We start from the raw sequence: 72,089 nt of genomic DNA, 5'->3' as shown, positions 1-72,089 counted from the left end.
CAAGGCTACCGTATTATTTTCATTTAATTAAATAAAACCTAATCTCTTGTCTCTATACAGCATTTCAATTTCTATTCTTTCACTAAATAATGGAAAAACCTTTATAACATAATGAGTATGAAGCACGATATGAAATCAGCATATGAAAGCAGTAAATGAAAAACTGTAGGATGTTAAAATGTGAATAAGAGGCCCTAGGATCAAACTTGGCAAACAATAAGCCATATGGACTGACTGGACGCACACTTACATAATCACTTCTGAGTCCAAGAATATAGCTTAGGTTCAAAATTAAACACAAAATAATTAAAAAAGAAAAATTGATTCATTCAACAGGTAACAAACTATAAGACTTCTCTTAGTAGCACTTTCTGTCGGAAGTTCAAAAATAAGTTTATCCTTAGATAAACTTTTGGGTAGAAAGTACATGTTGACTGGCAAAATTTTAAGGGAAAAGATGTTACATGCAAGAGTGAAGCCATATCACATCATTTCCCTTTTCTGTTCTACCTTCACAAACAAACATACTTTAAGTAAATTATCCAAATAAAGTAATTCCTATAAGCCACAACTAAAAAGAAAAGCAATGGCAATGGACACAACATAACATAAAAGCATTGACAAGCAGAGAACAGAAAAGACATACAAAATATGCTAAAGTACGGTGTCCAACTTGCCCAGCTTCGAAACCTTCACATTATTTTAGAAGCAATAATGCTAAGTCAATAATATGGTGACAGTCTTCACAAGACTGCCAAACTTTGAGGAAGCAAAATGAAATCCTGCTCTCAAATTTTTTCTTCTTCTAACTGGAAAATGTTGAATATAATTCCTGGGAGGGAAGATCAGAGGAGAAAATGAAAAGAAAAAAAAAAACACTATACTGGGTAAAGAAAATCATGATTTAAGATGTTTACAACAACCACTACTTAGCTTCATTTCATTTCCCATTTTCTAGTGGCAGCCCCAAGAAAAGGCAACAAAAACTGTTATCCACCACGGTGGGAAAGGACTAAACTAAAGTTGCCATGCATTTTATCAGCAAAAGCAGCAAATCACAGCACCTGTACCAAACAATTTACATGAAGTAGAGGTGTGTCTCAACTTACAATGGGGTTACAAACAAATTAACGCTTCACAAGGTGAAAATGTCATAAGGTTAAATAGCATTTCCTATGGAGCATCACCATTTAGTAGCATTGTACACTGGGCAATGCCAATGCTTTCCCCTGTGATCACCAGGCTCAAAGGAAGTTCTGTCAGTGCCCAGTACTGTGAAGGAATAGCACAAGCCCAGATAAAGACCGAAATTCAACACACAAAGTATGGTTTCAGTTGAATATATAACACTCTCATTTCAGAAAAACATCTGAATATGAATCAAAGAAATCAAAAAAACGAGGCAGGAACCATTTCTTTATATAACATTAAAATAATCTCAAAAAAAAAACCCCACACAAATAAGTAGTAAAAACATGGAGAAAACATGGAGAAATCTGAATAGTCAAGCAAAATAAGAGAGTAAGTACAGCAAAGAAGGGAGATAGCCTTAGAAGCAATGCCATGTATTAATGAAGGCTTTAGCAATCAAATGACTTAAATTTAAAATAAGAAGATAGAATCTGAAGACAAAGGGACTCCAGCATGAAGTAAAACTGGTGTTCAAGGAAGAAATATTAAGAAACACAGTAATAAGTTAGAATAGAAAGAATACTATAGGCAAGGCTAAAAATAAAATAACCACTATCGATCAAGAGTTTTTTAATAATCCCAACAAATACACAGAATGAAGAAAAACATGAAAGGTAAGAGAGCAGGTGAGGGAGGAAGAAAGGAAGGAGGCGAGGAAGGGGGTGGAGGAAGGAGGCGAGGGAGGAATGAAGGAGAGAGGGAGGGATGAAGGAGAGAGGGAGGGATGAAGGAGAGAGGAAGGAAAGGGGAACGGAACAAGAAGATGTTCAGGATAAATAACAGCCTACATATCATTACAAACTTCTTTGAAAAACAAAGCCAAATCATAAAACTAAAAATGTACTAAAGAACACAAAACAAGAAAGTTTCCATGAGATCATGAGGGAAAAATAGCTAGAAACGTTCTAAAGTGAACTCTATTCCAAGCCAAATTAATGCAGAACATTCAAAGCCAAAACTCATCTTGCTGTTTGGCCTTAGAGGTGAAAACTTCTTCAGGCTTCCTCCAGAAAACCCAAGCCATATAGCAGATGATAAAATCACCTGAACCTTCTAGAAAGCAAAAGTTAAGGTGTAGAGATCAAAACTAAATGTCTTCAGCTTTCTAAAGAAAAAAAGAAGGAGTTGTATGAATTGTGTCTCCAGCCAAGTTTGAAAAGCAACAAAGGTGATAAAAGGGACAGTTAGAATCGTCCAAGAATCACAAAATACTGTATCTGAGCGACCTCTTTAGGAAAAATCATTTGGACCCATTCTACTAGTTTTTCAACATTTTTACAAAAGATTTATTTTTATTAGTTTTTTTTTATTAAAATGTCAGATAGCACAGAAGGAGACAAAGAGGAAGATCTTCCATCCAGTGAGTCACTCCCCAAGCAGCTACAATGGCCAGAGCTGAGCCTCTTGGGAGCCCGGAGCCTCTTCCAGGTCTTCCACACAGATGCGGGGTCCCAAGGCTTTGGGCCATCCTCGACTGCTTTCCCAGGCCACAAGCAGGGAGCTGGATCAGAAGTAGGGCCATCAGGATGAGAACTGGCACTCACACGGGATCTGAACGTGCAGACAAGGACTTTAGCCACTAGGCTACTGTGTCAGGCTGGGTTTTTCTCAACATTTTAAAAGGGACAATATTTTAGGAGTTTAAAACTGAGTAGAGTTTGAGTTCCAGAGAGAAGTTGCTTGTAATTGGGAAGACAGATAAGATAAAAGTGTTCTAAGCTGGCAGCAACTCAAATGGATGAGACACATTTGCAGTTACAGCTGCAAAGTTTACAAACATAATAGCTATATTGTTATTTTCTTACATGCACAAATCTCTAAGCTTCAGAGGAGTTAAGTCTCCTAGTTCGTTAAATAACACTTTACATTTGTATACATTCTATACCCATTTTTGTCAACTTCTAAGGCTTGTTTTGTTTGCTAAAAAATATTTGCAAGTCAAATTATAACACGTTTTCTTCCAGAAATTTAAAAATTTATGCAACTTTTAGAATTGGAAATGTAATTTACCCAACACAGTTGCAATATCCATTATAACTTGTGAAAATTGATAAAAACTTCAAGTATTATTCCATTTCTATTCACGCTTCAAGATTTAAAATGTCATATTTTAGAATGGAAATTCTGATAACTTCATTGTTTATTACTGAATTTCTGATGTAATGCCATACTAACAGGGCTCCTGAGGAATTAGACTGTCTTAGCAAAAGGTGGGTGGCTTCAACAATAGTCTCTGCAGAAAGATTCACTGTTGGAACAATCTACTGATTTTCTGTTTCCGTATCAATAGGGATATTGACTGATGCAGTCAGGAACCTACACAATCTGATTTCAACCACAGTTGCTCTTCTAGAAGGTTATTTTAGTTCCTCAATGCCAGAAAGTAGAAGCCAACTCTTCCACTAATTTCTATTGGAATGTACTCACACCAAAATGTAAGTGGACGCTGTAGACCTTGGTGGAGATCTGAACAGTGCTGGGATGGGAAATTGCACCTTCCAACACAGAGAAGTCCTTGTATGGCTTGCCCATCTTCCATCTCCTTTTGGGCTTCTTTCCCCCACAGCTCCACACTGTAGACTGCCAGGTGCTGATTGCAGAGGAAAGACCTGTAGCCAGTCAACTTCATTCCCTGAGGAGTTCTAGAAGGCTCAGTCTTACCCTGAGCAATCTTGAAATACATGGCACTCAGATGCAAGGTGAGGAAAGTACCATTTTCCTTACAAAGTGGAATTGGATTAAATGCAGACAAATTCATCCTCGGATAATATCCAATGAATTCTTAAGTAATTGATTCAGTAAATACCACTGAACCTCTTGTGCATAACAATTCAAGGACTAAAATTCAAACTTTATTTCCTAGTTATCCTATTTGTCAAGAGTAACCACACATTCAGAGCCTAGACAGATGTGTGCGTGGTGCGTATTCAGCTTCACACACAGTCCTGCCGAGTGACCATGGACTTGGGGCATACGTTGGTCAGTGTTCTCGCCCTTATTCCTCTGCAATAGAGTTTGAGATTGCTTTGTCAGAGCGGACATGGTGATGGCGCAGCACAGCCTTTCCCTGACGTGGGACTCGTCCTCTTCTAGATCTCCTGCTCCCACAAAGTAGGTGTAGTTACCAAGGGGACAGACCAAGCTTCTAGAACTCATCTGCGGACTAACGCGCCTCCTTGTCCCAAGAAAACTGAAAATCTGCCAATTTTGCTTTCTCCAAATAACTGATCTTTCTATTGTTTCAGCCCATTCTGATTTAGGCAAAGTGATTTAAAATCCAGCATGGCTACATTTTCATGCTCTTCAATTCAGCCATGACAGTGATAAACTTAGTCACTTATCTCTGACTGCCTTGTCTAGTTTCAAGAATTATTTACTCAAGGGAGATACATGGCCCTTATTTCTGGAAAATTCCATATTCCTAACTCAGTTGTGATAATTAAGTCTAGAAAACAAAATACATGATTTTTGCATTTTCACGTGAAAGACTCATGAAACTTCTGAGAAGTGCTTTTCCTTCCTTGTTCTTCCTCTCTGATCCCCTCGTCCTCCATATCTCTTTCCCTTCTTTCCTCGTTGTTTTATTCCTTCTTTCTTCTCCTTTCTTTCCTTTCCCCCCTCTTAATTTTAATACAAGATGATGCAGTGATGTATTAAGCTAATGGGGCAATGAGGCTGCATCCAGCAGTTAAAACAAAGGATTTCTCTTCAAATCTAGCTTCCTATCTGTCATTTACATCTGTCAAATACCAGCCCACTATTTCCTAAAAGCTATATTTTCTCATACCCATATTCCCAAAGAGGAGTCTGCTAATATCGGTTACATGTGTGAGTGGGAAAGGGCTTTGTGGGTGTCTGACTTGCTTTACCTGATTGATGAGTGACCTCATTCAATGCTGAGAAAAATAATCGCTTCTTCCCTTCCACTAAACTGTCACACTACTTGGCTGCCCTCAAGTTACATTCTGATTAATCATCAATAAAACTTACCTTGTGGTTGATAAACCATACTCAGCCTGTATGTGGTGTGCCCGCAGCATCAGCATCAGCCTCTCCTTGGGCTTGTATTCTAGAGTATAAGATGTTAATGAGGACAATGACATTTATTAAAAAAAAAAGACAAAGTGATACATGTTGAAATAATGTTCAGGAAGCTCAAAGCTAAATTTGATGCTCAGTTTCAGAAGCTATCTTTAGCCTATAAATTCTCCCTTGACCTAGCATAGCCCATAATCACATTCATTTGCCCTTGCTCAAACAGTTTTAGCATATCTGTGTCTTCTATAAACTGCCTCGAATATATTTGGATGAAAGACAGGTTATAAATAACAAATGTAGCTTGCCCCTAAAAGAATATATTGAGTTAAAAATACAACCATTGCATTTTTTGCTATCCAAGAAGTAGGACACTGCACACATGAAGGAAAAGAATAATAATAAATGAATACAAGCAGCAGTTTTGTAACTCAAATCTATTTTAGGGAAACAGAGATGAGCAGCCTGATCATCTGAACATAGAAAGGGCAGAATATCAAGGTTATCCTCTTAGCTGCTTGTGAAAATGTGCAATCTTTAGCAAGTGGCCCAGAGCAGGATTTGCTTTGAATGACTCATCTGAGAGGTGGCCCTTCCATTAGCTCCACAACCATAATGCTGAGACATTCATTTAATTCTGACTCACATTGTTAAATGCCACAGACTGAATCACCAAGCCTACTACATAAAGCACCTGGCTCAAATGTCTCTATGAAATACTTACCCAGGCCGAACGTCTCCTCTTTCTCCTGGGAGATTGTTAGAAACTGTGGTTACAGCTTGTTGCCGTGGAAGTCATACTGGAGTTCAAGTTCATTGACTCTCTGGATTGAAGATAAAGCTTAAAGAGTAAATAGATTTTATTTCTGCGTGTTATTTTATGGCCCTACTTATACTATTATTGTGGATAATATAAACTCTCAATAATCCCATTTGTAATAATTGTTGCTTTAAAATATTTCTCTTTTGCTGAATGTTATTTTTCTACTTATGTTGTTTTCCAAAAGAATCATTGAAATATAAAAGAAAATATGCTTCAAGGGCCTTCAAATGAAATTCATTCTCTAACTGTCCAGATGTTCATTTCAATGCATGCATCATATAAATCTAAACTGATGAGAATGGTAATGACCCGGCTCAGTCTGTCTGAGTTGGCACACTCCAAAAGAAGCAAAATAAAAAAAAATCTCTTTTCTTGAAGTTACGAGTTTTAACAATTCAGGAAAAGAAAATACTGTTTGAATTTTATTATTTTGATTTTGAGGACAATATGCTTGACTTCCCACAGTGAACCTCTTACTATATCACCGACAATTATCATCTCTGTTTCAAAACCAGGTCCAAAATTTTCCTCAGTAATAAGACTATGATTGTGAAAAGACAAATGAAAGCCCAAAGCAATCCCAGAAAAAAATGCAAAAATATAACTATACATTTTATTGCTTTTCTTTCTGAAGACTTCAATAGGTATTGTGTCTTTACATTATCCCTCACACATTTCAAGTGTGGGCAGATGGGGTAATCTTCATTTCTGAGAATTTACATAAAACTATACAAATCCCATATAATGAATCTTCGTTTGCTGTTTGATGTCCTTTGAGAGACCAGCAGAATGGCTTCAAACAGCCCAAGGTCAGTTTGCCACAGCAAGTTTGTTGCCGGGTTACCTACAAAGCTATTTCACAAACGCAACTAGGAAGGAAGCCTCAGACATGGGTTCTAGGAGGGACAAGTGCCACATGACACAGCCAGTGTTGTGGAGCAATACAGCAGACCCACACACCCTCCCACTTCCCCACAGTTGATGACTTTGAAAAATCTATGAATGTTCTTTGAGCTTAGCTCCAGGACCTGATGAATTAGGTATCATCAAAGAGCTACGGTGCTGCATCGTGGATATTTCAGCCACATCGTTCTCTGAAATACAGTGTTTACTATAGGTATGCTTGAGTGAGGACATTGACCTTTCTCCTGCAGCTGTTTAAACCATATTCACAGCAGCAAGCAGAGTTAACACCTACTCTGACGTACACTGCCCCATCACTGGGGTGCTAACCTAATTCCAAGAGAATGTGTTCAGAGTCTACTTTGCACTTAACAGCAAATGCTTGTTTATTCCTAACTTATGCCCTTCACTAAGCTCAGCTCATACTTGTGGTACTTCAGCAACATTGGCACATCCAAGATAAACCTCGAAGAACTCTTTCTGTTCTAGTCATTCGTTCACTGTGTATAAACCCTCTACCACACCAAACTCAGTTTCCCATGGAAATAGTTTTAAGGATTTGCATGGGTGCTTCTTCCCCCATTCCCAAACTAGTAAAAGATGAACTTCCCCCAATACAAATTGATCAAGAATTCATCCATTTTATATGTCTACAGTCAATATTTCTGTGTTCTGGACACCATTGAATGTTGGTAACAAACAGGTAAGTCAATAGTACTGGAAATATGTGGACACGCATTACCACAGAAGAACAATTAGTAAATGTCTTGGCAAAAAGAGAAACATTAAGTTCAATATTTATAAGGGTAAAAAAAAAAGGTTTGCATTTGTGGTTATATATAACTCAGTTAAATTCATAAGTTTAGCCAAATGTAAAGGACGTTCATGGCTTTACACATTGCCAATTGATCTCTGTCATTTAAAATTTTAAATGAGATCTTTAAAATTTTCCTGGTATTGCTGGAGTGATAGCATTGAAATGCTACAGTTTGTCATGTATCTGTGGCATTAAAATTAAGTATGTGGATATTATCTGGCACAATCACACATCCCCAGATTAGTGTCTTAGTCTTTATGACAGTTTCAAAAGAAACCGTCCAACAACAAGAAAATTAACCAAAAATTTCAAATTCCTGCCCAACCTGACTCAATGTAGTGTGAATGTTGTACTACTGGCATTTATTCTAGAAGCACCATACACATTTTGGAATGCAAGAGTTTTTTTCTCGATTCCATGCCTAATGGCAATGACCTTGGCTTTGATGTTAAGCTTCAATGCCTGCAGCAGGTGGCCCACTCTGAAGACAACAAGACCTTGTTGGGCCAGAGGAAAAGCATCCACAGCATCCTTTCCAACACCCCACATCCTTCAGTTCAGCAAAAGCGTGGAATAAATTTGTCATTTTCCCATTTAACACCTTCTTCTATATGTCCAATGAATGATATTTTAAGTGTTTCTAAATCTCCAAATCTATACATTTTCACAAGCTCATCCTCGTTAACACATTGTTCTGGCAACTCCCCATCTCTATGTGCCACTTCAGGAAAAGCGCTGCTACGAATTCCACATTTTCTGCTGCAGTGACAAATTCTGGCTTCAGAGACTCATGGACTTGGTGGGCATTTTAAGAACAACAACTTGTATTTTCGTGGTGACCTGCTTACTATCTAGAATGCTTCTCAAGGATTCATGATTTCACCGCTCAGCAAGAAAGGGAGTTATTTAAGATCCTTCAGAAACTTCCTGAGGAAAACATTGTCTCTTTTCCTTAGACTGCGCTGCTCCAGTCTCATCCAGATATCTGTGCACAGCCTCCCCCACCCACCCACTCTCCTACCCCCAGGGGCAAAGCTGGACCTTTTTGCAATCTGGATCTATAAATATTTAATCAAGAGTTTGAGAAGAGACTGACTAGAAACCCATCTGGTAAACTGTTGGAGACGTACCAGACTCTGTGAATTAACTACAGAATAGCCCTATTATACTGTCAGAGTCCAAAAGAGGCCCAGAGATAGGCAGCTGATCTCATATTTTGATTAGACTAGCATTGCAATAAGAATGAGTAGTCAAGACCTGGAAGAATATCAGTCCTGTCACCAAACGAAGCTAATTCGTTGTGCAGCGCAACCAGCAGTGCTGTGACTAATTTAAACCAACACAGCCGTTGTGTATTTGTGATAAATTATATTTCCAAATTTCTCAAAGTCAGCTTTCTACTGGAGAATAGTTCCCCGATGCTGTCATTCCTTGATAGATGAGAATCTAGATAGGGAAAATGCAACAGATCGAATCTACATTCATTGATTTGATAGTAATTTAACCCCTGACATTTTGTAAAATTAATAAAAGTAACTTTATAAATCAAACAAGCAAACAATCACAAATCAAACTGCCACAGGGATTTCTGTCACACTGTGAAAGATGCTGTTTGTTTTGTGAAGAATGGGAGAATGTCAGGATTTCAAACAAATAATTGATAGTTCATAAAAGGTTATGTCAACTTCCTTTTGGGCAAGCAGGCCAATATTAGTATGAGAGCTGAAGAACAGAGCACACTGACTGAAGTTTCATCTCTTTTGAGATTTTTACTCGGTTTTCCTTCCTAGGACCAGTTCAAAATGGAAATAAATGGACTTAAGTTTTGAAAAATATAAGCTTGAGGATACTCACTCTTTCTGCCTCACCCCCAAGTATGGGAAAAAAATACTTCCATCAGAGGCAGCAACAGGTGCCTGTCAGGATCAAGTACCGTGATGCCTTTCTTTTGTTTGCCATATTTCTTAGCAGCTTTTCCCTTAATATGTAAAAAGGGGCAATATGCATTAGCAGAGGTCCTTCAGGCAAAATTGTTAGAGTTGGAAACAGAGGTGAAAATGTTTTTGACATTGGAACAAAAAGGAAATGATTTAAAGCTCTCAACCACATGCCAAGTCGAAATTGGCTGCTTTCTTTCCACTTCCCACCCTCAGCATAACACATGCATCCACTCACACAAGCACACATGGATGTAGCACATGTGCATATATGCACACACACCAAAATTTGCATAAAATCAAGCCTCCTGCAGCATCTGAGGGAAGAGTTAGGAAATCACAGGCATTTGGTACATGAATATTGCTTTATTGCAAATGAGTAGACATATGTTCCCAGAAGACAATGCCTTTGTTCTTCTGATACAGCCCAGTTCCATACCATCAATTAACAAGCTCCGAATATGCTGTGCAATTCAGTAAACTCATTTTTATGGCATTTTATGATAGGACAGTAGGATAATGGTAGAATGATGGAATTACAATCTCTAAATATTGTCAGTGTTGCTACTTAAGGCCCAATTACACAATCAAAGATGCTTACTTTAAGATACCACATTGTGCATTATAGATGGAAATAGATTCTCATCATTACAGAAGGATTACAGCTTCATTTTGCGTGTGGTGCCAAAAAAATTTAAATTTAAGATGTTAGAAGCAAAACTGACAGATAGATACAATCAAAAGTTTTGTCTATAATGTAAATCAGCATTCAAATTGAAACACAACTTAAATAGTTCAAGACTTTAAATGGATTTTAAGGATATTCTTAAATAGCAAATGAAATAATTATATTATTATGAAAGTTTCCTATATCTACACTCTGTGAACACTCAGGTTTGCTAAGTGAAATCCTTGACGTATGTCCCAACGATAAAATAATTATTATAAAAGAATTATGCATAGATTTTAACATTTTGCACAAAAAGTATTTTTTTATTTCACTTCACATGAACTTTACCAAGTACCCTGGCTGTAAGCATATTCTACAATCCTAGTAACAAGCATAGAGTGCATGATATGTAAAATGGTGACAAGAGAGATTATCTTATGTCACTAAACTTAATCTGCCCTTTGCATTGGGAAATAAGTTTTCTGAGGAAAAGAGATTAATCCCAAGGACTTTGCTTACTAATCTAAAGGATTAGCATTAACTCTCTTTCCTCAGACACTGAGTTTCTAGATACAACATGTCACCGCTTTAACACAACCAGTACAACTCAAATAGCAAACATCAAGCAGGAAGTTAAACATGGGAAACCTGTACCACCACTCCAACCAGCCATACCAGAGGTCATACAACTGTACACACTGCCTGGGATCTGCCCTCCACCATCTCTATCCCCATGTTGGCTTGCTCCCTCAGCCTCCAATCAGGGCTGTTGAAGATCGCAGAGTTACACTGTACTACTCGGAGGGCATCACAGGATTATTTAGCCCAACATTGCTTCCTCATAAATGAGGAAATATGACCTAAGCATTAAACGGCATTCCCAAAGTTTCAAAACAAATTTTGTAAGACTCCAAACTTTAACAGTCATGTGTCTCTAATCTTACCACTCATGGCACAGTATTCAGGCCAGTTGCATTGGGAAACGACTAGAATGAAGAATTTCAGAACTTGTCCTCAACCTGTTACACAGCAAACAGAACCAACAGGTTGTGTGCCTATGTATTTGTGTGTATGTATCTTGGCTGGCAAATAGGAAGTCCATGGGAAAAACCAAGAAGCTGAAAATCCAAGCAGTGTCTGTATACTACACTCCTCAGACAAAATTCTCTCTTCTGGCACGGGGTGTCTGTCTTATGTGCTGCTTCGGACACCTGCATCCCATATCCAAGGACCTGGGTTCGATTCTGAGCTCTGCTCCTGAATACAATTTCTTGCGGTGCAGAAGTGGTATTCATGAGACAGCATGTCAGCATGTGATGGCTCAAGTATTTGGCTCCCTGATACTAACATGAGTGACGTGGATTGAGTCCCTGGCACCTGGCTTCAAGCCTAACATAGCACCAATATTACAGCATGGGTACAGCATTCGAGTAATGAACCAGAGGACTACAGATCTCTCTCTCTCTTTCTCTCTCTCTTTCCTCCACTCAAATAAATTAAATATTTAACGAAAAATGAAACTCTTGAGGCTGGCATTGGGTGTAGTAACTAAAGTCACCATGAACAATGCCACCAATCTGATATGGGTACCAGATCGCGTCCAAGTAACTTCACTTCTAATACATCTCCCTTCTCATAGCTCGGCAGGGGGCAGGGGGGTGGAACAGTGCAGCAAGATCAGTTGCTTGGACCCATTTTACCATGTGAGAGACTCAGATAAATTTCCCGCATCCTGGCTTTGGGCTGGCCTTGACCTGGCCATTGTTTCCATTTTGGACATGAACCAGCAGATAGGAGAACTCTTCTCTCTCTCTCTCTCCCTGTCTTTCTTTCTCCCTCTCTGGCTGTAACTCTGCCGTTCAAATAAATAAATCATGATTTTAAAAATAAAATTATTTTGTCTCTGGAAAATCTTGCTTTTTTGCTTTTAAGACATTTGGTCAATTGCAAAATTTGCACTCATTTTATCAATTAAGTAATTTTTTTTTGCTTAAATTCAACTGGTGATATTAATCACATCCAGGACATATCTTCACATGATTTCTAGATGAGTGTCTCATTAAATGTCTGAGCACATTAGCCTAGCCACGCTGGCGTACAATTCATCCAGCATTTGCTGAATCAGAATCTGAATTTCAGTGTAACCTAATATATTTTGTATGTATTCACATTTAACTTATATGTAATTTTAAAGATGTTATAGTTTCACTGCTTTAATATAGAAAAATGCAATGTAATATGGCATTAAATAAGTTAGAAGGCTGTTTCTCTCCTTTGGAAAATGAATCTTTACAATCCAGAACTAGAATGTATGCTTGACAAACACCATGAATTCAGACTTCAAATTTTCTCAGCCATCTTCAACACATGACTTGCACCTTATGGTCTGAAATAACTGTTCGCAGGCCTTATTCTCATCAAGTAAAAAATGTTGGAAATGGTACAATTCTTAAAATCCTTTTCCTTGGGAACATGACTCAGATATTCTATTTATCACTTCTGGATAACCCTGTAGCGTACAACTTTATCATATGACCACCTCGAGCTGCAAGGGAAGGGCTGTTACCAAAACAAAAATACAGCTTAGAATTTAATAACTAAGGAAACGGGGAGACTGGTCACCGGAGGGTGGTTAATCATTTCTTACACCTGTTCTTCTTCTCCAGAAAACCTGCAAGCGCAAGCATTTCTAGGACGACAGATGAGGGAGTAGAGAAGGCAGTGGCTTCCTACTTCCTAATACAGTAGGAACATTTCCAACCAGTGCCTCACTCAGAAACAGAGTGAGGGCTGCTCTTTCTTCCGTTTCATTGACTGGCTACTTCCTCAAGAAGGAACGGCAGGTGGCCAAAGCAGCCGTATATGTAAGCTTCCCTTCTCCCAAGGAAGTGGTAGCGGTGGAAGGAAAGGAGGTCTCTAGACTCCGATGCTTCATGTGTCATCACTTCCACCTCCTCACTGTTACACAGAGGTGATTCATTTCTGCCTCCTCCCAGGGCCAACAATGAACATAAAGAGGAAATTACTCCAAAGCTGCTTCTCTGCAAGTTCTTTTCTAGTAATTCTCACATGCCACATTTGGGGATATAACCATGTTGAGTCATTTTCAAAGTTCACACTGACTGCAAAACTCCTTGTCATTTCCTTTTCCAAGTCAAAAGACCTGTGTGTCTCTGTGTGTGTGTGTGTGTGTGTGTGTGTGTGTGTTAGAGAACAATTGACAACTATGCAGGAGTCCTGTAAGGGATGGATTTTTATAGCAGAACAATATTTGCATTACTGTATTTTTATTTAGTTGGTGAATTTATACAAAAATTACTTAATAAAAGGGTGCAAAAACCCATAAAAATACACCAACTTGTTTGCATTACCGCCTCCCACAGTAACACCCTCATATATGCAAGTTCCCTTAAGAGACCAATAAGGCATATTGTATAGAATTTGCTGTAACCAAGGTAACAAAACACTGTTCTTTGCATCAACTTTTAAGAACAAAAAAATAGCATTGCTAAGCTGGATGTTGCTTTGTGTTGGTGCTTATTGCTAGGGCATTTGCCACTTTTATATGAAGCTATTTGTTTCCCACTAGGCACCAACAGGTAATTAGAGGTGTCTGGATTACAAGTCAAAGTCTTTTTTTTTTTTAGGTAAACAAATAAGAATACAGATGTAAAGGCATCCATTGGCCTTAATATTCCTATGAAAAATTATTTATTAAGATAACTAGATATCAATTAACCGACTCATAAAAGTATACAAACATATATACATACAGGATGACATGCACAGAATAAAACATTGTGAATAACTTATAACCTACATGTCTTCTACGCTCTATTTTTTATGTCAAATGGTTAATCTTTTTAGATTAATCATGGAAAACCTTTTTTTGAGATTTATTTTGACTTTTTATTTGAAAGGAAGATATGCAGAGAGAAGGAGATACAGAGACAAATTCATGGTTCACTCTGCAAGTGGCTGCAAAGGCCAGAGCTGAACTGATCCAAAGTCAGGAGCATTTGCCAGGTCTCACACAAGCACAGGGTTCCAAGGCGTTGTATCATCCTCTACTGCTTTCCCAGGCCATAACAGGGAGCTGGAAGGAAGGTAGAGCCAATACAGGCACCGGTGCCCATATGGGATCCTGGTGGGTAAATGGTGATGACTTAAGCAGTAGACTATCATACCAGCCCCATGTAATATCTTTTTAATCTTGACTTAATGATTTTCTTTTATTTCCTGTTTGATGAAACAAAATAAACCCTCTCCATTCAGAATCTTACAAGAAGATCATTTCTCCTGGCTACATGTATGCGTATTTCTCTTATTAAGGGGATATTTTCCTTAACATGTTCATTTACAAAGCAGTTACATTTTAATATGCAATTTTAATATACAAATAAATTTAATGTGCATAATAATAGAAGTTAGTTTGAACTTCTATAATGTTTTGTCAATAAATTTTATCCTCATGGTGTCAGTTTTACATCAAATTTTGATAGAAATGATTTCAAAGCCTTCATTCTTGCATGGGCACCATTTTGGTAATAGCATTACTTTGTGCGATTTTTAAGCAGAAAGGAGCTGTGAGTGTTATTGCTTTGAGCTCTTTTTTTTTTTAAGTTCTATTTATTTGTTTTAATTGTTATTAACATTGTATCATGTGATACAGTTTTATAGGCACTGGGATTACCCCCACCCCTCCCACAATCCTCTCCCCCGCCCCCCATAGTGGATTCCTCCACCTTGCTGCATAACCGCAGTTCAAGTTCAGTTGAGATTCCTTCATTGCAAGCATATACCTAGCATAAAGTCCAGCATCTTATTGTCCAGATAAGTTCAGTGGCTTCTTGGGGAGACCTTCTCTGGTCTGAAGGTAGAGCTAACAGGGTAAAGTTCCGGTCAGTTAAAAGCCCCAACAAAACATCAGTATCAATATACAATGTTATGGAATTAATTGACATAGTATTGAGTAAACAATATGTTAAAAATAATGCAAGTTCAATTCTTCAAAACACCTGGGTTGAGACAGTATCAATGACAGATTCAAAAAGTAACAAACAACCAAACAAAAATTACAGGTTAAATCAGGGCAAACATGTGGTATCTAACCTTTTGGGATTTGCTCATTTCCCTTAGCATTATAGTTTCCAGTTGGGCCCATTTAGCCACAAAGAACTGCATTTTGTTTTTTTTAATAGCTGAGTAGTATTCCATGGAGTAGATGAACCAAAGCTTTCTTATCCAGTCTTCTGTTGATGGGCGTTTCGGTTGCTTCCATGTTTTTGCAATTACTGATTGTGCTGCTATGAACATAGGGGTGCATGTTGGTTTGTCGTGAAACAGGTGTTTTGGATATATTCCTAGGAGTGCTATTGCTGGGTCATATGGTATGCAGATTTTGAGTTGTTTGAGTGTTCTCCAGACTGATTTCCATAAAGGCTGTACCAACCTGCAGCTCCACCAGCAGTGGAGTAGGGTTCCCTTTTCCCCACATCCTCGCCAACAAGTGTCGTTGGTGTTCTTTTTTATGTGGGCCAATCTTACTGGTGTTAGGTGGTACCTCATCGATGTCTTAATTTGGATTTCCCTTATTGCCAGGGAGCTGGAGCATTTTTTCATATGTTTGTTTGCCATTTGGGCTTGTTCCTTTGTGAAATGTTTGCCCATTTCCCATGCCCATTTCTTGAGTGGCTTGTTTGTTTTGGTTTTTTGGTTGTTTTGGAGTTCTTTGTATATTCTGGAGATTAGCCCACTTTCTCCTACATAGTGCGCGAAGATCTTCTCCCATTCTGTGGGTTGCTTTTTTACTTTGCTGATTGTTTCCCTTGCTGTATAGAAGCTTCTTAGTTTGATGAGGTCCCATTTGTTTATTCTGTTCTTAACTGCTATTGCTTTTGGCGTCCTTCTTAGAAAGTCAGGACCTACTCCTAGGTCTTTCAGGGTATTTCCTACTTTTTCTTGCAAGAGTTTGAAGGTTTCTGGATGTAGGTTTAGGTCTTTTATCCATGTAGATTGGATCTTAGTGTATGGTGATAGATGTGGGTCTTTTTGTGTCTGCAGGCTATCAGCCAGTTGTCCCAACAACATTTACTGAAGAAGCCTTCCCATTTGCTTGGACTGTCATTGGTTTTTTTGTAAAAGATTAATTGGCTGTATCTGTGTGGGTTCCCTTTTGGTGCTTCTATTCTATTCCATTGATCTTCCTCTCTATCTTTGTGCCAGTACCAGGCTGTTTTGATAACCACTGCTCTATAGTATGTCCAGAGGTCCAGAACTGTGATTCCCCCTGCTAACTTCTTGTTCCTTAGGATGGTTCTAGCTATTTGTGGTTTTTTGTGTTTCCAGATGAATTTTTGAATCATTGTATCTAGTTCCGTGAAGAATGTTTTGGGCAATTTGATTGGCATTGCATTGAAAGTGTATATTGCTTTTGGTAGTATAGACATTTTAATGATGTTGATTTTACCTATCCAGGAGCACGGGATGTTATTCCATCTTTTGAGGTCTTGTTCAATTTCTTTTTTGAGTAGTTTGTAGTTTTCTTCGAATAGGTCTCCTACACTTTTAGTTAGATTTATTCCCTGATACTTCATACTTGGTTTCTCTTCAGATCGTATAAATCTTCCGCCTTTTGCTTTGAGCTCTTGATCAGTGACTGCTGATATACAGCTGCTAACCAAGTTCCTGAGAAGTTTTACTTGGATGTAGCAGTGTGAATGTGTGTAAGTGTGTGGCAGTACTTACATTATATCACATCATATAAATAAAAATGTTTATTGTCATATCAGTAGAAATAAACTCAAATTACTAAGATTCACTTTATGATTTCATTAAATTAAAAATGGCCATTTTTCACTCTATGAACTTAATGATTGCTAATGAAAGTGCTTATTTATTCCCTGAAATTGGTACTTTTGCATAAATATCAAAGGTATGTTAGTTACGGACATTCAAACCTGACTTTCTTCTGTTTCTCACTAGAAACAAACTATTGTCTTAGAATTCATCAGAAGAAAGATTAAGCTGGTATCACAGGGATCTCGGCTTCCTCCGGGATCGTGTCCTGCTCACCTTCTGCTTTTACAATAAGAGAAAAACTCTGCTACTAGGATCTGGATTGAAATTCCCCAAGACAGTGTTCTCTCTATAACTTAGTTTGATAATAATTTCCACTCTTAGCCAGGAAATGAAGGCACAGTACAATATAACGTTCCTGAGAGTGAATTTTTCAATGATGTAGGCATATTATCTCCTAGAATTCACAAATTTATATGATTTTTTCCACTTCTTGATATTTGCACTGTAGCTCTTGAATTAGACTTTTTGTCTAACTTCACAGATGTCATTTTGGTTTCTGCCATAGGCATCTTCCAGAGTTTTTCCAAGGTTACATTTTCATTCTAAAAGTGGGAATTGATGTTAAGAAAAGATTCAGTCACAGTTTGTTTTAATCAGTATCCTCGACTGTTCCAAAGAAACCACTGATTAACAATGTCAAAATGCCCTGAATCCAAGGCACATGATGTCTTGCTCAGTGATCTCTCAGGAGTGTCACTGGTTTTTTTAAGTTACTCATTTTCTTTGAAAAGGCAGATTTACAGAGCAGAGAGAGATAAAGAAAGATCTTCCATCTCCTGGTTCACTTTCCCAAACGACCAGGACAGCCAGAGCTGAGCTGATCCAAAGCTAGGAACCAGGAGCCTCTTCTGGTCTCCCATGTGGATCTAGGATCCTAAGGCTTTGGCTCATTCTCTGCTGCTTTCTGCTCAAAGTCTCTTCAATTTAAGCCATTATAGGTGAGAGCCACGCTGCTGGCAGATCCTTTGTTCACCATCTCTACCTTTCCAACACTAACACAATATGAGGATCCCCGTCCACCTCTCAAATCGTTCAGCACCAGGTCATCACACTCCCCATCACTAGGTCCCACTGGCAACTCGGTGGTACCAAGAAGGAATAAACAAACTACCACCTTTCTATGTCCTACCCTCTTCACTCCTGAGACCCAGGGGCTCACACTTTGTCACAGGCTGATCATCTTCCGGTTTAACAAGACATGCTGTAGTTTCAGCAAGCGCAAGTTTCCAGAGAAGTATGCATGTAGAATATATGCAGAAAGAACAGAGAAAAGATGGATGACAACAGAGTTGAATCATAATGCATGATGTATGCTCTCTGTAGATACTTCAAATGTATTAACTTGTTCAATAATCTGAACACCAAGAAAGGTGGTCTTTCATCACTTCCACTTTGCAGATAAAATTGAGGAATTTAAGAGTTTAAGTAGTTTATCATTTAGCAAATAAGTACTAGGGCAATAATTCAAATCCCATAAATTCTGGACCTAGAGTGTATTCTCTGAGAATCTTCATTTTTGTACCTGTTCATATAGAATTTCCTAAGTAAGATAGGTGATATTCCCTTTCAGTCCATGTAAGCATGATGATATAAAGTGATAACTGACCATGGGGGTGTGGGAGGGAGGTGAGAGGTTGAGATAAAATGCTTAAAGGAAAATATTAGCCATACTAGTCCTTCCTGAAATGACTCCACAGAGCAAAGCAATATTGGGCAATTTTTGCTCTAAGACCTCAAATATGCTCATATTATAACTGTGATTTGAATTGAAATGTGTGTTTTCTAGGTTTTCATATCAAAGTGTTCAAGTCTTTAACATAGCGACACCCCACCACATAATGTAACAAGAAAATTACAAAACTCCAATAAAATTATCAGTTTAATTTCATCCAACAATATTAAAACCCTAGCAATCTCCACTTGGGTTAATTAACTAATGTTCTTACTTCTGATCTCTCCCTCTCTGATTCCTTGCTGAAATAGGTTACAAATATAGATGGAAAATGGATTTTCATGACCTTGTGGTACAGAGCCCTTGGAATACTCTTGCTTTCCTGGTGTTTGCGAATGACATTGGAGATACCACTGGTCCCTTAAATGGGCTTTCCTGTGGCACTGACAGAATAATACATACACGAGATCTCCTATTTTCCTCTCTCCTCTCTCTCTCTCTCTCTCTCTCTCTCTCTTTCTCTCTCTCTCTGTGTGTGTGTGTGTGTGTGTGTGTGTGTGTAGGAGGCATGGAGGTGGGCTAAGCTTGCCCAGAGCTGTAAGAACATCTCCTCAATACCACACTCTCATGTGGGCTCTGTAAGCCACTCAGAAGTTTTAACATGTTTCCGTAATTTCCTTGATATCAGTGGGTCACTCATAACTCAGTTCTGGAATTTTCCTGCTGCCATGGTGGATGTCAGATGAGGCCTTCTAATTCCTAGTTCAGTAGCCAGATGTAAAAAGCCAAGTAGAAACTCTCTTTCTCCTTTCCTATACCAATCTTCCCTCTTAATCCTGCTTGTGCCCATCAGCTTATGCTGATGTAAGATCTTCCAGCCAAAGATTTCATAGGACATTAAAGCAATGGCATGACAGGATTGTCCATTCTGTGTTCAGAGCAGTTCCCATTTCTTCTTCCTCTCTCTGTGTGTCTTCACTCTATTCCATAATACCCTGAATAAACTTCATTCACTGATATCACTGTCACTTTCTACCAAAGACAAAAAGATTCACTCACACAGACCCCGCCTTTTGGGGGAGGGAGAGAATTATGTTTTTGAAATTCAATTTTGTAGTGAAAAATTTTGCTTCCTAGGTACATGATAAATGTATTTATAGTAACTGTTCCTCGCTTTAATCCTCAGCTTCAATTCCTCAAGAGGGCAGGAAATTCATGCTGCAGTTGTTTGTGGGTATGTACCAAACCACCCAGACACTTAGTGATTTAAATAATAATCATCCTTTACTTTGCTCACAGATTTATAATTTGGGCAGAGTTTAGCAAGAGGGTTTTTCTCTGCTCCAGACAGAATTAACTGAAGTGATTCAACTATACCTAAAGAAACGTTGCCAGGATGGCTTTTCCTCATGGTTGGCAATTTGATACTCAAATGAAATTACTGGCCGAGGTCATGGTGCTTTTTCACAAACCTTCTTCACAGTATTGCTTCCTCTTCAAAATAGAGTAGAAAGAAGTGAAAATCAAAGGTTTCCAACATTTTAAATCCTGAACCCAGAAATTGTCTCAGAGTCCCTTCTGCTGCGTTCCACAGTCAGGGTTTTCACAAAGCTTCCTGAGCTCCAGGGTTTTGGGGAAAAGGGAAGGAACATAGACTGTCCCTCTTGACTGACAAAACACATGGCTATGAGGTCTGTGGCTATCTTCACACAATCGAACTTAAGGCAACGATTTCCAGTTAAACTGGCATTCATAGACGTTTAAAAGTAATTCACAAAAATCTTCAAATGACGGTAATACGCAGCAGTCAGCAAATCACTTCTCAAAAAAGCAACAATGTTATCAAAGAAAGTAAGAGTTCTGAACATCAACAAGGAACAAAAGCAAACTGAGAAATGAAAGATGGAAATGTGATTCACAGGCAAGAGAACAAAAATCGAAGTAAATGAATTCTGCGTCCAGATCCTGGGTCAGCAAGTGTGGGTGTTATAAATACAGTCTCTTCAAGGACAGACGGCTGGGGCTGCTCCGTACAATGACCACTTCAGATGGAGCACTGATCTGAATTATAGTTACTCTACTTCAGACCTAGGTTCCAGCTATTGTGCCAGTAAAACAGCAGAAAAGATCCCAACAACTGCATGGGAGACCTGAGTGGAGCTCCAGGCTCCTGGCTTTATCCTGCACTGGCTTTGGCCACTGCAGCCATTTGAGGAGTGAACCAGCAGATGGAAGAGTTCTGTGAGTATCTTTTCGTCTCTTTGTGTCATTCTGTCAAGAATATAAACAGCCTCTTATTAAAAAAAAATAATAACGGAATGTGTTTCAATAAAGAAAAAATGTGACAACTCAACAAATACTAAATTTAAAGAAGAAACATTATTTTTAACAGAAATAAGACATAAATTCAGAATTGACAAAAAAAGGGAAATGTTGAACATTCTTGATGATTAATGCACAGACATTACCCATCCTGAAGAACACAATGAAAATGATTGAAGAAAACTTTAGGGGTGGAACCAATCTGGTGCATGAATAAGTCGCAGCAACCACCTCCTCTGTCCTCCAGCAGAGCCTCCGGCTTCTTATTAAACAATGCGTTAACCATACATTTGACACATTTGAGTTTGAAGAGTGCTGTAAGACTGAAACAGGAAAAGATTACAACAGTTGTCCTGTGGTAAACCAAAACTTAGAATACTAAAAACTATCTAGCAGTGAATCAATAGCAGTAGCCATGGGCTCAGAGAAATAGCTATTTCTTTAACGTACAGAAAATGTGGTACATCATCATATATCAAAAACCAAATTTTAAGGAATCAGAACTTCACGAAAGAACAAACTTAGGCACCCAAATCTGCCTAGTTAGGAGTTCAAATTTATGAAGGTCTGGATGAAAATTTCAAAGCAGCTGTTACTAAGGAGCTCAGTGAGATTCAAGACACTCAATATTCTAACATGTAATAGGTAAAATTAACTAAATACTATCCAATAGAAATCCTCCAACTGAAAATAAACTAAATGAAAGTGAGAATGTACTGGATAGCATCAGTGGCAGAATATGTCAAACAGAAGAATCACGAGCTCCAAGACAGGAATGTGGAGCTGGCAGAGAAAAAGTAGAGGGAGTCTGGAGGGATGGCTCACAGCGTAGCCAAATCTACTCCAAGGCATAGTATAGTCAGAGCCTTTCATGCTAAAAATGAAGGGAGGACTTTCACATTTGTAAGAAAGAGTAATCAAACAACATAAAAAGTGGTCCCAGTACACCTGCCTGTGGAATTTTCAGCAAGAAATGGAATGGAACTTTAATACTGCCAGAGCAAAAATTTGCAGACCTGAATACTACATCCAGAAAGGCTATCCTTCACATAGGACAGAAAGATAGCTCCATGCCCCAGTAGGAACTGAGAAAATTTGCCACCACCATGCTTGTGTTGCAACAGTGTTCTTCAAAATGAAAGAGAAATTAACAAGCAAGAGGAGGAAGATAGGAAGCCCACTGGTAAAAGTAATTGTGCAAACAAATGCAGAATGCTGTAGCGTTGTATACCTGGTATGTAAATCATTTATACCTTTACAACAAAGACAAATTACAATAATTGCTTTAAGATGTTGTGAGGCAGACAATATTGAAAGGAATCAATTGTAACATCAAACTTAAAAATGTAGAAACAGAATACAAAGTTAGAGTTATTTATTAGAGTTTTTTTTTTTTGCTTTGCTTTCTGCTTGTCTCTTTCATTCTTTTGATGTTCAATGCTAAACTGTAATGATTGCAACATAGTTGTTTATATTCAAAATAAGTTTTTGTAAGCATCATGATTATCACATGCAATAATCTACCAAAAACAAATAACTTATCGAAAATACATTTGCCAAGAATGGCTCATGAGAAAGTAGAAATATAAATAGACAAATACTGAGTTTTAAAACTGAGTATTGTAAAAAAATTCTTCCATCAATAATAATAATAATAATAATAATAATAATAATAATAATAAGGCCCATCACCATGACTCAACAGGCCAATCCTCCACCCTCAATATTGGCAATCCCATATAGGCACTGGTTTTACCCCAGCTACTCCTCTTCTGATTCAGTTCCCTTATTATGGACTGAGACAGCAGCTGAGGATGTCCAAGTCATTGGGACCTTGCACCCCTATGGGAGACTTGAAGGGCCTCCTGAATCCTGGTTTGTGATTACATCAGATCTGGCCATTGTGACCATTTGGGGAATGAACTAGCAGATGGAAAATCTTTCTTTCTCTCTCTCTCCTTTCTGTAAATCCACTTTTCCAATAAAAATAATAATTAAATATTAAAATATAACAAGAAAAATAGAAACAAGTTCAGGAACAAAAGTTTCACTCTTGAATTCTACTGAACTTTTTGAGAACAATTAATACCAATCCTTCTTGATGGGTTTCAAGAATTAGAAGAGGAACAAACCTTCCCAAATTACTCTGAGGAAAGCAATGTTTTGATACACCTTGACAAGGACACACTTACAAGCACACATGCACACACATGAGTCTACAAGTTAATATCCTTGAAGAACATAGATGAAAAACTCTTAACAAAATACTAGCAGAGTGAACTCAAGAGTGTCTTAGAAAGATCATTCAAGATCTCCAAATTAGAATTATCCCAGGTTTGTGGAGACAACTCAACATAGGAGAGTCGGTAAGTACAATATGCTGCATCAACAGAAAGAAGGACAAAAGTCATATGATTGTTCAATAAATGCAGAAAAGGCTTTTGATGAAATCCTTCATCTTTTCACAATAAAATTTCTGACAAAATAAGTTACAGAACACCCCTCAACATAATAGTAGCATACAGCAAACTCACAGTTGACATTATATTGAATGGGAAGAAAAGGGGAGAGGCTAACATCTTACTCTGTAAGATCCAGAATAAGACTTTAATACATATTTTCAAAAGAAAAGAATTAAATAATTTCACCACTGTTATTCAGCACAGTACTTTACATTGTAGCTAGAGCAATTAGGCAAGAGAAGGAACAAGGAACATGCAGACTGGAAAAAGAGAATGTAAAATTGTTACTGCTTGCAGAAGACTTTTTTTTTAAGTTGATTTATTTTTATTGGAAGTCAGAATTACAGAGAAGAGTCAGAAAGTTCTTCCACTGGCCAGTTCACTCACCAAGTGCCACGCCTGTCAGAACTGAGCCAATCTGAAATCAAGAGCCAGGAACTTCTTCAAGGTCTCCCATAGAGATGCAGGGTCCCAAGGCTTTGGGCCGTCCTCGACTGCTTTCCCAGACCACAAGCAGGGAACTGGAAGGGAAGCAGAGTGACCAGGAAACAAACTGACACCCATATGGGATTCCGGTGCATACAAGGCGAGAACTTTAGTCTCTGGACTACCATATCAGCCCCTGCAGAAGACATTTTGTATATTAAAAAATTCTAGACTCCACCACGAAGTATCAGAACTAATGAACAAATTCATCACAGTTTCAGACTACGACGTACACAAATGAGTAGCATCATTATGCATCAATAGTGAGTCATCAGCAAAAAATCGTAATAGCAATTCCATTTTCAATAGATGCAAAACAAAATACTGGGGAACAAAATTAAGAAAAATATCTCTACAATGAAACTATAAATCTAATGAAAGCACTTGAAGATCACACCAAAAACGAAACCATATCCAGTGTTCTTGAAGTGAAAAAAACTAGTATCATTAGAACGCTCATACTAGAAAAAGTGATTGGCATATTCATTGTAAAGCCTATCAAATTGACAATGGTTTTTCTCTCAAAACTAGAAAAAATACACTACTGAAATACATATTGAACTAAAAAAACAAACAAAACTATGATCTTTTTTTTTAAAAAAAATTATTTTTATTGGAAAGGTAGATCAGATTTACAGAGAGAAGAGAAAGATCTTCCATCTGCTGTTTCACTCCCCAAATGGCTACAATAACGAGGGCTGAGCAGATCCAAAGCCAGGAACCAGGAGCTGCTTTTGAGTCTTCCACCTGATTACAGAGACCCAAGGGCTCTCAAGCATTCTCTGTTGCTTTCCCAGGCTACAAGCAGAGGGCTGGATGGAAAGTGGAGTACCAGGGACTCAAACTGGTGCCCAGCATTTGCAAGGTGAGGATTTGGCCATTGAGCCGTAGCACCTGGCATGCCAAGATGATCTTAAACAAAAAGGAACATATCAGGAGACATTGCACTACCTGACTTTAAAGTACGCTACAGATGTATAATTATTAAAACAACATGATATCATTATTAAAACAAGCATGCAAAATGATCCACAGGCCAATGGAATTAGAGACATTAGAAGTAAACCCACACATCTACATTTAACTGATCGCTGGCAAAGATGCTAAAAGCACAGATTGGGAAAAAGGCAGTCTTTTCACTAAGTAGTGCCGGCAAGAGTAAAACAGCCACGTGCAAAAAAAACAAAAAGGAAACCAGACTCCTGTCTCGGTCTGTGATCATGTACCCACAAGCAAAACTCAATTAATGAAATAAATGTTACCTAAAACATTGCAATTATTAGATGAACACATATGAAAACACTTCAAGATATTCTAAATATTTAACACTTCAAGCTAAACTAGGCCAGACCCCAAAAGCGAGGAAACTGTTTGCTCTCCTGCACAATGGACTTGGTGCACAGAGCCTATAATAACACATGTGGACTACCGTGATGGTAAGAAAGCCAAAGTTGATTAGCAGCATCAGACTTTTAAAAGAAGGTTGTCATGAGGGCATCCAAGGAGGGGGACTTGAGCCATTTACATCTCACCAGCAAGAGACGGTTCCTCAATACACAACTTGTTCCTTTAGCAGGTTCTTTATTTAAACCTGTGGACTACGAAGTTTCCTGTCCATTCATCCCCATATCAACTGCTCCCGGGCCTGTCAGGGAAGTCTCACTGGCTCTGTCTCCCACAATAGTAGATTCTGCATGTCCTTCTACAGGAAACAAAAGAAAAAGTGGTATTTAATCAAACTAATGAGCTCTTGCACAGCAAAGGAATAAATAGCCATATCAAAGGACAGTCTACTAAATGAGTGAAAATATTTGCAAGCTATGCATCTAATAATGGGTTAATATCCAGAATATTTAAGGAACACTACCCAACAGCTAAATGATAATAATGCTAACCCAAATACAAATGAGCGATAGGTTTAAGTAGAAATTTGGCAAAGGAAGACATACATGTGGCTAAGAAGCAGAAGCCCCGCTTCACTATCGGCAGGAAAATACACACCCTAATCAGACTGAGATGCCACCTCAGGAAATAGCGCTGCCTGTTGTGAGAAAGACAAAAGCTAATAAGTGTTGGCGAACACGCAGGGGAAAGGGGACTCCAGGCTCGCTGCTGGAGGAGTATGAGTAAGTCCTGCCATTGTGAAATGAAAATAGATCCGTACAACCATTGTGAAAAACAGTATGGAGGCTCCTCAAAAGCTGAAAGTTGAGCGACTGTGATCCAGTGACCCTGCTGTTCAATACAAACATCCAAGGGAAAGGAAATCAGCCAAAGAAACGTTTGCACTCCACGTTCAGAAAGCATCGCCTACAGTAGACAAGAAATGTAAACAATCTAAGTGTCCATCCACTAGTGAAGGCATAAGAATATGTGACACATAAAATGTTAAAATATTACTGGGCTACAAAAAAGAAAGGAATCTTATCATTTAAAAGAGCAAATGGAATAAGCCATACAGTAAGGTAAATTCTACTTAATCTCATCCATATGTGGAGTCTAAAGAAAAGGCTGATTTCAAAGAAGTTAAAAATACAATTGTGGGGCCTAGTGCAGTAGCCTAGTGGCTAATGTCCCCACCTTGCACATACCAGGATCCCATATGGGCACTGGTTCTAATCCTGGCAGCCTCACTTCCCATCCAGCCCCCTATCTGTGGTCTGGGAAAGTAGTCAAGGATGACCCAAAGCCTTGAGACCTTGCACCCACGTGGGAAACCAATAAGAGGCTCTTGGCTCCTGGCTCCTGGCTTTGGATCTGTGTAGCTCCAGCCATTGCAGCTTCTTGGGGGATGAATCAACAGACTGAAGATCACGTACAAACACTTCCTGGATTTGATTTTTAAATGTTCATACACAAATTCAGGAAGTTCAGTTATACTCCATTAAGGACAAAGGCATCCACATGTAGAAACCTCACAGCCAAACTGTGAAACGCCAGAGAAGAAAATCCTGAGGAACTCAGAGTGAACAACTCGTAACACAAAGAAAAGCCTGTGCTTACGAGAGAAATTCTCCATGGGAAGAATGGATGCCAGGAATCCAGGCACTGAAGTGTTCTAAATATTGAAATAAAATTGCAGTCAACAATGAACATAATAACAGGCAAAACATCCACCAAAAGAGAAGGTAAAATAAAAAGGGATTTCTATTAAGAACAATAGAAAACAACAACAAAAAGCTAAAAGAAATGCATGCTGCCAGACCGCTCCTGGAAGAAATTCTAACGTCAGTCCCCAAGGCTGGAAGGAAGTGACAGCAGACGACCACCAAAATCCAGCCCAGAAACAGGAAATATAGGAATGGTATGAAAAATGCATACAAGTGTTTTCTCTTACCTCCTTGTAATCTTACAAAGGATAGGACATTTAACAAAGTAATAATAAAATCAACTAACATTCTGGCTTGTATTTCAACTATACGTATGAATTTATCTGGAAATGGTAGAACTAAAACGGTTACAAAATAGAGTTGAATTGTAAGAGGTTTGTTAAATTTATCCAAATGAAGTCATTAAAATATATTAGGTTTCATTCATTTTGATTGAACCTGGTAAGTTAATGCAAATATTTCATTCCCTAGAACAGCACCAGGGGGGAAAAAATGAAATTCAGATTTACAAATCAACATGATCGCCAGTTTAGTACGCTAAAAACATTTCTTAACATAAAAGTTGGAACAGATGAATAAAATGACATAGAAAGTAAACAAAAAGCAGATACAGCCAGTGAGATGAATAATTACAGCAAACATGAACGGATGCAACACCTGAATTAAAATGCAAAGAGACATTCAGAGTTCAATTTAAAAAGTAATATCCATGAATGTGCTACTACAGAACAGTTCAAATTCAGACACTGACAGAGTGAAACAATTGCAAAAAGTATACTACGTGAATTTTACAATTTAAATAACTGCACATTAAAGAGCTAAAATTTAAAAAGAACTCTAAGAAAAAAGTTGAAAAAGGGGATAAGAAAGGACCTATAAACAAGGAAAATGAAATAAATATGAAATTATTAGCCCTTTAAAAAGACTCCTACTAACACATGCCAAAAACAAGAAAATTCAACAGAGAAATAAATACTTCAACAATTGCTGCAGGAAATGGCAATGTCTCAACTAAATAACTGGTAGAAATACAAGGAAATCATCATAAAATACTTGATAAATAATATCTACCAGTTTTACAACCGATAGGTTTGAAAGCATATCAGCAGAATCGTCTTTCTTTAAGAACATGTAACCCATTTTCCAGGACAGATCAAATACTGGACAACATAAAGAAAATTTCCAGCTAGTTAAGGTGATTAAAGCCCATTTGAAACATATTCTATTAATAATAGAAGATGCATCCCTGCTTTCAGACTAAAAAGAATCCCAATGAACTGGTGGACATGTGTAGACACTGGGATGCTTGACTGTGTGACATTGTCTGTACCAACAATGTTGGGGTACACTTAAATGAGACTAATATAATTATGATTCCTTATCAAGGACCACACTATTGTAGTAAAATTGGGAAAATCTGTCATGGGTGGGAGTTTTGGAGGAAATCCCAGCCTATACGAAATTATACCACATAATTCAAAATTCAAAATAAAAATATATTAAAAACAATTTAAAAATAAGAAAGGGCCCGGTGCCATGGCCTAGCAGCTAAAGTCCTCGCCTTGAATACGCTGAGATCCCATACGGGCACTGGTTCTAATCCTGGCAACTCCACTTCCCATCCGGCTCCCTGCATCTGGTCTGGGAAAGCAGTCAAGGACGGTCCAAAGCCTTGAGACCCTGCAACCATGTGGGAGACCTGATGGAAGTTCCTGGCTCCTGGCTTCGGATTGGCATAACACCGGCCATTGGGGCCACTTGGGGAGTGAATCATCAGACAGAAGATCTTCCTCTCTGTCTCTCCTCCTCACTGTATATCTGACTTCGCAATAAAAATAAACATCTTTTAAAAAAGAAGCATATTCTATTGCAAAAAATAATAATAAAAAAAAGCAGGAAGCAACAATAGAAATTGCCAGATTTGAAAATTAACAAAATGTTGCTCAAAGAAATGAGAAGAAGAATTATCTTGATCTGAATGGAAATAAAAACATATCACAGGCCTGGTGCAGTGACCTAGAGGCTAAAGTCCTCACCTTGAATGCGCCAGGATCCCATATGGGCACCAGTTCTAATTCCAGCAGCCCCACTTCCCATTCAGCTGCCTGCTTGTGGCCTGGGAAAGCAGTTGAGGATGGCCCAAAGCCATGGGATCCTGCATGCATGTGGGAGACCTGGAGGAGGTTCCAGACTCCTGGCTTCGGAGCAACAGAACTTCAGCTATTGTGGTCACTTGGGGAATGAATCATTGGACAGAAAATCTTTCTCTCTGTATATTTGACTTTGCAATAAAAACAAATATATCATTCTTAAAAATCACAGTCTGTCAAAATTAATGGATGGATGTAAATCAATACTTAGAATAAAATTCTACCTTTAAATACACGTCTTTTGAAAAACTTCAAATTAACAGTGTATACTTCCTAAAGGCAGAGCAACAGAGGAAAAAATCTTCCATCCATTGGTTCCATCTCCCAAGTACCCACCATGGCTGGGGCTGGGCCGGGTTCCAGGAATTTCATCTGGATCTCCACTGTAAATCAACGTTTATCTCTAGTCGCTAGCATAGACATGTGCAGAAAGTTGTGTCAAAGTTGGAGACAGGGCTTGAATCTGGCAACGTGAACTTGAACCACTGCAATGAGAACGGTAAGCATTCCACGCAGAGGGTTAACCGAGGACATCATAAGGCTCACCCTTCTACTTCCTTTTGAAGAATCTGAAAAAAGGACAAGCTAAATACTTATACAAGTTAGAATAGAAACCATTGGAATGAAGTGAGAAAGGTAATAAAGAAAATTCAGTGAAGTAGAATATTGGCTCTTTTTTAAACAATTACAGTATTGATAAATATTTAGCCATAGTGGTCAAGAAGGAAAGATGAAGATAAGCAAACACAGACCACCAAAATCAGGAACAAAGTAAAGTATATATACGACATTGCTTCTGACCTTACCAATTAAACCATGGGATGAAATGATTAATGTCCTAGAAATACACTAGTTTTCAAATGATCTAAAAGAAGAAACAGACAGACAAAATAGATCTGTAACAAATGAGTTAGAATGAATAATTACAAATTTTCCTACAAACAAAACCCAAGCCCAGATGGTTTCAACCATGGATTCTGTCAAATGTTTCAAAAGGAAATGACACTAATACTGTACTACACTTTCAAAAAATGTGGTGGGAGGACCAATTTTCAATTCATTCCAAGGCAGAAGTACTCTAATTCCAAAGCTATAAGACACTATAAGAAAACAAATATAATACTATTCCCAATAAACATAGGTGCAGAAAAATGCCTAAAAGTTAGCAAAAGCTGAATCCAACTACACATCAAGAAGATTACTAGTAATCACATATAAATATAGTCCCAACATCGTAAGTCATCATAGAAATATAAATTATTCAACAGTAAAAATGCTCTACTAGTTACAGCAATAATATAGCTGAAGATAAAAATTATGCTACTTGAAAATTCCAGACAAGCCTATGTGTTATCACTCCATTTGTGTGATATAGTTCATTTGTATGAAACATCCAAGATGGAAAAGCAAATTTGAACTACACAAAGCTACTCAGTAATTGCCTACAGCCAGAGCTTAGAGTGAAAACTGACAGCAAACAGGTATGAAGGACATTTTTGAAGTGAAAAGAAAAAAAAATTCTAAAGAATCAAAAACCATAAAGTTGGATGGTGGAGAGATGTATGTAGATCCGTAAATACGCTGTCAGTGAACTGTGCAGTTAAATCTGTCTCTGGAAGCCTAGTCAATTTAATATTTTTCTGCTCCCAAACTTCCCAGCGTCTTGCAGGTTCCATTCTTCTTCCTTAGAAATGAAGTCAACAGTTTGGAGGAGGCATGGATGACGGCTCGGGAGAGTCATGTTTTGCCACTGAGGTGCGTTAGTAGGAAGTTGAATCAGAAGTGAAGTCATCAGGTCTTAAACTAGGACAGCAATAGGCAGCTTACCTACTGCACCACAACACTCACATCCCAATAGACAATATTGGAATGCCATTACGGCTTTGCCTCCTAAAAGTCTGAAGTTCAAAAACTGTCATTATCATTCTTGCTTCAGACCTTCTACTGTATGGTTGAAAGCACCATTTAAATAATTTGTGGAGGTACATTCTGATGTTCAACCATAGTGACTTTGATAGCAGATGGGAACTTGGGTTCCAACTCGGGTTCTTCAGATTTTTGCCTCTGTGTCAGTTATACATGTAGATGAGGAAGAAAAGTTTTGAAAAGTAGCTGTGATAAATGTATATGAGCATCAAATATAAAACACAGTCTACACGCATTCGAATGCAATGAGATAACTGTGAAAGTATCCACTGAGTCCATCAATGGGAGGACCAAAGAAAAGGCAACAGGGAGAAGAGTTTGCAGGAAGATTGTGTGTGGGGTGGGGAGGCGGGGAGTAATCACTGCTTTTATTTTCCCAGTATTATTTCAAAAGAAGAAGAGAAGCATGTCAAGAGGAAAATCATCAGACACTGTATCCTTTTTCTTTCTTTAATCCATTCATATTATCTGTTTGAGCTTCGTTGTCCAGAGAATTGAGACTGTGAAACACAAGTGTCCAAGAATATAGAAGGGAGTTAAGCACAGAATGAAAGAGCTAAGAGGACAATGCCTATTGAAGAAAGCAAATGCTAGCAGTATCCCAAGGGCAGTGTGTGGAGGTCACACAGCAGGGCACGAGGGGTGCATGTGCCCAGGCTCCACCTCTGCCAGTTCCCAGCAGCCGGGAACACACAGGGCTGAGATGCCATCCTCAGAGGAACCTTCTGGAAGAATGGAAGCAAGTCAGCAGAGACCACGGGCACATCAAACTCTTTCATCTCACCTTCAATTTCCTTATCAGCAAATAGCAGTGTGGCTGGAAGAATGGGAAACTGCGTGTGTAAAGTGCTTTGGACATTTCAGGTAATAAATGAATCGTGCATCGAATGATCTCCATGTGCAAAACAAAAACATTCTCCACCATGCCAACTGAAATGAATGAGATGCATTGGAAAAAAGATGATCATTTTCACAAACAGTTTTAGCTTTCATACGCCGTCTGTGGACACCATTGTTTTTACACATTTATTGTTGTTACTAAAGTTGAAATGCTGTTGTTCTGAGAGCTTGTGAAAGATGAGAATGAGGGAGATCTATGAATCCGTCCAAAATAATAAATGCTTCTTTGGTGCATGCCAAGCTGTGTCAGAAATCCCTGCAATCATAACCAGCATTCCTACCACTGTGGAAATGGAAATATTTATTGTTGTCATTACCTCTACTGTTATCATGAAAGCCCTCTGCGGAATCCCCTTAATTCCTAAGGAGATTTAGTGGTAGGATCTTCATGTCTGTACAACTCTGCCTGGAAAAGTCACGAGCGCTTTAATCCCAGTTCATGTCCAAACTGAACTCACACTCTTTCCCACAAAGCAGCTGCCTGCTGGCTGTCCTGTCTCGCACAGCCATGGCAGCGCTCATTCAGTTATCCAAATTCAAGTCCTCAGATGAAGAGTTTGCTCATCCATCTCTCACATTATTCAGATACTCAGTATCCTATTCTTGTCTGTGCACCTGCTGAGATATTATAAATCCCGTCTCCCTACTACCTGCCAACTGTCACGGCCTTGTTTCAAGATTTGAATAAAGAGCAACTCTTACAATCTTTCCACTGTCAGCATTCAAGGGGCAATTCATGCTAATGAGTCTTATTCCAAATACTGCTACTTTTTAAGGATGTTTTTGATTATTATTTTTTTCATAGAAATAGCCGATTCTTCTATCATTTTTAAAAATTTTACATGTTTATCTTAACTGCAACACATAACAGTCCACTCTAAAAAGTTTGTTCCATTACTCTGTATACTTCAAACTGAAACTGTCATGTCTATTTCTTCCATGTGTCCACCCAAACAGGTAGCATAGGGTATAAACAATAATATGTCTGCTATAAATGGCTATGGAAGATTCTGCATAATACAAAGGAAATGGATGAAAGAAGTGTCATTACAAGAGCTCTGATGTGCCACTGATGATAGTTCCGGGACCAAAGATTGTCATTCAGTATGTATTAGAGAAGGAGCGATAGAGTGAATTAGCTAGAAAGATCTCCAATTTGCTGGTTCATTCTCCAAATGCCTCTAATAACCATGACTGAGTTGGGCCAAAGCTAGAAGCCTAAAACTCTATTCAGTTCTCCCAGAAGTGTGGCAGGAAGCCCACTACCTGCTCTATCACCTGCTGACTCCCAGGTTTTGCACTGAGAGGAAGCTGGAATCAGGAAGCCAAGCTGGGAATAAAGCCCACTCTCATTGTTGGGTCTCAGGCATCCTAACTTCTGTATGAATTTATAAGCTAAATACCTTCTCCTGAAACCCATCTTTGAAGACAATAGATACAACAAGGTATACTGTAAATCCTCTGATTTGAACATTTATATGAATGATGCTTTCTTTCTATACATTCCAAAATGGCAGACACAAAAGGTAATCATTAGGAAAGATTTTTACCCCTGCAGATACCATTAAAAGTCTTCTTTTTAGAAACAGTGGGAGAGAGAAATCATTGCCCCACTGTGTTACCAGACTCAGAAGCATGCCGAGATGCTGAAGCAGATGCTGTGGAGGCCCTAACCAAAACCCAGCCTCCCTCACTTTAGTACAGGCTGGCTGCACTTGTAGTAACCTGCACCTGTATTACTTTGCCAGAGGGCTCTCTCTTGCCAACTAAGCCTGCTTTGCCCACCTATGTGACATTCTGGTTAGGTTTAGGTATTAATTTTCCTTGGGAATAGTCTCCGTATTAATTAATAAAAGAAACCAGTCTCTTGCTACCCCAGGAACCTTGTCTCTAGGGTATAATACCATTAAGGTGTTGTACTTTATGACTTGTCAAGCCTTCTCTGGTGTAATTAAGATTGAATGGACAAGTACAGTCAATGCCTTGGTAATGTGTATTTTGTTGACTACGTTTCTTTCACTGACTCACTTTCCCATTCTCTAAATATTGTTTTCTCCTCAGCCCAAGGACATTACTAGCTTATGAATCTGCTTTCAGTTACGTTTCTGAGGCAGACCAAACCAAGACACACACTACCCCACCAAAAAAAAAAGGAAAAGAAAAAAAAAAAAAGAACTGATGAACATATTTCTAGTGAAAGTTCCAAAGAAACTAATCTCTGAATTTAGCAAGCAATTGCAAAACAACTACTTTGCCAGGATCTGTACAAGGATCAATGAAACGTACACCCTTACTGATAAAGAGATTTTTAATTTCAGTGAAACTGGAAGTTGTGCCTTATCATACAGAAAAATTGGAGGCTATGGCATAACTTTGCTTCTCATCTTGAGTTTCAAAAACCTCTCTAGTTCCACGGCATGTGTCATAATTACACAACGCATATGCTTTCCGACATCACATCCTCCTGCACTCCGTAACAACTGGTCAGTGTCGTTGATGTCATCCTACCATTTGCAGCTACGCTGTCATAGAGGGTGAGACAAGGAGTAGTTTTATCTCAAAATGACTAAAATGGAAAGATGACCTTGAAAGAAACCACCTTTTATCTGTTCAGTCTAAACAGATTTTTAAAAAAGACAGAACAATATGATAAAGTAGAAGGTACTTATGGAAAAATAGAGGTTTAATGTGGCAAAGGGGGAGATGTTTGGGAATAACTGCATGGAAAGTTGAACAGGAGGGGCCCTAGAATGAAGATCACTGGATAAACAAGGACTGGTTTTCAGCAATGTTGTTTGATGTGGTAGTTTGTCACGCGAGAGAATCATGAGAAGAAGCAATAGACCTCAAGGTTTTCTCCTTGTAAAATTTTTAAATTGTTGTGGAGGGAGAAGCCAGATGTGAGCAGGTAAGGGTGAATATAGGTTTAAGTCTTATCTTCACGGATGCAACCTAAACATCTGTTCACTAGAGCTACTGGTCGCCCACATTGGAGCCATGGTGGGGTCACTGTGAGGGAGCTGTAAGGAGACATACTGAATAGGATGTAAATGAGATGTCTTCAAAAAACTCACTGATGCGCATTTTACCCCCCAAAAAGCATAATTTCAAAACAATATACCAAAACAAATGAATATTTTAATCCATTTTTCCATGAACTTGTTGACGTATCTTCAGATTACCAATATCTTTAGAAATGGAGCAGGGAAAACAAAATCATGTGAAACCACAACCATATCAAAACAGAAACTGAAGCAGGGATTTTCCCTGTCTTTTCTTCTTCTTAAGGAACAGATGGTCTTTTGGCTTAAGCCGCCCCTTCCCCCGCAATGGGTTTTGTATGTGGAAAACCATCTTCCTCAAGTACCTACAAAAGAAGACCTTGTCACCTTGCTTACACAAATGAACTCTGGTGCCCTGTGTGCCTCCTGCTTACATTCCTCTTAATTTCTCCTGCATTTTCTGTCCTTTAATCTCAGGATTCCCATAGCAAAAAGAAAACAGGAAATGCAGTTGAGGAAAAGACACGGTCTCCTGCTGTTGTGGAGCCTGGAAGCCGGCAGCATGGACCTCCATCACTGAAACCCCAACACTCCTGCTGAAGGCCTGAATTGAGTTCTGGATTTGTGATTTTCACTTCCCCAGCTCTCCTGTTGCGAGATTTGGGCAAGTGAAACTTTACATGGAAGATCCCTTTCTCCGGGTCTCCGTCTCTCATGTCTGCTTTTTGTCCTTCAAATAAAATAAAGAACTAAATCCTGAGCCTTATGATTATCTTTTTTCATCTGTCAGAAATGGCAATTTTCCTGGTCTTACATAATGAAGCACCTGTGCCTATATTTTAGAAAAATCCTAAAATCATGTTTTTATTCCATGAGCCATTAGGAGTGGCCATGAGAAGCCATTTCTGTCCAGACAGCTTGAAGAAGGAAAACAAGGCTGGGTCTCTCAACCACTCAATAGGAAAAATTCATCTACTGCATAATGAGGATAAAAAGACACCTCAAAAATTGTCTTCTTGACTGAGTAAAATTCCTTAGACAAAAGGTTTTACATTTCAGCAAGAAAATGGAAACTGCAGGAGGTACAGAGACAGATTCCAAGATGGATGAGATTCAGTAAATAAATGCACCTGATTATCTTATCTGAGGGATTAGTAATGTTGTTGAGAATAACAGAGGACGGTAAGCAAAGAAAAGGTTATGAAGAGATAAGGAAAGTTTAACAACACTAACCATTCCTCAATTAAGAGAAATGGTATTACGTATTCACAGATACTTCCCTCCCACACTAAGATTTGTGTTTGACTACGCTTTGCAGGGAAAACTTACTTGGAAAAGGATTAAGACCTGTGGAGGACATTTTAGAAACTCAAGCCCATAGCGTACTATATTTTTTTGTGAAGTTGATTTCTCACAACATTTGAGAAAGCAAAAAGGAAAAGACAAGACAGGAAATTTAAGTCCCTAATGACTTCTCTTTTGACCCACAAATACATGGAGAGGATGAGAAAGATCAAAGTTGAATCAACCTAACTCCAACTTTTGCTACAATTAGAAGTTTTTACTTGGTGGAAAAGAAGGAACCTTATGGGTTTCTGTTTAATCTGAGAACCTGAGGAACCCAGGAAAGTAGTGTTTACTCTCTTTAATTCTCATTTCCACTTTTTCTCTCTTCTCGACTAAGATAAATACATTACAACATTTTAAAACACAAATGCCTATATCTCCCCTCATCCTTTTGTAGGCATTTAAGAAAATCCATGTTGATAACAAACTGGGACAATTCTTCATTTCTTTAAATGTTTGAAGAAAGCTGTTTCCTAAATTTGCTTTTTGTGTTACATAAATTAAACTAAAAACTGTCTATGTGCTGTGTATGTTAATTTTCCTCTTAAATACGAGAAATTTAACAGATCAAAACAGCCTCTCATTTTCTCCATTAGACACAAAGGTCAAGATCCGAAGGGGTGTCACAATCTGTTGTGAGCTCTCTGGCAAGTCATTTGCTACTATTAATAGTTCAAAGTTTGCAAATGATTTACTCTTGTTTATAAGTTAGAGGGAAGTCAAGGTTATCCTGAAATATCACTCTCCCTCAGCTGCCTCCTGATACGCTTTTCTGAAAAGGAGAGAAGGGGAGAATTTATGAGTAGGATGCTAGCAAGGGAGCATCACATAGTGTTCTCAGAAATAAAAAGATCAAAACCACTTCAGCAGATTGAGGACAAACAGCAGTATGAAGAAGAAGCTGCTGCTTGAAATTCAAAATTAAAAAAAAAAAAGAAAGAAAAAGGAAAGATGGATATGCCACGTTATTCCTAAGTCTGAGAATGTGTTGGGGTCTGTGTCATTCGAGAAATTCCAGGCACTTCTTCTGTATAAATGAGGATATCATTAGCAGATCTAGCAAGAAGGCTTTGAGGAACTCAGCTTTCCTTGCCCTAAATGACACACTCAGAAAATGCCTTCATTCTTTGTTTTGTTACTTCAAAGGGCTCAAGTGTCCAGAGCTTTTGACATGTATCTGTTTGTTATAAAATAATAAATCAATTTTCAGTCTTTCTGAAATGCATGGACTCTTGTTTCAGTCCAATGCTAGGTACGAGGTCTACAGAGATACTTAAGGAAGAGTGTTTTAAGCAATCTCCCTTGTGAAACTAATTAATGTGTGTTTGTTCCAGAAAGGATATGTGCTCAGAACTTACTCATGACACTAAAAAATTGAAGAGTAGGTTTGGATCACGATGAATGATAGTATCTTAGGATGACTCATGAGGACCAGCCTGCATACTCAATGACAACAACAACAAATCTCCATATGACTGTTCATTTCATTTCATATTTATCATGGAAATCATTGTCACCAGGTTAAAGTATGATGATCTGGGTCATTGTTGTCATGCAGCTGATTGAGTCGTTGCCTACAATGGCATCATCGCAGAGGAATGCCTGTTCAAGTCCTAGCTGCTTCACTTCAGATCCAGTTCCCTGTATTGCACCCGGGAAACCAACAGCAGATGGCCAGAGCATTTGAGCCCTTGCCAGCACATCTCAGAAATCCAGGTGGAATTTCGTGATCCTAGTTTCAATATGGCACAGCCCTGTCCAATAGGACCAGTTGAGAAGTGAATGAACAGATAGAAAAAAAATCTCTCTTTCTTTCCCTCTCTCCCTTTCCCCAACTATCTCATTCCCTCTGTATTTTAAATAATAGTTTAAAATTAGAGTTCTTTATCATCCTGCAATGGTGAACCCAGGATTTAAAACCTGTCTGCCAATGAGGTAGCAGCTTATCCTTATCAGAATGGTTAAGATAAAAGATGGAGTAACAAATGCTGGTAAGGATGTGGAGAAACAGAGTACTTATACCCTGATCGGGGAAATGCGAATTAGTGCAGCCACTGCAGAAAACAGTAAGGAGATTTCTTTAAAAACTAGAAATCGACTTGCCATAAATCAGCAATTCCACTAGTGGGAACAATATCCCAAAATACATGAAAATATTGTATCAGAGATACCTGCATTGCCATGTTAATCGCAGCACTGTTCACAATAGCCAAAAGTTGGAATCAATTAAGATGTCCATCATTGGATTAATGGATAAAGACAATACCTGTATCTGTATTTATATAGAGACAGATAGGTATGAAATATTATTCAACCATAAAAACAGATAAAATTCTATGATTTCCTCAAAATTGATGCAACAAAAGAGCATCCTGATCAGTGAAATAAACAAGGCAAAGAACAAAAAATACCACATTTTTCGTTATATGTGGGAGCTAAATTCCTTCAAAAGGAAATAATAAGGAATAAAAAATATAAGAAATTCCAGTGATTACCATTACTGCAAGTGGGTTTCTAAAAATTTATGTTCTATTCTTTTGCTAAACCAGTGGTTAAGAATGTATTGCTGTAGTTTTAATAATCTGTAATTACTTTTTAATTTACTATATATGGTTGAATTCCACCCAATTATTATTTACAGCCATTGCCTATAATCCCACTAGTGTGTTTTGCTTTTATTTTTAAATGTCTTAGCTTATGCATTGTTAAGCCTACTCGATGTAAATTAAAAATATATTATCTCAAAAATGAAAGAAAGTGTGGGAGAGAAAAGAGGAGGGAAGTTAGAGGAGAAGGAGGAAGGGAGGGGAGGGAACAAAGCAAACAAGAAAGAAAAGAGGGTTTGGAGGGTGGGAGTGAATATTTTGATATTGTTATCTGTGAATCTGTGAGCTATATAGAACTTGTTAAAGAACTAATAAGACATTTTTTAAAATCTATCTGATCTATGTAAAACACTTAGAAATTGTAAAGCTATTCCATGGTGATTGCTGAAAGAAAGAAAATCTCCTCTAACTTGATTCCATTTCTTTGGACATTGCAGTTTTTCTGTTTGGAAGTTTTCTTTTTTCTAGAATTAATTATTATCCAGTCTTCATGGTTACTATATTTCTCTAAGCAAGAATGGTATTTGTTTCCTATAAAGTCAAATGACATACATATACATTTAATATGTTATATTTTAGCATTTTTGTTGTACATGGTATCCTCACTTGGGCTAAAATTCCATTTGCACTAAAGTATACCATAGTTCTCAAGGATTCTAGCATTATTAAAACATGAGCTTTCAAATGTGCTTTGTGTTGATATATTTTACAAATATTATGAGACAAAGACCAAAAAGGTATTTACTAAAACAGGCATTCTCAGTCATCTGTTTTCAAAAGAACTGCAAACATTGATTTCCACCAATGCTGTAGAAAAAGAGGTATCCATTTTTATATTTTTCTCTTATTACAAACACTTTAATATGAAGAACACAAAATTGTCTGAATATAACCATTTTGCCATTTTCTGAGTATAATAGCCTCTTTTTTTTTTTTTGCTTTTTCAAAATAGCAAAAATATATACTTTTCGATGCATTGTTTTTATATCAAAGTATACCAGTATACCATATAAATCTGGTTCGTGCTAATTAAGTTGCTTTGTACTTAGTTTTGCAGGTCATTGACCCAGCTCACAATGTCAGCTGGTTTTCATGTGTGCTTGCAATGCCAGCTGAAAGCTTTCTGTTCAGTCGCTATTTCCTGTTCCGGAGGTTATGACTCCTCTTCCTCCCTAAACTTCATACTCAAGAAAGAAACATAGATGATTTCCTCATCCCAGTGCTAACATAAAGCTTTCCTATAGGAAGCAGTATTGCCGTGTCCGTGTATGTAATACAATTGAAAATGCGATGTCCCATTTGACTAGGATAGAGATCAAAGCACCCTGAGGATAAGTCATGCATTCCAGAAAGAAAAATAATAATAACACACATGTCTACTTTGGATTCCCTTTGACTCAGCCCGGTTGGAGGACTGTTTACCTACATTTCTAGCTAATTCAGCAAATGAACGTCTAGAAATTCAGCAAATACTTACATTTTATCCCGTGTGTATCAGCTCCTCCTCTAGGGGCTGAGGGTACAGAGAAGTGTCATCACAAACAAATGAGGGGAGCAAATAAAAAGATGAAACCTAAGTACATTTTGTAGTAAGGTAGAATGTTGACCCTGTGGGAGGTTCAGAGTAGGACACACTCAGTGTAATTGGTGGGCAGGATGGTACAGAGAAGACAGGCATCGGTCTGAATAGGTCATCCATCTGCATGATGAAAAGTTCGTGCTATTTAGAACAGGAAAGGAATGCTTATGATCTTTCAAATGAGAGTATAGATGCTAACAATAGAAGGATACATATCCTTCCTTTATTTTAGACTTTTAAAAAATTTACTTATTTCCTGTTTAAAAGGCAGAGTTACAGAGAGAGAAGGAGAGATAGAGAGACCTCCTACCTTCTGGTTTACTCCCTAAGTGTCCACAATGGCCAAAGTTGGACTAATTTGAAGATCGGAGCCAGAAGCTTCTTCTAGATCTTGCTTATAAGTGTGGGGGCTCAAGGACCTGGGCTAGCCTCTGCTCCTTTCCCAGGCCATAACCTGAAAACTGGATTGAAAGCAAAACAGCTCTAACTCAAACAGGTTCCCAAATGTGATGCTGGTGCCACATGAGGAGGCTCAGCTTGCTATGCCACCATGCCATCCCTATTTTATAGTTTTAAAGGTGCATTTGTTTGAAAAGCACAGTGATAAAGACAAAAGTTTTGCATCTGCTGCTTCATTCTGCAAATTACAACAAGTGATCCTAGACTAAGCTGCAGGCAAGAGCCAGAACATTCATTTGGGTCTCCCCAATGAGTGACAGGAACAAAAGAATTTTAGCCATCATCTGCTACCTTTCAGCTGCATGAACAGGAACCTGAATTGGAAAGATAGGACGCACAGGACTGAAACCAGGCACTCTGATCTGAGAGGGAGGCATCTGAAATAGTGGCTGATTTCACAGCACCATAATGTCATCTCCTGTTAATCTTTTAAAAACTCATCATGGTAGGATGGGCATTTGATGGAGCAGTTAAGCAGCTTGGGACACTGGAGCGACTGTGTTCAGGATCCAGCTGTGCTCCCACTTCCAGCTTCTTGCAAGTGTTTACTCTGGTAGGAAACAAGTAATATCTCAAGTACTTGGGTCCTCATCGCCTCCTGGGAAACTCAGATCATTTGCTTCAGCCTTGCCCAGCCCCAGCTACTGTGGCATTTAGGGAATAAACTAGCCAACAGAAGGTCTCTGTCAGCCCCTTTGTCTCTCTCTCTCCCTTCCTTCTAATTCTCAAATAATAATTTTCTTTTCAAACTTAACAACACAGTAAAGGAAACATTATATATACTGTTCTATAACTTGACAAGTCACTCAATATTCTGGAAAAAGTTTTCCATATTGAAACATAAAGATGTGTTTCCATTCCTTTAAATGGCTGCACAATATTCTATTGTATGAACTTACTGTGATTCACCTAGATCGATCCTCTAATCATCAGGTGAAATATATGCTCCATCTGCATGATTCGTTACAGATATACTCTGTTTATTCCAAATAATCTATTATATCTTTTGAAATAGGTATCGCTCTTTTACTACCTAAGCGGTGTTTTTTTTATCCAGAATTCTGCATTCTTGGGTTTCTACTAGACTGCCTTTCTGGCAATCACTGGGAAAGCTGGCACTCTGGCACTCTGCCTCATCCCTCTTCTAGCATGCTTCTTACATGGTAGAACTTGCTCTCCCCTCGTTAGCGTATTCATCCACTGTCACACATTATCCAGTGCCAGGAAAGGGACTGCCTCACCATCACATGCCTAGCTAATTTATCATTATACACCTTTGAATACAGAATTGAATATTTTATCCAATTGTTAAAGGTCTTAGGAGGCGAAGTAACTAATGAGATCAAGGCTTCAGTACCTAGTACGCCCCTCTAGTTATCTTCCCATATGTTTTCTGAGTTTGTTTTATTTAATGTTGTAATTATTTTCCAAGGACATCTAATTTACAGTTTTTCTTTCATGAACTTCATTTTCCCCGCTGAAATCAGAAAAAGGTATGATAATAAACTGTGTGTCGAATCCCCCTTCCTGGCCCAAAGCCCATATTTCACAATGCTGCATCTGAGGAATATTTAAGAATTTTCTAGTTTTTCACTTTGACAAATATTCAAAGAGATTCTTGGCCAATAAGAAAGCATGATTATGTTCATTTTATATTTTTTTAGTTAAATTCTTAGAGTGTATATAAATTTCTAGTATATTTGATAGATATTTCCAAGAGTGATTGTTTGCTTATGGTGCATAAAAATGAGAACAATCTTCGTGCCTTCTCTCAGTTTGCAGGGACCAGGAGGTGAACACGGCTTAGGTGGGTTCTTTGCTCAGGATCTCACATGGCTGTAATTCAGGTGCGTCTGAAGTTCAAAATTCTCTCACAGACAAACAAAGTGTTGCCAGATTTCATTGCCTTGCAGATAGAGATATTATGTGGTTTTTTCCTTCAAAACCACAGGTAGATGGGATGTCCGATCTCAGAGAAAACATAAGGATTCCTTTCTGAACTGAGTAGAAATTCTGTTCCATCAGGAAGATCGCTTCACCTTCACCACACAGAGTACAGCTTAGTCATGAGACTGGCCAGGGCTCCGTGCCCCGCTGCAGAGAGGGTGCAGAACAAGGACGTAGAGAGAGCTGGGAGAGACAGGCAGGTCATCAGATCATCACAGAACTGTGCCTGACACACCAAGTTACTCTAAGAAAAAAAAAAAAAAACTATGTGTTGTTAACTACATTGTAATTTACAAATTATTTTAGTTAATTTTATATAATTTCATAGAAGCATAGGAACTGTCTATTCAAAATAGATTGACTGTCTTACAGTTTGATTTCTATTTTATTCATCTAATGTAATATTTTTAAATTTCTATCCATTTACTTTCTTCTATTTACCACAGCTTTTCAATGACACTATTTAATTCTTAAGCAATGAAATCTCGTTCATTCTTCAAAAATGTGAGAAAAGTACAATATCATTTTTTCTGAAATTTTAACCGAAAAAGTGGATATTAGTATTTTTCTAGGCATTGTGTTACTCCAAAAAGTTCTGAGAACATATCAAAAAGTAAACCCAAGCCCTTGGTGATAGAAGAATTAGGGAACAGTGTTGAAATAAACAAGAAAAAACAAGCGTTCCAGTGGAATAAAGATTTCCTAAGAAAGGGATTTTTCACACATGAAGCAAATGGAAACAAAAAGGTTGAAAATCGTTAAACTCACTGCCCAGAATGTAGGAACCTCAATTTGTTAAAATAATAAAGACGTCAATAAAAATATTTGGATATATAGACGATAGCAAGACAGATAGAGGATACACTTACATTTAAGATAAAAGATTATAAAAGCATGAACAGTATATATTTTTAAAGACATTGATCCAAAACTTACACAAAAATGACCAATACATTCGGAAGAATTACTCAGCATTTAGAGGTAGGTGTTGAACTTGGCCATTAAGATGCTGCTTGGTTTCCACAAACCCTACTGTTGCGGAGTGTGGGATGCAGCTGTGGCTGTACTTCCAGTGCCAGCTTTCTGGAAACACTCTGGGAGGAACCATCTGCTGAGTCATGTACCTGGGTCCCTGTTGCTGACATGAGAGACCCAGGTTGAGTTTCAAGCTCCTGGCTCCCACGTGGCCCAACCCAGGCTCATGTGGGCATTTGGGAAGTAAACTCAGGTATGGAAACCAGCTGTCGCACCCTCTTGATTTCTCTATCTCTCTCTTTCTCAATGTCATTCTGCCTTTTATAGAAATAAGCACAAATTTTTAAAAAGTCTTTCAAATATAAAAGGTCTTTTTCTACTTTTTTTCTATTTAAAAAGTGAAAGTTTCGCTTTTTTAAAATAGAAATTTAATACACCCACAAAGTGCTAGTGAGGGTAAGCCAGCTAGCATCTACCCTGCATGTGTGGAATAAATTGTATAACTTTTTTTGAAAGAAAAATTTTGATAGCAAGTAGAACAAAAGAGCTTTATATTCTTTGGGCTCATAGTTCCACAAATAATGTCAAAAATTAAAAGAAATGAAGGAGCATGATCATAGAAATTTTAAATAACCCAAACATTATGCTATCAATAAGTAGCATTTTATAAAACACTTCAATAACACAGAAAGTACTTTAATATGTGAAATTTAAGATGTCCACAACTAAATGATTCACTTTTAACTAAACAGTGTTTATAGAAAAAAAAAGTTTAATTATGCAAATATTTTAGCTACATTATCCCAAACAAAATGATTGATTCATTGATTGATGTCAAGTCAAAGATGCAGGGAGGGAGACAGATAGCGCACCCATGTGCTGAGTCACTCCCTAGATGGCTGCAATGGGTAGGGCTGGGCCACACAGCCGCCAGGGATCATAGAGGCCTAAGCAATTTGGTCATCTCCTGTTACTTTCCCCAGGGCTTTTTTAGGGGGCTAGATCAGAAATAGAGCAGCTGGAACAAGAACTGACACCTACATGGGATGCCAGCCTGGCAGACAGCAGCTTCTTCCACTATACCACAACTAAGTCGCAACAAAGATTTTCTGAAACAATACTGTTAAATGTGTATGAGGTCATAAAGCTGATAAACAGAGTAAAAAAAAGAAAAAGTCAAGGTCTTTCACGTCTACAAGAAAAAGATTTGGTCATAGCCAAAGACATGAGATTTTAGGAACATTACTGGAAAACAACAATTGATCCTGCTCCCTAAAGTTAGACAGCATGATACAGAGGACATGGAAAAGGTAGGGCTTCCTCTGGCATCTTGATCAAACAGCTACCCACTACATAGACAAGGTGGAGGTCAATCAGAATCCCAGCTGGAGAGACACTTACTGGCACCATGCGATTACTGTCAGCCCCAAACAGGCCACACTGTGTTTGAAATAATGTCAACCCAAATTCCTTTATTTAAATGATTGTTAAATTTGCAGTGTTATGGTCTGTAACCAATGTACCCAATTATGTATTGCTAAATTATTGCAAAATTTTAAAAAAGTAAAAACAAAATGGAATAGAAACAGGAGAACATCTAGGGAAAAATTTGTCTTATGAACTATTTTCCCAGATTTTATACAAGAAAAAAAGTGAAACAAACATTTAAAATTATTGCTAATTTTATGATGTCAGTATTTGCTCACAAGGATATGAACAGTCATGATGAGGATATTAGCGAATTGTTCTTTATTTTCTTAAAAGCTTGACACGAGAGGATGAAACAGGCTGAAATCACAGTAAAAATGTGTTAGAGCTCTCCAGTAAAACAGAACAGAGTATTGCCACCAGCTCATCTGTCTGTGCTGTGTAGCTACAGAAAGACAGAGAAAGCAGAATTGTAAAGAATGCGTTTCCACAGTCCCGAAGGTTAGAAGTCCGGTAATGTCCACCGAGACCCAGGAAGTAGCCATACATCCCAAGCTGGCTCCACAGACCCGAGGACCGGAGAGCCATTGTCAACTGCAGCCTGAATGCAGGAAACAGCGCCCCAGCTCAGATGCAGCCAGCAACAGCAAACCCTTGCTCACCTAGCTTGTTGTGCTGTTTAGGCTTCCATCCGGTTGGATGTAGCCCATTCGAAGCAGGGAGAACCACCTGTTACAAGGGGTCTATGGTCCCTTGTTAATCTCACTCAGAAAACGGTCTCACATGTACATCTGGGAATAAGGTTTAACCAAATATCTAGGCATCCTGTGTCTTAGGTCAACAAATAAAATCACTCATCATAGACAGATTCTTCTTTCTCTGTGTTTCTCTTTCTTTCTGCCATGAAGAAAGAACATTTGATACAATTATAGTAACTACTTGCTTAGCGGTTTATTGTCTTCCCACTCCTGGAGCTCTAAAATTAATGCATTTAACAGAGTAGAGGGGGAGGAAATGCTTGAAGAATTTTCCTGAGGTCCAAAGCCTCTGCTGGAAACAGAGATGGGCAGAGCAGTCTCTTCCTCTCCTTTGAAATGCCTAGGTTAATAGATCCCAGCCCTGCACATAACAGAGCAGTCGATGATACACGATACTTTAATTTTTGAAAAACAGTAAATACGGAATTAGGAAGAGGATAGGTTCATGTAGGACTCGTGCACTTTGATTTCATATCACATCTCATTATTATGAATCACAGAGCATGAGTCTCACGTGGGAGAGCGAGAGACCTTGGGTGGCTTGTGGGTGGGCCTGGTAATTGTTCAGCATTAGTGAATGGGATCTTTCTGCTAGCAGAGAAATACAGGAGAAAGAGGGAAATGTTTTCTTTTCCTTTTTTTTTTTCTTTTTATGAAGCAGAATTCCTTTCTAATTCTCTGAGCCTTTTGCTATAACTGCCCTAGCATGTGTTTTAAATTATATTGTATGCATGTGTTCCCTATAAAATTAGCCATCATGACCCATTGTTCCACAGGCCTTCCTTTCATCACATTTTAGAAGACTGCGTTCCATATTAGCAAATAACCCTTAGGGGAAATTATACATTTTCCATATACCTGCTTTGTTACATATTTGATAACACTTATTGTATATTTAAGGATATGGATCAATATATAAAACTTTTAAAACAATAAAACAAGTGGTCAATTGTTTCCTTATGGCAAACAAACCAGGAAGTCCAAATGAATATAACTGGCATCAATACCAAAACAATTAACAACTCCACTTTTAACCTATATGCACAAGACTATATATAATTCCATCAGTATGTTAACAAGGGTGAAGGCATCTTGCCAACTTTAGAACCCACTCAAATTCCTTGGGTTCTCAGTTGAAACTGAAATTTGAAACTTTCCAGGTCCAAGGTCCTTCTTGGTGCTGTAAAATGTGACTTCCTGGTTAAGAAAAAAAAAAAAAAAACTAAGTTTTTGGACACCAACCCAACTCACACAAAATATGATAAGTGCGAATGAAGCAGGAACATATGGATTACATTTGCTTTGTTAAAATCAGTGATTAAAAAAAAAACTTTTAAGTGGAAAATTCATGGTAAAAACATGCATGGATTTGGTCAACTCTAAATCATTTGAAAAAAATTTGCTTGTCATTTTTCTCTCAATGGCTATGTAGCCGAGTCTGCAACCCATAATATTCATGTAATCGCACACTTTCCCCAGCTCTCCCCTAATACCATGTAGTGAACACACGAGGGAAAGCAACCACATTCTTGCTAACTTCCGCTTTATACTCCTGCTTTTTTTTCTCTCCTACTTCCTTGAATGTCCTGAAAAACTGTATGTATCATTTTTCTTTCAATGATGTAGATGGTTTTCAATTAAACTGTGCTCCAAAGTATTCTAGCTGCAAAGCTCTAGGGAGTAGCAGCAAAGGATGTGAATTATTGGAGGAAAGAAGTACATTTGTTTGTGCTTCAAAATGGAAATGCCAAAGGTAAGAGTTTTCTTGTCTCTAGTCCACAATCCATTAATCAGAATTAACTATTACCCAAATATTTTCCCAGAAGCTCCCCTGGGTACCTAGGAGTGCTAAACAAAACTACCAGGAAATAAAAATATTACAATGTCTCCAACCTCGATAGGAGTACAAAGTTATTTGCATGAGTGCGTATATGCAGGAGTGCTTTAAATGCCACATTCTGTATTTGAGCCTCTCTATTGCAATGTTTTCTGTCATCAGGTGTCACATTAGGGGCTGACACTGTGGTGCACTGTGTTTAACCACCATCTGGAACATTGGTAACCCATATGAGCACTAGAGCCCAGGCTGCTCAATTTCCAATCCAACTCTCTGCTAATGTGCCTGGGAAGGCAGCAGAAGAGGACCCAACTGTTTGATTCAGATGTAATTCAGGACTTCTGGATGAAGTCTGGCCCAGCCCTGACACTGAGCCCATTTGGGGAGTGAATTGGTTAATGCCAGGTGTGTGTGTGTGTGCGTGTCCACGTGTGTGTGCATACCTGTCCCTTTGTCTATATAATTAATTCTTTCAAATAAGTCAATAATAATCTTTTAAAAATTTTCAAATACGCTTTGACTTCAGAAAAAGTATTTTTTAGACTGCACTCAACTCTACATCTAAGTTCTCGTAATTGTCTGCCTGAATTATTCCTAAAGCTGGATAATAGATCCATGTGGCTTTCTGAATGAAATTTTGTTTGAGTTTCTAGAATTCTGCATGTTTATAACCCCAAAATTGTATATATTTTCTGTAGTGGTCAGGGCAGTTCGCCAACTGCACATTAGAAAAGCTCTATCATCCTATCTACTTAACACAAACTTTACAGAGGCTGGGTTACATTTGGGCTATCAAGTACCACTTATTATTTACTAGCTTTCTAATTTCAGAGTACAAAAAATATTCTTTGTTCAACAATAACTACTTTAGGAGAAATGTGGCACACCACTAATTTATGTTGGATTTCCATTGAAACTGAATGTTAAGTATGTAACAATTGTGTATAAAATATTGAATATCACAGTGTGTAATATCCATTTAGGTTCTTTCTATAGCAAAAACCACAGACACAAAAACATACTACTATAATTCTCAAATCATGTGAATATAGCCATATAATATTATATTTCTATAAAGTCTAACACAAAAACCAACAGATAGGATTAGCTTGACATATTAATGTATGAAGATTGTCTCCCAATTATTTACATATAAATGGTGAATCTAATTACTATAATTTGAATATTTTTGTCATAAAGAATTCATTGTGTCTGCTTTTTGCTTCCCACATTGAGTATCACTGTAAAAAATTTAAGAATGATGGTCATGTATATAAAAGTCTTTGAAATTCAACTGTAATAGTATTGGGTTTATTTACTCCACATTGAACAAAAGTTTCTTGTCATCCAAGTGTCAGATACTCTCGTAACTTGGGGAGAATTTCAACAGCTGCATCTGTTTTATGCTTTAAGGATTGGGGTAGAAAATACCCATGTGCCGTTGTGATTAGGATATTCTCTTTCAGTGTCTAAAAATTCACAATTCCATTTTCAACTGTCTCCTCTATATTTCTTCTTCACTTTTACCAGAATATGACTCAATATTGAATTTCCTCTTATTCATTTAAGTGAAATTTTATAAACTTTATAAGAAGGAAACTGGCTTAAAGCAAGCTCCTCTGTCCTAGTCACTTGCTGAGTCATACGTGCATTAGAAGTTGTTTTTAATTTCTTTGAGAGGCAAAGAGAAAGAGTTTCTATCTGCTGGCTCATTGCCTAAATGCCTGCCACAGCACAGGGTTGGCCAGGCTGAAGCTGGGAGCTAGAAACTCAATCTGGGAAAGGCCAAACGGATGGCAGGAAGCCAATTACTTGAACTGCCATCACTGCTTTCCAAGGTCTGTATTGGCAGGTAGCTGCAGACAAAAGCAGAGCCAGTTAATAAAGCCCAGTCATTCCAATGTGACACTTGGCTACTTGGCTAAGTCCAGTGATTTCACCCTGAGTACATCACTTTAAAGCCAAAAGAAACACTATCTTGACAGATTGAGACTTTATTTCTATTGATCGTTTCTTGGTCAAGAATAAATATCACTCAAATTCAAAATAAAATGTGCATTATCATAATATCCCATTCCATTACCAAGCACTTAGAGCTAAGAATGACCTCCTGTGTATTTATTTACTTTGGCATCTATGATTTCACATAATTGTGAATCAAGGTAATGAGCGTTTCTAATTAACTGAATATAATAGCAAACATACACACATTTATATCCATGAACCAACAAATAAAAGCAATTTTAGTGCTATTTCCACATTCTAATTACTTATTTCAAGCCTTCAGCTTTCTCCTAACCAAGAAAACAATACTGTCATAAAGTAATTGCTGAAAGTGATGCTACTTATTTTTTTTTTTCAAAATTAAACTACTGGTTGAGAAGTAAATCTGTGGAGTACGATACTGGTCTTTCAGCTTACTCATTTAAAATATCCATATCATGGAATCACAAGATTTAAAGACATGACACAAATAGCAAAGCGAAGAGCAAACCTAAGAAGAAGGAAAGAGATTGTAAATAAAATCCCTGATTCCACACTGAAAGTTACACATGGTTTCATAGAGCCTTTCAGTTGGAAGAAAACACCATAAAATGTCAAGTTATTTCACCCTGTCAAGTTTCCATCAGAATTGAAAATTCACTACTTTTAAGATCTTTGACCTTGACAAACTTAAGCTGTTTCTGTGAAATTCTGTTGGTGTGAATTCCACCCTCTCAAATTAAACAGAAATGCACTCCACAGGACATCTCATCATACTTACAACAGTCATCCTCACGTCTACTTTGTTTTCACTTCTTCACTTCCACAAGAGAAATATCCTCAGTTCGTCCAAATATTGCTCATAGGGCTTGCCCTTCAACCGTTCCATCATCTTGATGGTCTCCTTCCAGTATTCCCTGAGAGAAAGTAGTCCACCTGTGCATTAGCAAGAGTGGGCTAAATAAGAAAATTAATGCACAGATATGTCCCTTGATGTACTCCATGTTTATTTTACCCATATTTTAGGGTTCCTAATGGACAACAGAAATCCACTTGCTACCTATCATCAAGGGAACCTGCCATGAGGAGAGTTGGCACAGTATCTGAAGATTATTTTGTATGCGTAAGTATGGAGACCATGCACACACATATATACATAATCTGCCACCATCACTAGCCACGTCACTGTGGAAAAGCATGATTGAAAGATTATGGCAGGTGTACTGATACTGAAGCAAATCTACAGAACCAATTTATACTGGTTCCATACACAGCATCTGTGCTGCTCTGCACTTCTCTCCCTACACATGCACTTGAAATTCAACAAGAAATCTTCACCATAAATTACTCCTACACAATGTCAGCATTATAAAAAGTTTAGTCTCATCAGAATATAGGGAAAATGTGGCACTAAGACTCCCTGCCTCCATCACAGAATGGCACGTCCTACACAATAGTCAAGAGAAGAAAACTCAGAGAATTTCATCAAATCCCAATACTTACCTATCAAATGTTTGGAAATGGCATCAGAAGTCATGCTACATAGTTTTATTTGTGTATGTATATTTTTTGACTTTGGACACCACAGGTCCATGAACGGTGGCAATGGGGGTAGATGGCTCCAGCCAATTGGTAGATAGTCCTTGCTTAGCCACAAAACTCTAGATGGCAGCATGTCACTAAAGAATAGGGAGCTGGCCAATGGTGGTGCATATGGAACACCAAAAGAAGTAGTGATGTTGTTGCATTTGCAGTGTATACACAGAACTTTGCAATGGATGTTGTCTGAACAAGAGATCACCCAGGGACCACAGGATCAGCAAACATTCAAACATTCTTAACTTTTATCTCCATATCCAAAATGCTGGGACCATGGGAGTCATCAAGAAATACTACAAACACTTAGACGGTTCAGTAAGCGGGAAAATGCTTGAGCCGTGGTTGAAAAATATTTCATACAGGATTTTATTAACATGTTTTGGACCTATACACCATCTCTTGTTATGCACACATATAAATACACACATATACACACATATAAATACATAGATTAAGTCCCAAAAGGTCATTTCCTCATTTCACAGCTCAAACATCTGTGTTTACAGTAGGCAGCTGAAGAAAAGCAGTCAACCAAAATGCAACAAATGGGTAAGCATTGCCTTTAGGCTCGGGGATAACTAGGGAACACCTCTATCAACTCAAAACTGTGGGGGAAGGGGCATTGATAAATACTGAAAGGAACATGGTTGACTGGTACAGGTGCCCAGGTGAATGCTGCTTGGTACATATGAACAGAAGAAATATCTTAACTACTTTTGTATACTCCCCCAGGTTTGTATTTTAGCTTGCTACTTCACAATGTAATTATTTTCCACAAACATTTTACATTGTAAGCTCATTTATTCTTGATCAGCTAAAATGACAAGAATCCCTAGGTTTCCCATGAATTTTTCCTACACCTATTTCTTCTTTTCTATAACATGGTTTCACTACAATAAACCTAAAGGCAGGACTTGACTTTGATTCCTGTTAAATTTTATCTTCTTAGTTTTGGTTCATTATTTGAATTTAATGAAATAATTTTTCATCTTGATTCTCCCATCTATTATGTTATCTATGACTCTTGTCAGTGTATAAATGAGTTGATAAGTAGTTTCTTTTATCCTGGAGGTCCAAATGGGCCAATAGCAAATAGAAGATTCCCATAAAAAGTGATTTCATTCAGTCTATTGACTTTTGAGTGCAATTCATTTGCCTATTCCACTTTAATGAATGTACTGATTTTGAACTGAAATGTTAGATAAAGGCTGATCATGGATAGCTTTGGGGACAAAGCATCATTAACCAAGATTTGTAGAATGGCCATCAATCAAACCATTTCTATTATTACTTTTATTTTACTAATGTTTATTAACGTATCAAGATCTATTCTTTTTATTCATATGCTTCCATTCTCCTATGAGATACTTCTTCAAATGTTTAATAGTTCAAATCAAGGAATAATACAGAGAAAAGAATTAAATGTATGATTCCTTCATTGAAGTCTGGCATGTTATATCTAATATCATTCCTCTCCACAATCCCCTGCATGACATCTTTATCTCATGTCTTTTTTAAAGATTTTTCTATTTTAATTGAAGGTCAAAGTTACAGACAGACAGGGAGAAAGAGACACAGGCAGAGATTCTATCCACAGGTTTACCCCCCAAATGCCCACTAAGTCACGATCTCAGCCAGTCAACTAGCCAGAAGATTTTTCCAGATCTCCTACTTTGGTCCAGGAGCCCAAGGAACCAGCTCACCCTCTGCTGCTTTCCGAAGCCATAAGCAGGGCATTGAATCAGAAGTAGAGCTGCCTGGACTCAAACCCATGCCCATATGAAACCACTGACACGAGAGGAAGATTCATCTACTCCACCACTGCACCAACCCCAAACCTCATGCCTTTTAAAGGTGAAGAAACAGATTTTAGAAGAATTAGGAACTTGGGCCAAAATTACATTGTAAGTGGTGAATTTATGGAACAAAACCAAATTGATCTGCTTTCAAAGACTTCCCTTCCTTCTTTATGTAGGGCATATATCTTCCCATTTAGGGATGATTACTGGAATGAAAATATGAGAAGAAACGATACTTGCAGAAGTAATGATAGTCAGGAACACAGAAGTACTAGATGGGCCAGATGATACAAGGCAATGAATTATCAAAAACATGAGTTGTGTTTGGAGGAAAAAAAGGAAAGCTAGAAAACTGTCCTTGCCTTACGCTACTCCTTTCATTTTGATTTGCAGTCCTGAGTGCCCTTCTAACTTCTCTCCCTTTTTATACCACTTTAAACAATGGCACAAAGAACGAATTTTGGAATCAGGTGCATTTGGATTTGTAATGTAACTTGGTCTCTTCCCTGCTGCTTGCCTTACTGGATTTTTTTTTATTATGTGGCCGCTGTGGTCTCAGTGGTTTTGCGCCCTCAAAACTCATGCTGATAGGTAATTGCCATTACAGCAGTGCTGGAATGTGAGGCCTAAAGGGGATTTGTTTTTAGGACAGGAAGAAGGAGGCCTCATACATGGATCAATACGATTATGAAGAGGCAGTGTAGGAGTGGGTTTACTCTGTCTTCTGCTCTTCTTGTTCTTTTTCTTCCTATTTTGAGGCCCAGGTCCCTAGATCGGCACACAAAGAGCAGTGTTTCACTCCCCCGCAAAAGATGCAATATTTAAGGAATCATCTCGGAAGTGAGGTTGGTGCCCTCAGTAAACAGCAGCTCTGTTGGGACTTTGATTTTGGGTTTATCAGCCACCTGAATGCTGAGAACTAAATTTTTGTTATGTGCCATTCAGTCTGTGACATTCTCTTATAGCAGCACAAAATAGATTCAAGCAGGGCTATTCCTCTGCTTACAACCACCAATAACTCCTTATGTCTTTTCCATCAAATCCATTTTGTTACTCCTGATTGATAAAATCATCCTTAATCCAGTAGTTCTATGCATGGATCCTGATTCCAAAACTATATTAATCATACAAGAGCCTCACTTACTCATAAACACCCGCCATTCTCATTCCAGCCTCAGTGTCCTTGACCACTTTTTCCTTATCCTTTTCTTCATCTTATTCAACCCACAAATCTCAGATATCACCTAAGACTCAGCTTTGCCCCATCTTTGCAGTTAACTATTCCAGTCCTTAGTGATCTATTCTTCCTCTATAAGCACTTAGAGCAATTAATATCTATATCTATAAGAAAGAATTGAATACTTCATTCTCAACCTGTCTCCTCTATGACCCAGGTGTATTTCTTCTCCTGATTTCTCCAGCAAGGTCTTTCAGCTTTGCCCTGTCCCAATTCTCAGGCCAATCTGCAGCTCACAGCAGAGGCTGATGGGTATTGCACAGATTCAAACTATGGTGTTCCTCTTGGGACTTGGCACAGCATAAGTCTTACTTTTGGGCCCAAGATCCCAGATCAGCATTATCTCATAGATTTCTACACTGCTGCCTGAGTTCTACTATGTCTTTCCAACCATGGATATCAGGGCATTTCCAATTCTTTTTGTCCCATAGTCTTGGATCAAATGAAAACGATTGATTCCTTTCTTATTCGAATAATTCAAGCTCTACCATCCAAAGTTCCTCTGAAATCAATCTGCCTCACGCAGGTACATTTCCTTCATCTCTGTGCTGCTTTGAGCACTTTTCCAAATTACATATAAAACAGACATATAACTTTCCTTTCATCTGCAGTCACCTTTTTGTAAGCATTAATACAAACTTTTTCCCTGTCTTATCCATATACTCCAAGCTGCAAAACTATTCAGTAACTCTTGCTACAATGGACACCAAAGCCCCAAAGCAGAAGTAATTTGACGCAGATCACATAGCTGGTAATGAAAAGTCCATGAAAAAATGAAATAACATCAGACCTTCTAAGCATTCCGTCAGATTTGAAACCTATTTCACATTATATACAACAAGACATTGGTGACCAACTTGACAGCGAGCCCCTCTGTGCTTCATGGTGCCCAATTGACGAAGCCAAACTTGAGCAGTTCTACCCCTCAGCTTGTCTCTACTGCAGGTGAGTCCCCCATATCTGGTAACTCGAGTAAGACAGGCATAGTGACAAAGTCTATGTCACTCCAGGTCATAAAAAGAAAAGACCATAATTTGAATAAAAGATTCCTGAAGGCAAATAGTATACAGCACATTAGAGTATTATTCTGTATCCATGACGAACAATACAGAATATGTGATTAATAAGCAATGCTGTACAAACAACTCTGTTTTATTTGCTACATAGAAAAAGTGGTTTTCAAATTAGGCAGGATGTTGTTTGACCTCAGGAAACTTACATTCATCTAATATGTGAGAAAACATTAAATATGTATCAAATTATTGTTGGATAAATTTTTAAAAGTTACAAGGTAGTGAGAGTAAAAATAATGATAACTATATATGCACCAATTCATCATCTTGTAACTAAAAAGCTAAAGTAGCATTTCATATTGTATCTTTTTTCTGCAGTACCCATAATCTGAACACCCACAATAAAAATTTGCCGTGTCACACCACCCCCCCACCACCAATACACTTGAGGTATATTCAAAACCTTGACAAAAATATGTATAATGAAGTAATTATGAACAAATATCTTGCACCAAAATAAACTAAGTTGACTCCTTTTCTACGTACTTCTAAAGTTCTTACATATACATACCTGTACAAACTCTGCAAGAATAAGATCTAATTTATTCAGTTCATATTAAAAGAGATGGAAATTTTTTTTGAAACGAAAAAGAACATAAAAAGCAAGAAAAAAAAATTGGAAAAATGACCAAGAAGTTGAGTATATGACACCCCCGTGAGAATCAAGGTGTCCACCAGAGACTTGATGTTATCTCTGTTGACTCCATTCTGGGCTTAATAACCACAAAATTCTCAGGAGTCAATTAGGAATGACAATATAGATCCACTGCAATGTCTTCTGGGAAAGACACAAAAGAAAATTATGTGAAAACACTGTTTGCCTTGAAATTGCTGTAAAAACAGACGTATTGAACCTTTCCTCAAGTTTATTTGCACTTCAGACAACCCTACTCAAAATATCACCCCATATTCCACACATTTAAATTATCCCAGACAAAAAGTCTATAACTGTCCACACACACAAAGCTAAATTGTGCAGTATATAAAGTTTGGGTCTCAGTGGTGATGTTTTAAAGTACTTGAAAGATTGTGTGGGAAGAAATACCTGGTGAATTATTCTCTTTGTTTGCAGTGTCCATCAACCATGGTCTTAACGACCAGCTCAGGCCTCTGCCTCTGGCTGTTGCAGTTCTTAGACACAGCGCTGCCCCTTAGGAGACAGCTGCCTGAGAAGAGGTACTTGGTCACATCTTTATCCCCAGGCTAAATCTGACAATAATCTCTCATCAAGTCTCTATTTCACTGCACAGAAAATGAGCAGAGGAAACATAAAATCTGCACCTGCAAGTTTTTCACTTAAAACAGTCACATTCACTTCTTGCTCTTTGGTTTACCTATTTGGTAATATAGAACAATACTGAATACCTGGAAACAGCACTCTGATGAACAGAAAAACTTGTTTGTTATTTGATACGTGGCTAGAATTCCACATGGAGTCTGAAATAACTGAGATGGCTTATACAGGCATAAAAACACACTGTCATCATTTGCTTCACAATTTCATTTGAAATGATTTCAATTCTAAAAAAAAAAAAATCAATCAGGGAGTGTGAGCAAAACCCAAATTTAGTAAGGCATTTGAAAAATCACAGGAGTAGATTCTTCTGTTGGAAAAACACCGAAAACCTGATTGCTTGGAGAAATATGTGCCGGGTTTGTGGTAAGAGACGGCTGAAAAGGAGGTTTGGCCTTGAGGATGCAGCTAAGTCCTGAAATGCCAAAACACATCCGGGCTTTCTGGGAACGCACAGGGACTCACAGGGGAGGAACAATGATCCTTTTTGGCACTTGTAAAAAAAACAAAACAAAACAAAAAACACCCTGGATTTTATTTTCTGCACTATTCTATAGGATAAAGGAAGTGGCCGAATTACAACAAAAATAAAACAAATTAGGTATTGGCTTCATAGCACTTTGTGACCACTGCTGAAGAAAGAGATGCTTAATTACCACTTGAGGAAATGCATTAATTTCAGGCTGTCTAGCTCTGACATCCTCAGAAGCTGAATATAATGTCACAGAATTTCAAATCGATCTTGGAGCCAAAAATGTGAGGACGGATAACTTCTCCTGACACAACTCATTTTGTAAGTGGCTAAAACACATTCCCAAAAAAAGATGTCAACCTACGGAAAATCCTGACTTCAAGATTTTCTGTGGGTGGCACAAAGCATGCATGATGATCACATGCAGGTTCATGAATCCATTCCTGGATAGCATTTTCCAGCTGCGGGAGCTTGTTTGTGCCTGGCGTGTTCGTTGCAGGGAAACCAAACTGGCACAGAACTACACCCCACATGCTTCTGAATAGTCCGGTTCAGCGGGAAGATTTGAGATCACGGGACCCCCCTAAAAGAGGGGCCCCCTGCAAGCAGAAGGGTTTTGGAAAAATTTCACTTAAAGTGCTGTTTTCTGATCCAGGTTTGGCTATATCCAGATAAACATTCATCAGACTCCTTTCTCTTCTATTTCCTTTTTTTAACTCTGGAATCTGGATCATTACTGTCAGCATCAGACTCCCTTCTTTTTATGCGTCTCTCAAAATAGAGGCAACTCTCCCTCCAGAGAAAGCTGGACAGACAGAGCAAGGGATGTTGCATTGCACATGCTGAACAACTGCAAGTGCTATTGACCAAGCTAGGTCAGGGGAACCACTTGCCCCACTCTCCCTTTCTGGTACACAGAGGAGAACCAGGGTAGTCAAGACAAAACCAAGATTGGAGGCTCATCTTCCCAATGCCTCATAAAGGAGAAAATACAAAGAATCGTAAATATGTCCTAAATACTCTGTATGACACCATGGAAGGGACATGCAAGGCAGCCCTCATACAGCAATGATGCATGTGAAATGATCCAAGGGTCTTTCCATCCCAGATAAGAAACACAGCATCTCTCAGTCTTTCCTGAAGCAAGAGAAAAAGTGAAATGGGGCAAAGTACAACAAATGTGATTGCCTACGTAGAATTCCACCCTCTTTACTTAAAAAGTGAGAGAAATGGGACCCCACACTTCCATTATGATAATGAATGAAAGAGTAATTTGAAGGAAAATCCATTCAATTTAAAGAAAGAAAATGACAAAATTATCTTTCTAAATTATTTCCTGGAATTTCCTTCCTGGGATTTTTTCCTTTAGAAAAGATTTAATTAAAAATAGAAGCTGTTTTGGCTTCTTGAAACAGAACTAAAAAGCAGGAGACAAACAACATAATGCTTCGTATAGGGCACATGAAGAGATTCAGCTTTGGGACAATATTATCTGTATCCAAATTCTATTCAAATTATTTGCTATGTGACAACAAACACACTACCTAATTTCTCTGTGACAAGATCTTCACTTAAAAGGAAGAGAATCAAACGGAGTTAATTTAAGACTTACAGTAAGAATTGAGTTAAATATTATACATAAAGTGATTATAAAGTGCTTCAAATGCTTCCTAACACACTGTACATTCCTTATTCATTCTTACATTCCCAGGACATGTGATCTGTGGAGGTAGCGTCCTAGGCACAGGTGCCATAGCAGTGAAAAAGGCAGTATGTCTTGATACCATTTGTATTCTAGTTGGACTCAGTTATTATGATAAATCTATTATTAACCATTAATCTATAAAAGATTTTGAAAATAATTTAACTTGTACTGTCAGCCTGATGCAGTATAGATGTAAATAAGGCACAGTACTGTACTCATTTTAAAGGAGCCATGACTGAGGCCTAAAGAAGAGGAAAAACTTCAGAATAAACAAAAACATCTGGACAGCTGGCCTGTAAGTTTTACTTCTTTAAATTTAGGGCCATATGTGAAGCAGGTGACTGGGCTCTTATGACGTCATAGGGACAAACAGAGGGAGGGAAATATGGGGAAGAAGGAGAGGCGAGGGAAATGATGAACCCTTTTGCTTGTAAAATTGTATTGTAGAAAATAACAAATAAACAATTATACATAAATTATTAAAGTAAATAAAACCATACTTGTGGTCCCACAAAAAAAAAATTGTGATGTGTAGGTTCCCTTGTGACCCCATTAAACTGCATACCTGTTTCTAATGAAAACATTGAAGTGATGAGCCAGCATTCCAGTCCTAAGTATATATTCCTTCAAAATTAAATGTAACTCCACCAACAAATGCACAGAAATGCACATGTTGATTGTGATTATCACAGTTCAAACGAGCTAAGCGTTCCTAGAGAGAGAAAAAGATAGTCAAATCGAATTGTATTCACCGAAGAGAATACCAATCAGCAGTAGTGAGGAGTTAACCACTGACAGATGCAATAACATGATGAATTGCAAAAGCATTAGCAACTAGACACAAATGAATATGCACTGCACAACTGAATCAAGGTGAACATCAAGACTAGGTAAAAATAATTTACCGATAAGAAACAGTAAGTGATTGTCCTGTGTGGTTAATAGGAAATTGATGGAAAAACAAATGAGGAAAATATTTTAGGCAATGAAAACATGCTATGTACTAAAAGGTAGTTATACAAATATACACAACTGTTACAATTCACAGGGATCAACTTTAATAATTCATGCATTTTACCGTATTTTGTAGCCATTTTATATAAAATTTTAGATAGCAATTCAACCTCAGGGTAAAATGTCCAGAATATAGAAAACTAGTGATTGAATTGTTCAAATTTAATTGGGATTGTTAGAATTTGTATTTAGTTGATCCAAGAAGCATTTTCTAAAGAAAAAGTATACTCCAATTCACTAAAATGTCTGATATGCCAATAGTGTTTTGATATGCCTCCCTATAGATGGACGAAACAAAACATCTTCCTAGATCGACACGAATTTATCGTGAAATATTCTACCATTAATTTTGAAAAGCACATGTCTTGAGTCATTTATTATTTCCTTTGGAAGGCATAGAGGGTAGAAAAGAAGGTTGTTCGGTCCATTAACTATGAAGGTATCAACTCGTATTTCTGCTTCAACACCAAATTGTTCTTTGAGAAAAATTTTTTTATGTTCTGAAGAAGTATGAAATCTCCTTCTTAACAAAAAAAAAATCTCAGGAACAATTTTATGCAAGGTCTCTGACAAGACCAAGTTATACATCTGAGAAAATGTCTATAGAGGTTAATAAAATACCCAATTGTATGCTAATTTAAAATTAGCTTTTGTGCTTCGAAGAGGGGCTGAACGAAAAGAAAGAGTTTGATGGAAGGAAATTACTCTTGATTAGAAAAAGACCATGAGCGATTCCAATTTCTTTCTTACTTCTGATTGCAGCAAAGGGCCAGGTACGTAAGGAAAATAGATTTTGGAGAAAAATGAGCTAGAAGGAGAAGGCTAAATATGAGAATAACAGACTCAGAAGAGAAATAAAGTGATTCAGAGTGAAAGTTTCCATGTAGATTTATGCAGGGCCAGAAGAGGGGGAAAGAATGGCTATGCTACAGGAAGAAATGCAGTGAGATGATGTTTGGTTACACTGATATATTTATTTAAATATTTACAAATTATATCTTACTTTTACAGTGGTTTTAGTAGTTATCGCAACAGTATGTTAACAGAGTTTTGTTTTTAAGGAGAGCATATAATAGAAAGCAGGATCTCTATTGAATAGACTCATGGGGGGCTTAGCTGGTCTAAGATAATCAGTCATTCCTCCTGGAGACTCACATCTCTGCTGCAGGAGTATGAACTTAGAGACATTATCATGTACCCATAAACTCTATTTTCTAACCCTAACTTTAACAAATACTAATCACAGATATATTTACATATATATAAACTATTAGCACAAGCCAATGAAATTCAAACTTTTTGAACAAGACCTTAAGTGGAATATATGTTTTTACATCATGTCTTGGGAATTCAAGTCTCTATTATAAAAATATCATAGACTGGGTAGGCTAAACAATAGCAATCCATTTCTCAGCATTTTTATGGCTAGGAAGTGGGAGGTCAAGGAACGAAGCCATTCACTTCCTCTTTCTGATTTTCACATAGACACTTGGGGGCCATATCTTCACATGGTGCAGAAGGAGTAAGCTTTAGTCCACTTTCCTTCTTATAAGGACATTAATTTCATCATGGAACAGCTGCCCTAATGGCCTCTTCTGAATCTGAGTTCTTTCTAGAAGCTCTACTTGCCAATACCATGTCCTTGGAGCTTATTGTCTTCATACATATGAACTTTAGAGGAACACAGACATGTAGAAACAAACAAAATTCCGCTCTTCAGCCTCATCCCATTCAGGGCCTTCTTTGATGCAAAGTACATTAATTCTATACAAATGAACTTGTTGCATCATCTCTTAAATCCAAAGCAGAAAATCTCACGTAAATATCATCTAAATCAGATATGAAGTAAATCGGACTTGAAGCATGAGTAATCATGAAGCAAACTTATTCTCACACCTGTGAGACTGTGAAACTAAACAAGTTAAATGCTTCTGAAATACAAAGGTGTGACAGACACTGAATAGACATGCCCATTCTAAAAGGAAGAACCAGGAGAGCAAAGGGAAGACTGGCCAAGTGAGTCTCAATCCTATCAATAAAGATACCATCAAGTCTTAAGACTCTATAGTAAGCCTCCTTGGGTAACCTCTGTCCTCCAGACCAACAATACCATCTTCACAGCTAACAAGGGGTAGTTCCTCTACTGAGTGAACCCATCCTTTGGGTTTTGTTCAAAGTCCCTGTTGACATTTGGGCAGTGACTCTGATGGTCTGTGAATTGCCTTCATAACCACTATTGCCTTTTCTTAAAGAATGGCACAAATTTGGGCCCGGCGCAGTGACGCAGTGGTTAAGGTCCTCGCCTTGCATGCCTGGGATCCCATATGGTCGCCGGTTCTATCCCGCTTCCCTTCCAGCTGCCTGCTTGTGGCCCGGGAAGGCAGTCGAGGACGGCCCAAAGCTTTGCGACCCTGCACCCACATGGGAGACCCAGAAGAGGCTCCTGGCTTTGGATTGGCATAGCATCGGCTGTTGCACTCACTTGGGGAGTGAATCATCGGATGGAAGATCTTCCTCTCTGTCTCTCCTCTCTGTATATCCGCCTTTCCAATAAAAATAAAACAAATCTTTAAAAAAAAAAGAATGGCACAAATTCATAGCCAAAACTTTAATTATCCTATTCAAAAGAATTGAAGAGGTCTGTATCTTTTCTTCATTCTGTTACAATTTCTTGTCCTTCATTTCAAGTTGGAAGTTTTCACACTAGTGTGGTTGAGTATAATAATCTTCCTATCAGATATTTGCCCTATACCAAATGTGGTTTCTTTTTTTTTTTTTTTGGCAACATGGATAAGTTGCAAATTTTCAGAATATTGAAATTCTGATAGACATTTGCTTTATTTCCTATCTCTATTTTACTATAAGTAGGCAGGAAAAAACAAGTTGTTCCTTCAATACTTTACTTAGCAATAGTCTTAGCTAAATACCCAATCTCATGAATTACAAGTTCCACCACTCACAAAACTCTAGAAAATTAATATAATGTGGCTAAATCCTCTGTAACATGAAAACAGGGATTACTTCTTTCCCGTTGTCTAATCACATATTCCCCACTTTTGACCAAGATCTCTATAGAATCTTCATTTCCCTATCTCTACCAATCTTCTATCTCTGATTATTTATGTGTTCTCCAAGAAGATGGGACCCCTGGATAGCTTTGCTGTTTTCTTTCTGTCCCTTCATTAGGCCTGTGGAAGTTTCTTCCATGTGCCTCAAAGTCCTTCTAGAATTATGTAATTGCAATTAGCATTCTTACTTGTTTCGCTTGGGCTCATGTAGTTGCAGAGGTGAGAAGTTTCAGAATTCCTCATGCATAAGACATAGACCCAGAAAAGCAGGCTTTGTAGTTCAAAAGCCTGAAAGCCAACGTGCCAGTCATGCAAGTTCCAGTCCACGTTCAAAGGCCTGAGGATCAGGAAGCACAAAGCCTGAGAATGAGGAAGATCAATCCTGGGAGATGTGGCAGCTCCAATAAGTCAGGCAGAGGGTGAATTCAAACTTGTACATTATGTTCTAAGGATGAACAACGAGCTAAACGCCTACGCTATGGTGGGCCACCTGCTCCATCCAGTTCTCCAAATTCAAGTGATAATTTTCTCTAGCAATATCCTCACAGATACACACAGAAATAATACAAAGCAAATACCTGGTTATCCTGTGTTCCAGCTGGGTTGAAACATAAAATAAAACACCACACTTTGTGATCAAAAACACATACATATCACTGAAAGAAAAATCCCTATGATAAATATAATCCTTAGTAAATGAAATTGACTTGGGTATACTTCATTCCATTCTAACATACTTTTTCTGTGCCATGTTGATGTCAACTGTGAACCATTAAAATGGTTTTACTACCACAGATTCAAAAGCACATATTAGAAATACTTAATCTTCTCCTCTGTCATCACCTCCAAGATTTGTAAAATAGCTATAAATTATCTTTGATGACATGTTGGATTTTAAGGGCTTTAATACTGAGACATAGTTAAGTGTGAGAAACCTCACATATTCAAAAGCTCATGTGGAACTTCTCTAGAGCAGCAGAGAATCTAGTAGGGGATCTTATCTTTTCATCCTTTCTCAACAAACTCTGAGGTTTAGACTTAGGTTCTGGGGAGCAGACAGCCTTCACTCATGGTGTGGGCACAGCATCCTGATTTTTCTCACCTGGGTAATCCATCCTTCACCTGTCCAGGAATAGAGCTATAAATTTAATGAAAATTTTGTAGTACATTTTAGCCCCTCAGTAATTAATTTATTACTATTTTCACTAACTATGTTTTGATATCTGATGCCCATTACCCTTTTGAGTACTGTTGTACTTTTGGTATATATTTGGAGTGTTCACCATAAGATTTAATATATTGGACCCTAGCGACTAAAGTCCTTGCCCTGAATGCACTGGGATCCCATATGGGCACCAGTTCTAATCCCGGCAGCTTCACTTCCCATCCAGCTCCCTACTTGTGGCCTGGGAAAGCAGTTGAGGGTGACCCATAACCTTGGGACCCTGCACCCGTGTGGGAGACCTGGAGGAACTTCCTGGCTCCTGGCACCTTGCTCCAGATCGGCACAGCACCGGCCATTGTGCTTACTTGGGGAGTGAATCATTGGATGGAAGATCTTCCTCTCTGTCTCTACTCTCTGTATATCTGACTTTGCAATAAAAATTAATAAATCTTTTTTTAAAAAAGATTTAATATATTAACATTTATTTTTGCTAATAGAGACACAGAGACAGAGAGAAATTGATATTGTTTACACTCCAAATGTTTGCAAAGTTGTGACTGGGCCAGACTGGAGCCAAGAACCCGGAACTCAACACTAGTGTCCCCTGAGCACAATTTGAACAATGGTCTATTACTTTGCAGGATGTGCCTTAGCAGGAACTTGGATTAGAGGCAGAAGTGAGACTCAAACCCAAGCACTCTGATAAGAGAAAGGTGTTCCAAGAGACATCTTACACTGCTATACCCTTGCTGCTCCCTTGGTGACATCCTGGTGGATTTGTAAGAAGGTGGGAACAGCAAGGCACACTTTACACACACTTAATCCCCATTGCTTGTACCATGAATGCTTGGTTTGGTCTGAGACTCTACCAGCAAGAAGGCTACCATCAGACACCGCCCCCGCACCTTCACCTCCAGAACTGTGACCCAAAGTATGCCCTTCTTTATAATTCACTTCGTTTCTGTTACTGATTTCTTGGCAACTGAAAATAGATTATTACCACTGTAAAGACACAAAATGCAGAAAAGGAAGCTCTTTCACTATGGAGACTCATATATAATCCTGTGGGGCCTAGATACAATCTTTGGACTATATTTCTGCAAGCATATCTAACCGAAAGGTGAAGGTATAGGGAGACTGTATTACACCATAACAAATTAAACTTCCACCTGCAATGCCAGCAACCCATACGGACAATGGTTGCTTCACTTCTGATTGACCTTCCATGCTAACAAACCTGGGAAAGCAGCAGAAAACAGTCCAATGGCCCAGAAGGCCCCAGTACTCATATGCAAAACCCCGAAGAAACTCCAGGCCCTCTACTTAGCCTGATCCAGCTCTAGCTATTGTGGTCGTTTGGCAAGTGAACCAGCAAATGGAATCTCTTTCTCCATCTCTCTTTCTGCAACTCTGACTTTCAAAAAGTTAAAAATAAATCCTAAAAGAAAAATTAGAGGAAAAAGTCAGATACGCAGCATGTTCACACACAACAGCCAAAGGTTTTATTACAGTGGGAAATGCGGAAGAAAAGATGGGCCAACTGATTGATAGTGAGGCACCCAGGGCCAGCGTACATTCCAGTGCACACATTCCAGTTCAGGGAGTAGACACCACAGTCACCGACGAACTCTGTTAAAACCAAGCTTAGTGGCTCAATACACTGCACAATGCTAGACCCTAACACTGAGTTGGAGGAGAAAGGGTGGTAAAAACTGCTGCTGGAGGCTCTAGCGAAGCACGATGCAACTTAAGTAAAGGCACAGCTATGTTTTGTCAGTATTTTCTACAAAGAGCTGTTTTTCCAGTGTCACATTGCAGGCAAAATGAAAAAAAGAGAGAGAGAAAGAGAAAAGTTGAGTCTGCAAGACTCTTATATGTGAATGTAAGGACAGGGAGAGCGAGCCTAAACTGCACAAGTAGATACGTGTGCAAACCATGGTCATAATTAAGAACATATGCTATTCTAATTTGTGTGGCTGTGTCAGAGTCCTTACTCCTTGTGTGAGCAATAACAAGAAGTTCAATGTGGCTGGAGCCATTTAACTGTCATGCTCTTGATGCGATGCTATGCAGTAGCCTCATCCTCTGTACCATCACACGATGTGATGTTACCAGAATAGTATGCTAACGGGCCACGGAAGAGTATAAATAATACAGTCCAGCTACCTCCCAGCTCATTTGACCTCAAAGCACTGACCTTCGCATTTAACAGCCATTCATGTTTCTGTGAAAAATATGTTCCAGGCTCCACACGGCATTCTTTCAGGCAAACATTCAGAACCCAGTCGGCTTAGGAACTGTTTCTACTGCTCTGTGATACGTTTGTTTTGCACATGAAGCTTATTTCAGACTTTTCTACAAAGACATTTCCTGCTCTTGGAAGATCACTTCAAATAATAAATTGTCACCAAAAATGGACATGAGACTTTTTAAAAAAAAAAAAAAAATTCGGGAGGTGGAAAAGATGAACATGCTGAAAACAAGTCCATTTTGGGAAGGTTCTGAATGTCCCAGGGAAGGAAACTTTTTCATTTGAAAAGAAAAAGCATTCCTGTGATGTGTGTGTGTGTTTTTTTTTTGTTTGTTTGTTTTGTTTGTTTTTTTTTTTTTTTGCTCAAGGCACTTAATACAGAACCCTACAACGTGAAACTAGGAAGCCAGGCTTACTTGACTGCAAAGAGCAGCACCATTTCAGAAATTAACAAAAGAACTGAACAAAACTGAACTCCTCCCTGAAAGTGTGCATACAGACCCAGGCTTTGTGAGCACAGGAAATTGGTCTATGGTGTCCTGCCTTCTGGCATCCCAAATACATTAAAAACTTGAAAGGATGCTCGGGCAGGTTGGTTCCCTTCTTTTCTGTCTGCCATAAATTCCAAAGTGTTGGTGACAATCTGTCAGCTGCACCCATTTATTAGTATTTGGGATCCTGTCAATGAGCTTCCTAAATGTCTTTATCCATGTGTGGTTTTATAGCCATCAAATACTAACTGCCTCAGTCACAGTATTCAGTTCTCTCCTAAAACCATACACACTTCGCCTCGGGGAGGCTTACATAAGCCTGCGTCTGGGGAGGGCAAATTGCAGGACCTGCTGATCTTGGATATAGGTCTCTGCAGGAGTTCCCGAATGTGTCTTTGTTTATGTTCTGGACTCAGGGTTGTTGAGGGCCAGGGATCTAAGGAGGAAGGAATGTGTTGCCTCAATCATAAAAAAATAATAATAATAATTTAAGTGTAATTAAAATGTGGAAGAGAGGTTGAATGAAAGATAGCAAAAAGACTGTCCCAATATATTCTAGAACAAATCTTTACACTTACAGGAATTTATTCATTTTTTAAAATATCTGGTCTTCACTCTTGGATCTAATGGTTAATAAGTCCTGATGTGTCAACACAAAATAAAATAAAACGAAAGGCACATAGGTCAAATCCAAGCACTACGAATAAATGACCCAATATAACGATGCGATGTTTCTTAGCAAATATTATGAAGATTTAATTCTCCACTTGGTGGAACTTACTGTGTGCAACAGAAATATCACCGGTATTTGCTGACAAATGCATTAATTCCACCTCCACCCCTGCCACCTCCAAGCCCCTCCCAGTAACTTAGCTTACCTCAGTGGACCTCACTTTATTTTCTTTAAAATATGAGTTATGGGACTAGCTTTCAGCCTAGTAGCTAACATACCAGTTAAATCATCCATATTGCACATTACAGTACTTGGGTTCAATTCCTGGCTCGGGGTTCTTACTCCAACTTCTTCTTAAATGTGGCTAATAGAAGGCAGCTCAAAGTTGGGTCACTGTCATCCAGGCCAGATCTAGCCACTATGGACACTTGGAATTTGGGGGGAGTAAACAAGAGAATGGGACCTCTGTCTGTCTTCCTATTATTTCTTTCTCTCTCCCTTTTAATTAAAGTTTTAAAAATAAAGCACAAATTATACAGAAATATTAAATAAAATAGTAAAACAAGTACACATCAGTGCCCCCATTCTATTTCTCCCATAAAAGCTATATATATATATATATGTATATATATATATATATTATTTTTTAAATAAGAAAACATAGTTAGAAAGGGTAATGATTGAGAAAGAACATTCCTTCACTACAGATCCAGGCAATGCACTCCACACAGGATTGGACATGAAGTAGTTAAAAGGCAGTACTACTTTGGAATCCCAGGGGCAGGGAGCGGAAGGAAAGAGGTAATAATGGATTTAATGGACTTGCCCAGGCACAATCCTGTGCTGTGCTAAGCTCAGAGTGTTTCTGCTCAGCCTCCAAACAGCCCAAAAGTGATTCCCAGAGAAGTTAGCATCGTCCTCCTCTCTTACTGCTTCAGTACGTAGGAAACGCGGGACACAGAATGTTCCCAAGAAAGACGCCGGCATCCCAGAGCAACAGGGAAAGCAAATGAAGATCAATTGCACCATATTATAAGGAAGCAGAGAATTTATATTAAGCTTGAAACAGTTGCCCATTAAAACCTCAGTAAATTGATGTAAATATCAATATGAAGCTCTATTTCCTGTTGGATTTCCAATTTCCATTCACATACTATGAAATGTTTCTAAATGAAAAACAGATATTTTCTCTCTCTATCTTATCTCCCTCTCATTCTTATGCACACACTCAAATAGGCTTACTCTATATGTTCACGTTTATTGAGCAATTCAAGAAAAAAAAGTTGGATTTCATTAGTTCACAGACAGCCGTCGCAGTGAGACTGTGTGTTCTTCATATACCTACTGCAAAAAATGAATAAGGCACTACAGAACTTTATCATGGCACATTGCAAATCCATAATACACATTTCTGCTTCTCAAAGTATAACTTTGTCAGTGTTTCTCATTCTCAGATTTGTGACTCCTTGGCCTGTAGCAGATACTCAATATTAAATTGGTGAATGAATGAATGAACTTTCCAAGGCAGGCATTGTGGCACCACCTGAGATGTCCACACTCCATACAAGAGTATCTGCATTTGAGTCTTGCCCTGTTTGCATTCCAGTTCCCTGATAATGTATATTCTGAGAGGCAGAAGGTGTGAATCGAGTACTTGGGGTCTTACTATGTACATGGGAGACTCGGATGGAATTCCTGTGTCCTGACTCTGGTCAGGGTATTGTGAGCATTCAGGAGGTGAGGCAGCGGCAGATCTCTCTGTGTGTCTCTCTCCCAACTCAATCTCCTGCCTTTCAAGTCAATAAACATTTTTTGTAGTTAATGAACTATTCCACTTAAAGGAACAAAGTATATTCACTGAAGGGACCATGAGCTCACACAGGACAAAGCATCTTAAACCCACCAGGTGGGGTTAGTTCATGTTGAGTCATTCCATTCAATGCTTTTCTATCTGCCTATACTAATTAAAGATCTCCTTCAGATTACCTAGATGTGGATGTATAATCAGTGTTTCTTACCCATCACAGTGACAATGCTGATATCCAAAGAACTGAAGGCCCTTTTCTTAGCAGTGTCCTTTTCAGAGCCCTGTTCCAGCCAATGCTGTTTCTGTTTGGTTTACTCATGTTTAACTTCTGTCTAGTCTGGTGACAGCTATCCAGATGAGACTCAGAAACAGCAGTTATATTTGCATAAATGTTACCATAATCTTTATTTCTAAACCTTAAAATAGACCCCGACTTAACAAATTTATCTAAATTAATCTTAACAATAATTTAGGTTCTCCCAGGTAATGATTTCCTTGCCATAATTCCCGTTTTCTACCAAATAATATCTTGTTTTTCTCAAGGCTCACTATAAGCAACTAAGCAAAATGACATTATCCCCCTGCTACAAAATTCCACGTTAAAAACATTTTCTTCACTAACACAAGGTCTTTTATTTTTTGAAAGTTCAAATGTTTTCTATTTAATTCCCTTTTGTCATAACATTTAAAAAGATCATTATGATCTCATTAATGATCTCTTCTTACAGAAACTATATTTTCTTTCCCTCATAAGGTCATGAATGTGCAACCATGAAGTCAATTTTTTCACCATAACATCTTGTGGGCGATGCAGAGACTGGTTGGAGGCCCGCCTGTCTGTATTCATTGCACATTAACTGTAATATTATCATAGAAAGAAATTCCTAATTTCTAGTTTTCTTTTTATTTGTAACAAAGGTGTCACAATCTAGTTCCTAACACACACACTATCTTTGCCACTAAAATGCATGTCATCCGTTTATCCAAACCCATGTTAAGTACAATACCCAGAGTGGACCCTAAGGCAAGCTATGGATGCATGGTGATAATGATGTGCCAATGTCAACTTGCAGCTTGAAGCAAATGTACTGCTCCTGAGGGGCATGTTGATACTAAGGGAGGTCGTGTGTGTGAGAGAGCAAGGGTGTGTGGAAAATCTGCATTCTCCTTTCCATTTTCTTGGGGATCTAGAACTGCCTTTAAAGAAATACATGGCAATGTTCAAAGCATCTCATACACTTCATTACCATTAATATATACAATCCTTCCAACACTTTATGAAAAAAATATTAATATTTTAATTTTCCTTTTGCTAGTGAGTAGACTTCAGCAGAGTAAGATGAAATCATATGACCCTGGGACATCATACCTGAAAAGGGCCAATCACTGTTGAACTTGTAGCTTCTGTACCTGTCATGGTGTGTTGTGTGGCTTCTCAGTCATACCAGCCAAGTCAACTCCACGTCACACATTCCTGCCCCCACGCCAAGCATGGATCTTAAAACTATCAACTATTAGTTTCCATGGAAGTATTCCATCTCTGCCTGTGTCATTCTGAAGTGTATTATTTAGAAGAAAAAAGAAAGTGAAAAGGTTCCTCATGATTGTCTCATTACAGATGAAAACAAGAAGTCAGTTGCGTATTCCCTGCAAATCCAGTTCATCAGGTTACACTGCTGATTCTTCTGCAATCCGCTCATCCGCTCCGTTCCGAAGCTCTCTGTAAGTTGTAGCATCAATTTGACAGGTTTGTGCTTCGGTTGTCCTGTGGCTATTTGGGAAAGTTTTTATGTTCTTCTGGTGTATTTTCTACTTTAAACTTGGCCAATGGTGCTATCATTTCTAAAAACAGAAAAGAATGAACATTTTTTGGAAGTTTATTCAAGAAAAAGTACATCTAAATTGTTTAGATAACTGTAGAGACACAGACCAGAGAAGTGTTCAAAGAACTTCGCTGTTTGTTCCCAAAGTTCAAATCTATTTCTGGGGAATTGGTTGCGTAAGAATTATTATGAAAAAAAATATATAAATGTAGATATATAAAACAACAAACAAAGCTATGTATCTTCTCAATACTTTCCTCATAAAATCAGTTGTTTTTCAGATGGAGTTACTTGGATACAAGAGGAATTTTACAGAATATAAATGAAGGAATTAGTAATACTTTTCAAAACAACAGCAAAATGACAGAGTAAAAGAGGTAATTGAAATCTATGTTTGAAGGAAAAACTGAAAGGAATATTGTAAATATCTGC

The sequence above is a fragment of the Ochotona curzoniae genome, unplaced genomic scaffold, assembly GCF_017591425.1.
Source record: "Ochotona curzoniae isolate NIBS_2020 unplaced genomic scaffold, NIBS_Ocur_1.0 scaffold_3890, whole genome shotgun sequence".
NCBI classification, from domain to species: domain Eukaryota; kingdom Metazoa; phylum Chordata; class Mammalia; order Lagomorpha; family Ochotonidae; genus Ochotona; species Ochotona curzoniae.
Note: the sequence above shows the minus strand (reverse complement) of the source record.